This window comes from Mangifera indica, chromosome 15 (assembly GCF_011075055.1).
Source record: "Mangifera indica cultivar Alphonso chromosome 15, CATAS_Mindica_2.1, whole genome shotgun sequence".
Taxonomy (NCBI): domain Eukaryota; kingdom Viridiplantae; phylum Streptophyta; class Magnoliopsida; order Sapindales; family Anacardiaceae; genus Mangifera; species Mangifera indica.
Genome location: NC_058151.1, coordinates 4,435,771 through 4,494,522, shown reverse-complemented (window position 1 = coordinate 4,494,522; position 58,752 = coordinate 4,435,771). Strand labels below are relative to the sequence as shown.

At 32.0% G+C, this 58,752-nt stretch overlaps 1 protein-coding gene across 5 annotated transcripts; it reads right to left on the bottom strand.

The window, feature by feature from the left end:
• Positions 1 to 7,060: 7,060 nt before the first annotated feature.
• LOC123197379 (GDSL lipase-like) lies at positions 7,061 to 42,068 on the bottom strand. Of its 5 annotated transcripts, none has more exons than XM_044611647.1 (5): positions 41,714 to 42,046; positions 41,498 to 41,619; positions 8,487 to 8,711; positions 8,146 to 8,401; positions 7,061 to 7,534 (listed from the first exon to the last, which is right to left on the bottom strand). In XM_044611647.1, exons 1-5 carry the CDS (start codon positions 42,000 to 42,002, stop codon positions 7,263 to 7,265), a joined length of 1,164 nt encoding a protein of 387 aa, XP_044467582.1. In that variant the 5' UTR covers positions 42,003 to 42,046; the 3' UTR covers positions 7,061 to 7,262. The 5 variants fall into 5 exon arrangements, with proteins under 5 accessions (XP_044467582.1, XP_044467581.1, XP_044467579.1 ...); XM_044611646.1 differs by lacking the exon at positions 41,498 to 41,619 and adding an exon at positions 9,713 to 9,834 and having other exon boundaries at positions 41,714 to 42,043; XM_044611644.1 differs by lacking the exons at positions 41,498 to 41,619; positions 41,714 to 42,046 and adding exons at positions 9,713 to 9,846; positions 9,930 to 10,399.
• Between the last annotated feature and the right edge of the window lie 16,684 nt (positions 42,069 to 58,752).

Genomic DNA, 58,752 nt, shown 5'->3' with positions numbered 1-58,752 from the left:
AAATAATTTATCCCAATTTTTTACGTTAGTTTTGAAAACTAACAAATTTTCTATAACTTAATTTTAAAAAAGTTATCTTTTCAGCCCCACTATCTAGGGTTTCTATATTTTAGAGTTAATTGATCCTCTCTCCAAAGTTTAAAACATTGTACTTATATTTTTTAAAATTCATTCTCTCTTTTTAGTGATCATTCTTCTTGATAATTCACTCTGGTGTATCATCAACCCTACCACCGGTAAGCTCTCTCCCTTTTCGGTGGTTTTTCAATACGAAAACCACCAAAAATCCAATTGAAGTAGTCGGATTGTTGCACAAATCTTGGAAACTATGCAAGAAGTCGCTAAAAAGAAGAGGAAACTGAATGTGCCTGTGGTACTGAAGAAATCAAGGTAAGATATTGAATGCGATGCAGGAAGTGAATAATTGATTAGATGAAATATTGATTCTCACATCTTCTAATGTGCGTAGTTAATTAAATGTTCTCAAATCGTCATCTTCAATGGAATTAGCCATGAGACCTTTATATACACACACTCACACGTAAATAGTTTGGATACTTAAAATCGAAATTGAAATCAAAATCAATTAGGTAGATTCTAGGTAGGAATTTGTTTTTATAGGTTCCAATTCTGGTTCTCAAATCTTACTCAGTTCCTATTTTTTCAAACTGGATACATAGACTTGCTCACTCCTACTGAGAAGGATGATCACCGTAAAAAAAACAAGCAGTAATTAGGATAATTTCATAACTCATATTCTCCACAATCACTTGGAAATTCTTAATTGACAAACCATAAATGATTATAGTGAACTGTTATATTTTGTGTGCACATTTTACCCATTTTGTGATGACAATGCTTATATATAAATATCTAAGTGACGCAAAAAAAATCAGTTTGTACTTATTTAAAAGGCCAATGGACTATTTTTCACTCAAGTTTTGATGTGTTTTCAAAATCATGCCCAAGAGGTTTGAAAAACTTAAACTCTCACTTATAAGTCAATTGCTATTAGAATTTTATTTTAGAGGTAGAAGTAAAATTATTATTTTACTAATAATATTATAAAATTCATTATTTCTTTTTTAATTTTTAAAAACTAATAATTTTACGTCTGTCTAAAATTTTCTAACTTTGAAAAGTCACATTTTCCTCCTAAAACCTAGGGTTTTTTTCTTCACCCTTTTGACCACCATCTCCGGGGTTGATGACCTCCCTACTTCACTCTAAACTGTTGACTGGTGTATGGGAAAAGATCTAAAAACACTGACAGTTGGAGATCTCTTTTCCAACGAAGACATCTAGAGATCTCTTCTCTTCTTTGATGAAGAGATCTTCATATCTCTTCATTTCTAACAAGATTTCTAATCGTCGGTGTCTTTAGATCTTTTCCCATGCATCAGCCAACAATTTAGGGTAGAAAGTGAAGATCGTTAGCACTAGAGAGGTGAAGAAAAAAACCCAAGATTTTGAGGGAAAATATAATATTTTAAAGTTAGAAAACTTTAAACAGAAGTGATATGGTTAGTTTTTAAAACATAAGAGATAAAATAAATTGAATTTTATATTTTTTTAATATTATTAATAAAATAATGATTTTACCTAAATATTTAACAAAAATTTCTAATGATAGTTGACCCATAGGTGAGACTTTGGGTTTTTCAAATCCCGTGTATATGACATTGAGAATGCATAAAAACTTGGGTGGGAAATAGTACTTTGGCCTATTTAAAATATTTTATACTTTTTAAGTTCACTACACTTTTCCTTCCAATTTAAATCAACTTGAATATGGTTCTTCACCCTTGAGCTTATAGATTATCCGAATGCCAAATTTGGCAAGAATAGTCGACCAATTCAGTCAACCAAATTTTATTATAATTTTCCCTATAAATTTTTGAAAAATTAATTTTTCCCTCTGAAACTTTGAAAATGACAATTTAACCCATTTTTAGAAAACTTATTCAAACCCAACTTTGAGATATGATATTTTAGTCTAAAAAATTCATAATCTCAAATTGATTAATAGAGTTTGATAAAAATTCAATTTAACTCATTAGATTTGTGTAACACCTCTCTCTAGATACATATCCTTAAATAGAATATGAACTCAAATAGATGTATTCAACTTGAACTTCTACTAACATACAATACAATTGCGTGTAAAAAGTTGTAACACTGAATAACATCAACTCCCATAAATAATGAAATCACCCACAAACAATCCATATAAAGTGTCTACATTTTGAGCTTGTAGTTACTGTCTTACTATGTACACATAACTACAAGATCACTAATTGAATTAGCATAGGATGACACCTAACACTGACCCATGAGTGATGCATCTCAATGACTACGTGATGAATTAACTAGTGCCACTCTCTCTTACTATTCACACTTAAACTAAAATGTATGACAATGCACCTTGACGTTGAATGCATGATGCATCTCATAGGTATCCAACTCTCTCTTAGTCTTATTGCTTTCACATTTAACATTAGTTTTGCACACAACTAGTGACTATCTTAATGTACATAACTTTTCTTAACTTTCTTGTTTTTGACTTGAATGGACTTTGATAAGGGTTTTTGTCATCTTTCATATAGTTGGACATGTTTGATTAGTTAGCTACTCAAATTTTGCTTTTAAAAGGCCTTTCTAAATTTGTCCCCATTTCATCACATAGCATAAAGGTAATATGGCAATTTTATACTATTTAAATGGGCATGACTAGCCCTCACTCCCCGTGCTTCTAACATAAACCTTACACAATATTCACCCTTAACCATCATAGGCGTTCACCTATATCCTTGACTAATGGCAACCTAACTTTTGACTAACATCAATTAAGTCCTTACTCTTGAGTCATTGTTTGTTCATTCCTCCTAGCACAAATGCTCATTCGGGACACCATGCACAAACGTGCATCCCATACCACATGTGCAAGCTTTTCAACTTTAGAACGAGTGTGCGTTGACTTATAAGGAGTCATTGTCTGCATTAAGGATGCACGAGCGTTTTTGCATTCTTCTAAAACTACAAATCCACATTTCATCAAGTTTATGCATTATCAACAATATTAACTCAAAGTTATACATATGCACAACCATATTCTCATAATCCAACCTAGTCCATTTCTTACACGCTATAACTTATCATTAAGCTATTCAAAAGGTTTTTAAATCAAATCATAATTCACATAAATATTCAGTTAAATTTGTCCGAATATGGTAATATTAATATACAATGTGCATTATCAAATATCAATTCATCAATCCTAGATAACTTTTTCTAATCCCAAGGTTCATATCATACATCATCATTGTTCTCTTTTAGTACATAAAAAATCAACATTTAAAGGAAAACTACATCCTACTTACCATGTTTCCAAAGCCTAAAGATTTGATGTTGATTTTTTCACCAAACAAACCGAAAACCTTTTTGAACGATTAGAAAGCTACCTTGAACGGTTATAACTTTCTCTCTCTCTATTGGAATAAAAGCACACTTAATCGAATTAGGTTATATTAAGTTTTATGTTTCAAAAATCATTGAAGTCATTCATACATAAAATTTTGCATGTAACGGATGTCATGACTATGCATCCCCTCAGTGCATGGTAGAGTGTCCCATTATCCTCCTCGATATGGCATGATTTTCCTATCATCCATGTGGCAAATTGATGTATGGGTGTACACCCCCCATGCACAATCGTACATCAGGCCAATTTCCACAAATCAATAACACTTCAACAAATTTTCAAGCCACATACTTATATCATTAATATAAAAAGACTATACCTTCAACTCATACTTATGGGTGTTACAAGCTTGATTTTCTATAGAGAAACCTTTCCATTCCTTAGTAAATTCAATAAATAATTGAGAGAGACACTTAAGGGTCAAATTCATGCCATTATAGAAATTATTGAAGGATTTAACGCTTAAAGTATTGCTTAATGATGAAAGTGAGGTAAACAGACGTATATTTTCTAATTTAGTCTATGAATTTTGAATGAAAAAACATGTTTTAGAATGTGATTTGTTCTAGAATAATAATAAGTATAATTAAATATATAAATGTTGATTTGTACATGATATTTACGATTTTTGGCATGAGATTATGTAAAAGAATTTATGAAATTAGAAGTTGATCATTGTTGTGTGCCAAATAAGGTGATTATGTGAAATTAGCATGCAAATTGGGATGATATGATGATTGATTGATTGGTACCTTAGAGACTTAAGTTCATGCATTAAGGCCTAAAGGCTTCCCCTTTATTCTTCAAGAAATACACCCAAACCCTTCTAAAGAAATACACCCAAACCCTTCTAAAGAAATAATCAATGATGTTGATAAAGTATCTACAAACACCAAAGGATAAATGTCTAGTTGGTCCTCAAATGTTTGAATGAACATATATTGCACACTAGTCTTAAACTTAACCCTACTCATTTTTCCATTGATGTAGTGATCATAGAATCCTAGTAATTTTTCTATCTTATCATCACCTAGGTCTTTCTGCTTGCATAATTCCACTAACCCCTTTCACTAATATGACCCAATATTCTATGCCACAATACAATTTCATCATGAGCTTGCATAATTGTACCTATGATAGTAATGCCATTAAGAACGTTAAAACCATTTTTCCTTTCACCTTTGATAACTATCGTTAGTGACCTTTAGAACTCCACCTTAGGCTCTGCCATTAACATCTAAGCTTTCTAAAGAAATCAAGCTTCTTTTTATTTCTATAATAAATCTAAAATATGTAAGTAACCTAGTGCTATCATTATGCAAGTATAACCTTACCTCCTCAATGCTTAATTCCTCACAAACAAAAAATACCCCCTATGAGAACTCTTCTAGCTTTTGGCTTCTGAAAATTTATAAATAAACTCTTACTTGAAGTCATAGGATATGTCCAACCTGAATCTAAAATCCACTTAGAATATAATTCAATTTTTAAAGCCACTTGTCATAGCCATCAAATGCTAACTCTTCATTCCCAACAACACTTCTTCTCAATCTAGAGTTTAACATAGACTTTCTTTCATATTGGCCTTTGTGGTGATTAGAGATGTCAATGGGTTGGGCTAGACTAGCTTCAGTTTGGCCCATCAGACTAATGGGTTGGGTTGGGTCATGTCAGCCCATTGATGTGTGAAGGCCTAAGGTTTGATCTTATATATATAGCGTCGGGTTAGACCTTAATTGGGCTAGGTCAGGCCGACCTAACCCAATTAAACAATATTTTTTAAAAATTTAATTAAAATTTTTAAACACAAATTATTTTTTAATTATTAAAACCGAGGACAATATTCCTTAATATTTTATTTATAATACTTCACTTGTGATATAGGAATATCGTGGTTACATGATGAAACATATTATAAGTTTATAATATAGTATAAATAAATTAATATATATACTATATAAATTACAAAACATAAATAAAATATATATACTATATTATTTATCTACTCATTTTTATAAAATAAAAATAAAATTATATACATAAAGAATTATTATTTATAAATTCAGATAGCTTCCGAAAGAGAGTTGATGAGAGAAAATGAGATTGAGAATATAATGAAAAAATTGAGATCGAGAGATTTATAAATAAAATTAAAAATAAAGAAAAGTTGAATAGGGTTATATAAGGAAAAATTAAAAAAATTAAAACAAATTGAAACAAGTTGATATTCAACAACAGAAACTTCTATAGGAAAAGCATCAGTTGCTTCTGCCACAAGCAACTAAATATTTTTTAATTTTTTTATATAGTGTTGGGCTAGGCCAGGCTAGCCCATGAGCTTAACCGGGCCTTCTTGTGGCAGACCTTAGTTTTGTGTTTTGTGTTGGGCCAAATGGAGGCCTGACCCGATTGATGTCTCTAGTGGTGATTCTTCTTTTTGGATCTGTTTCTAACACTCAATCTTTCAACATCTAGCTTACCTTATTTTCTAAATTCAACAACCTTGACAGCAATGGCTACTATATCCTCTGCTAGCTTTAAGGTTTGTTTGCCATAATATGGATAAAGTTTGTGTACATCCTAGGTAAAGAATTCATAAGAATAACAACTTGATGCTTATCGTCCACCTTGAGAGTCAAGTCTTTTAAACCTTGAACCAACTTCATAAAATCATCCATATTATCTCTTAAGGTTTACTCTCATCCATTTTGAACCAAACAAGCTTCTGCTTCAAAACTAACCTATTTGGATAAGTCTTAGACAAGTACAAAGCATCTAAATTACTCTATAATTCAGTTGGAGTGCTTACATTTTTTACCTCACAAAATTTTGTCACCCAACCCAAGAATCAGTGAAGTATAGGCCTTACCTAGTAGATCCCTCTTCTCTAATTCACTTAAATTTTTTGGTAGCTTATCTTCACTATCTAAAGTAGAAGCAAGTCCCTCCTTGACTAACATGACTCTCATTTTCATTTTCCATAAACCATAATCATTATTCATTTGAACTTTTCTACCTCATACTAAGACATGGCCAAAAAATTCTAATGGAAGAGCCTAATAACTTATAGATTAAAGAAAACCACAAAATATTGATTTTGGAAAACCCTATTAGCTATTGGTTTGAAAACTCCTCAAATTCTAAGCCCTAGAGAAGTCATAGATTGAAAAGCTCAAATTTCTAAACCCTAGAATTGTAGATTTAGAAACCCCAATCTTTTAAATCCTAAATCCTAGCTTTGATTCTAATTGATGAAGTTTTGGGTTTACAAAATTATTCTAGCTTGTGTGTTAATAATAACATAAATGAAATTCAAGATTTACAAAAGAAAATTAAGTAAACAAAAAACCAGAATCAAGATCACAAGAATTTATAGTTGTTCAAAAATCAATAGATTGTCTACGTCTACTGTGAAGGGTAGAAAAAAAGTTCACTATAATTGATGAAAAACTTAAAAAGTTTTAGCATATTTCTTTGCAATCAAGCTGCAAAACTCTCCCTCTGATAATCCTTTTTTTCTTCACCTCTCCATATTCAACTCCCACCAAAACGAATAATATATAAAGCAAAAACAAGGCATGAATAACATAATACACACATTCAATTTTCTCTCACAAGTTTGTTAGAATCCAGCCTCAGTAGATTCTAAAAAGTCATTAAGTTTGAAATTAAATATAACATAAACAATTTTATATAAGATTTTAAGAACTATTAGCTCCTTTATTAACTAAAACTGTTTACACTTGCTGGTAACAAGCTTATTGAGCCAGATTTAATAAAGTTACGCATGCATAAACAGATCATCATCAGCTAAGTTGCCAATCTCAGGTTCGTCAAATTCAAATAGTTGTTTCATGCTTAGAGGCCATGTAACATTTGGGTTTCCACTCCAGAACAGCTTTTCCAGTTGAGAGTAGGCATGTTCAGTAGGATGGTAACCATCCCAAAACAGGTAGTCATTAGGATTAGTGCATAAATAATATTCCCCAATTCCACAATTGATTCCATGATATAACCCACTGCCACAACACGCTTTGTATCCTTCTTTGAAACCTTCAAAACAGTTCATTGCTTAATTCAATGGCTTAATATATGCACTACAAAAAAAAAAAAAACTGGGATAAGTGAGAGGAAAATAACAAATAAATAAATATACAGTAGTTATAAGTGTTGTTTTCACGGTTTTATCAACCAATTATTTATACTCTCGTTAAAAATAAATAAATTTATTATTTTAACAAAGAGAAAATGGTCATTAAAAATTTATTTTCTATCGGTAAAAAATTTTAACAATGGAAAAATTCCCTTCATCACCTGTCAATATAACTTTTACCATTAAAAATATTCTTGTAGTTAATATTTTTAACAATAAGCTACAACGATAGGTAATGATAAGATTTTTTCCGTTATTAAAACGATAAAAAATAAACTTTTAACTATCATTATTTCATTTATTAAAATCGCATAGTTATTTAATTTTATCGAAAATATAAATAATTGGTCATTAACATTATGAAAATAATACTTATAACAGTTAAATATTTATCTATTCGTTATTTTTCTCCCATTAATACTATTTTTTTTTTTGAGTGATGTAAGCATAATTAATTACTCTAGAGCCTATCAAAAGAAATATAAAATACAAAATTATGGTCAAAACCTACCATACTTGGAGAAATTCTTGATTCTATCGAGAAGGGAATTGTAGTAATCAAAAATCAAATACTTGAATCCTGATAACTGACTCTCTAGCTTCCTGCAAACATTAGATAAAGCATTGTTGTGCAATGTTGCTAATGCTAACGTTTCTTCTAAGCACTGAATGCCGCTGAGATTATAATCTTGTCGAACTTCTGGCAAGCAACCCAGGGGTCCAATGTTTTGAAAAGCAAATCTCCTTCCTCCTACTTTGTATATTTCCTAAGGCCAAAAGATTGATAAAGATATATAAAAAACAAAAGCCCAACAACTTTTTGTATTGGTGACTGTAAAGAGAGAGTTTTACCTTGATGACATTCGTTATGTTTCCGATAACCCAATTTACGTATTCCAACTTCATTGATTCTGTAGCATTTGGGTAATCAACTTTGAACCATGCATAATCAACACCTCCAATGCTAAAGAGGTAAACCGCATTTGTTAGCAATTTCTTCGCCTCTGCATTTCCTAATTGTTGCGTCAATGTATTGACCACATTCATGAACAAGCTTAGCTGTCTTTCAAGGTTGAGCTGCAAAAAATTTGAAGCAGAGTAAAGAAAGTAATAGAGGAAAGACTTTTTCTTATTATACTCCTGTATTAAATCCCATTTCAAACTTATTATTTCAGTTTATCCTTTGGGTTTTCATTTGAAATCATAAATGAAGATCTTGTGATAAATGTTTAATATATTAACAATATGCAGTATTTGTATTTAAAACTTGAATCACCACACGATATTAGGATATGGAGGACGGTGCATGCACATTAAATAACTCACATACTTTGGACAGAAGTGACATATAATTGGACAGAAAAAGGGTGTAAAAAACTTTTGCACCCGCGGAATGAAAATTTAATAAGTTATTTTTTATTTTTAAAAAGGCTTACTACTATGACCCATTACAGTCTGACAAGATCCACACAACCCCTGAACCTAGTATAACCCGTTACAGTGGTAGATTGTGTCCAACCCGACCCCATATCATGTCCACACCAACCTTAATAATAAACAAAAGCGAAATTTATTTATTTAATTTTCTTAAAAATTAAAATATAATCAATTTTTAAATATTTTTGGAGTGAAATAGAGGTTATTGATGTTTCTTCATAGACCTTAATAATAATAAGCAGCAAAACTAAATATCATAGAATTATTATTAGTTATATGTCACTTTTCATTTGTTAGCAATTGATCCGTGTTGATAAAATGTATCGTATCATATGATATATTTACTGTATCATATTAATTCGATAGACTTCATGATACAGATTGTTTTTTCTTTTGTATCATAAGATACGTATTGTGTATTATAAAATATTTATACTATATTTTGAAGAGTTATTATAGAAGCTTTTGACTGCGTATCACCAAAGAAATTAATAATTTTTTCAGAAATGTTAAAAGAAAAATAGATCGGAGGAATTCATAAATTCTAGTTTAGTTTTCTCTCTGATTATGTTTTTTCTTAGTTATAAATTAAGATTTTGTATTTAAAACTTGAATTACCACATGATATTAGGATCGCATACCCAGGAAGCATTACTATCAACAAGAACAGAAGCTCCACCACTTGCGAAGTTGGCTCCATGAATGAATTGCTGTTTTCCAGGTTCCAAGTATGGTTTCCACACACTCAAGTTTACATGCATGGCTGCACCAAGCACCTCCAAAATGTCACTGATTTAATGGTATTGACATGATGACGAAGAATTAAGTTTAAAAATAATTATTTATAAATTAGCTTACCAATGAAATCAGAAATAAGGCGGCCATCGCTAAATCTTCCGGTAGGATACTTGAAGAAAGTCTCACCGTATGGAGGAAAATTTGCCTTGAAATCAATGCTCATATTGAGGAAGTCATTATTTCCTGGATCATACAACGAGTCTCCAAACACAAACACTGCACGCTGTTTTGTAGACTCTTTCTTAGAGCTGCTTGATGAGATGACGACATTAACACTTGCCAAAAACAGCGATACACAAAAGACAAATCCTAGACTTTGCATAGCTGAAATGAATACAGGTATCCTCATTTCTCTATTTTTGTACTTGGCCTCTGTGTTTAAGCATCTTACTTCATATACAACAAATGGGCTCACTGGCAATCATTAAATTCATATGAACTGTTGCACGAGGGAACCGGAGATGATAAACATATGGCTGCAGTGTGAAGGAGATGGCACATTATCTTTAGTGCTTAACTTTGTCCTACCCAAAGATGCAATGTGAAGGGGATGGCACATGATATTTAGTGATTAACATTTGCCCATCCAAAGTTTGGCATAAAAACATTTTCCCACCTATTGAGTATATAAATTATTTTTTTCCACCCAAAACTTGGTTTTATTAACCTAAAATTAATTGTAAAAGGGCATAATGGTCATTTTGATTTCATATAATTTGAAAAAGAAATTAAAATGAAATAAAAATTAGCCATAGGAGACAAGAAGGGAAGACGGCGGTTGTGGAGGAAAAGAGATGGAGAGGGATAATGAACTCTACGACCACAAATTAAAATTATATCTATAATACTATTTACAAAATTAGTAATTGTGGCGTCGGGCTATAACTATGGAGGAAGGGAGAAGGAGAAGGGGAATGAGATGTAGAGGAGAAAGAGGGGAGACAAACTCTTTAACTTCATCAACTTTTTGTGATTATACTTTGTCATTAGTTTTATCGAGATTAAGGTGTACTCTTCAAATTTAAGAATGTCGTTTTCTTTGTGTTTGTTGGGTGTATAGGAGGCTAGAGAGTTTAGAGAGGTTATGAGTGGTATTATTAAAAGAGTTTAGATCTTGGATAGTCTATTTTTTGGATTTGTATATGATTTTAGATGTCGGTGTTAAGGATAAATGGCAATTTCCCATGAGTGAAATAGTTATGGTTACAATAATAATTAAACTTTCTGGTTTTATATTAGAACTCTATTTTGTTAATAGACTTGAACCTTGGGTGGAAAGTGTGATTTACGGATTCAAGGGATGGGAAAATGCTGTTAGACTAAACTTGGTCGTGTTGGCCAACAAAGTGGAAAGGTTCAAGATAAGGACCAGCCGGCTTAATTGAAAATTAAGCTAATAATTTTTGTGTCTTTTATTAGTCGTGATGAGGTCGGTTGATGTGCAGGTGCCATCTTCTAAAGCAGGAAAATATCTAACATCCATAATTTAATACAATCTATTAACTTCTTGAATTTCAAAATGCATTAGTCAACCAAAATATAATAATAATAAATATTTCTTTCCTAAGAAGGAAAACTAAAGTCATCAAAACAAATCATTCCATTTTAATGGTATCTATAAAATAATCGGGTAATATTATATGTCAAAATTTATATATAAATAATAATATATTATTTATATAATTAAATAATTAAAAATAATATAATATAAATTATATTATAATATATTATTATTTATGAATAAAAATTATATATATAGTTTTATTAAAAGTGATTATAATAATCTAACAATTTTTTCAAAAAAAATTTGCTTGAATTAAACTATCCTTTGGTGATTGAATTAATCACACTAAAAAAATAAAATTTTAAATTTAATGATTAATTCGATAATTGTTACATTAAATAAATTAAAGATATAATCTTAATATATTATCTATAAAACTTAAACTCTTATTCCCGTGTTTGGTATCCCGTCTTGGTCACTTAGCTTTCCTTTTGAGCATATGATAGCTTTCCATGACCCATCATATTTCTTGAATCAATGAATGGATGACATGTGGAATACGTTGCGTGACTTGAGAATATGGGTTTATCGGCCAACATGACCAAGTTGACAATCATCCAAAATGTTGGTGTAGTAGCAAGTATTACTTACTATTCAATGCAACTGATAACCAAACAAACATAGGATTGTTAGGTTTGACGTTAATTATTCTCTGAGAGTTTTTTTTTTTAAAAATTCAATTAAATCTCTTTATAAATAAATTATTCAAATTCAATTAATAAATATATTATCAATTTTATGAAATTCTTTAGTAAATGTAAACCATATCGGTCCAGCCAGCTTGGGGCCATGGTTCGTAAAATTATGGATTGTACCAAGCTCACTAGCCATATAGGCCCTGTCAAGAGCTTGGGACAAGATTGTGAGTTGGCCTGACACAATTTATGAATAAATAATAAATAATTGAAAACTGAAAATTGGAAAAATATATAATATGACGGACTATTTAAATCCTTACTCCGAAATGTTTTCGGAAAATTAATTTGAAAAGTGATTATACAATTAGTTGATGGTTGTGCGGGAATATGAACCAACAAAAAAAAAAAAATACCAGATCAAGGAGACTTAAGAGCAAATATTCATAAAGGCATAATATATAAATAAATAATAATATTATATATATCAATTTTGAATATATAAATAAATATATATTTAATATATATTATTATATGATTAGATGATTTCAAATTAAAAATAAAATAGCATCTAATTATAAAATATCATATATAAATATGTATAAATTTATATATTCAAAATATATATGTATAGTATTATTCTTAAATAAAATACGGAGAATTTTTTAAATGGTTGGGGTGGCCAAAAAAATTAATAGCCAACGTACATTGTTTCGCCATTGAATTTATGGAAGGAGAATACAATTTCAGTGATAAAAACTGAACAATCAAAATGTGTATAGCTATTGCACGTCATTTTTTTATATTCCCTGGGCATATTGGTATATTTAATGGTAGGGTTACTTTTGAGATTAAATTAAGAATGTGGCGATTGCCATAATAGCACTTCGACTATTATTACTAATAGTCAGAATATTAATTTCTTAATAATAGAAAATATTTATTATTTGACTTACTAATGAAATATTAAAATTATTTGTATAAATAACAATGAAATATTATTATATGTTTGAGTGTTGTTCTATCTTTAATTTTTAACAATTTCAGTGATAACATTACTCTTGAAAAAATTATGATCAAAGAAGTCTTTGTATCATATTTTGAGAATTATAAAAGATTGATTGTTATGTTGTATGTTATATTATTGCTTAATCACTATTTACTAGTTACAATATGAAATCATATTCACGAGTTAATTTTGGAGAGAACTTTTAACCGTATAACAATTATCCTGTATTTGGGAATATGAATAGCATTTTAAAAAAATAAAAAAAAATTTCTTCCACATAGGTAGATGTCCAGTGGATGGTCATAATTCTACAATTGACTAGACAATTGCAGGCATGAAGTATTTTAGAAGGTTTCAAGCAAGTCATTTCAAAAGTCATTATGTTTTGTGCTTTGACGCATATTTGAGTGCTACTTTGAATATTCTAGAAATTTTCTCACTATATCCCAAAATGCTTATAAAAGATTTATCATGTCTTTACACAAGTCATAAAATTATCTTTAATTGTTCTTGAAACCTTAATCCTTTCAATATGTGATTTCTTCGTTTACCTATGTTAAGGTAACATCTTTTGTCATTGTTGTACTATTCATAAGTTGTTTCCCCCTTTCGGCGACTCTGTCTCCATAGACTTTTTAATGATCTCTCAAACTCTCTTTTGCTCTAAAAAGGTATGAAAAGCAAATAACCCATTTAGTCTCCACTTTACCTCTTTTTATTTTGGCCATATAACAACACCCACAGTCGTGCAGTCTCTTTGCATGGTCGTACATACGATCCCATGACAAAATCACATTTCATGAATTGTTATCATTGGAAATGTGCTTATCCAAAATTTAAATGTCATGTACAACCGTTCATCTCCTTATGTGTGGGTGTTCACAATAACTGGCTGACATTGTTCATCTATATTAAGTGTATACGTGTGCACCACCTCCATGCACGATCATACATCCTTCAATACTTAAACAACTTTATGTACCATGCTCAAAATGACCATTTTACTTTTTACTGCTCATACACGAGAGTGCACTCTTGATGTACTCACTGTAAAAGGTATGGTATACATAACCATTATACATAATGTATTACCAAATTACCCTCAAAGTGTATTTATAGGTGTGAAGTGGATTGTCAAAAAGGCACCCAAAGGTGGTCCTTATCCCAGTGTGTGCATAAAACATTTCGTTGACCACATAAGAAACCATTAGTATAATTTTCCTTTCCTTACATACAATTCATAAGTAAACTACTTGATTGACACCCTCAACTGTGAATGCCCTTATAAAGGCATATGCATGAAACATCTCATAAACATCACACGACAACCCTCATGCTTTCACATTGGGTTTGTGAGCCAGAGATCACACAATAGTACTCCAAACCCATACCATAGAGTACATAATATTGACCCCATTGTGCTAAAGGTTACACAATAGTAGCACAGAATGCAAAGACCATACAATCGTGACACGGAATCCTTTGTTGACAAGATCACACACATGGCATTTACTCACTTGCCTTATATCACACATTAAGGGCTCTAAATTTCTCGTAATAAGGATCACACAACATTGGTATGTTTTCTAATCCTTTTGAGTCAAAGATCACATGACATCGACTCACTCCTCATAATTTTACACCACATTGCACACAATTGGTAACTCATCTTAGCTTATTTCAATCCACCTAGTTACAATTTTTCACTTCTTTAAACTTGAATATGAACTTTTTAAGATATATGCCTTCATCCAAACACTCAAGCATCCTTTATCATTATTTCATATTAAATTTATTCATATAAGGCTATACTCGTTCAATCCCCACTAATTGCATACAACTTAGGTTATTTTTGTAAATTTAGTCATATGAATAGGCGTGAATGATCAATGCATGATCATTCACTACTTTAATGACGTGCACGACTGTCATTATCCTAGCTATGACCATGTGTCCTTACACGTTATCACAACCATGCACCTCATGCATGATCATTGTTCATTATTGTCTACCATGCATGTGAACAACTATAACTTCTTCATGAATGATTGTTCACCATTGTCTAAAATTCTAATTTTCACATTTATGGCTCTCATCTCTACACCTTTTTGAACCAAATTTAATTCTTTATGCCTTAGGTAACATTCAATATGCAACATTACTCATTTGCATGTTCTAACATGCATCAATAAATTCACAAATTAGTATAACTCATTTTATACACAATTTCAACTGCCATTGACACATTATAGCATAACAATGTTATTTTCATACCCATATCATCATATTTATCAAATCAGAATTCAAGTTAGGATCATGTAGATTTATAACATTCTCAAATCAGTTCATAACATGTCTTAGTCCATTATGACACAATTTGAGAACTTATCGAACTTTTGACAATAGTGTAATAGTTTTTGTGTGGCTAAGAAACTTTGACAAACAAGTCTTATTTAATGACCTCATTCCTTTTTTGAGGACACTCTAGTTTTTGGATTTCAAGTCTTTTAACTCTCGACAGACTCTTCCTTTCTCTTGAATGTTTAGTGTTTTGGAAGTATAAGGAATTTTTATAAAATATGCATGAAACCTTTTCAACGAAATATGTTTGCTTTAAATAATTTTCAAACAAAGCTACCAAGAACAAGCATGCATTCTTTATGCATTATCAAAGCAATTCCAACCATCTAGGGTTATGCTCCTCAACCTTTAGAGACATGATTTATCTAAAACCATTCGTAACATTCCACCCTAAAAGTCCTATTTCTGAGGGTAAAGTGTTATTAAATTTATGTCATGCATGTTGAACAGTATCAAAGTATATAAGATAAGCCAAAGCCAACAGGCACCAATCTTTAAAAATTTGAATAATCTTAATTAGTATTATTAACTAAAATAATAAAGTATTCAAGTAAAGTCAAATTAATATCCCAAACATTATACTAAAATCCAAATCATAAGATCATCAATGTGTCTTAATAAATCCATAACATCCATCAAATTGTATCATAATTATGAAACAACCTAAGCTGGGGAAGGAAGAGGAATCAGATTCTAACATAGCAAAAGATTTAGTATCTTTTCAAGAAGATTCATTGATAGTTGATGATAAGAAAGTAGAAAAAGCGTCTAAAGTACCTAAGAGTGTTGTCAATAAAAGTTTATCTGAAAGCAATTATGTAGGATCAAAAGTGAGATCTAATCCATATGCATATAAATAAAAAAACCAAAGCATCATAAAATACTGCAAAGAAATCCATTAAATCGATAAAGGTGCTTCTAAGGTTACTACCAAAGATTCTTCTGATAAAAATTCTAATAAAATCAGTTTTGGTAAAAACAAGGGCTGGGTTTAGAATTATAAGCCCAAACAATAATTTTGTTAAATAAAAGTTGGGTTCCTAACACACAATTGCTAAAAATACTATGTCTCGGCTTGTTTTGGTTGCCAAGTCTTGTGGTATTGATGTGTCAAGGTACATGAATTGTCTTGTTTAGTGTTTGAGTTTTAATATGTTGTCATTTTGGTGCACAAACAATAATAATCTTCTTTTTGTATGTCAAGGTTAAACTTTTGGTTGTTAAACACCATTGTGCTTAGGGAGATCATTTCTTAGGTATTTGGCATTTCATGTCACTCAGTCTTAGTTACAATGTTAGTTGAGTCAAATGGGTTAGGCCAAGCCAGCCCATTCAAACAAAACTTTTAAAAAAAATTTAATTAAAAATTTAAACACATTATTTTTCAATTATTAAAACTGAGGATAATATCCTAAATATTTTATTTATAATCTTTTCACTTATGGTAAAGGAATACTGTGGTTATATAATGAAAAATATTATAAGTTTATAACATAGTACAAATAAATTAATTTACATAGGTCAAAGGACTATTTCCTACCAAAACTATGTTGAATTCTCAAAGTTCCCCGATTTAACTTTGAAAATACCATTTACCCACCCATGACCGGTTAAATTTAATGGAACCTTAACCCCTGAAAATTTAATCTCATTTCCCCCCCTAAAAGTTTAAAACCTAACATTTTATCCCTTAAGCCAAGTTTGAAAAGATCACATTTCCCCCCTTAGGGTTTAGTTTCAAAACTTGGGAGAAGGACTATTTCCCACCCAACTTTTGATGCGTTTTCAAGATGCCACCCACGCCAGATGAAAATCCAGTTTTTCCACCCATGACTAAACTGTCGTCCATTTTTTCAGTTAGGAACAGGGGCAAAATCATTATTTACTATTTAAAACATTAAAACTTTAAAATTTTACCGTTTCCCCCTTTAGGTTTCAAAAAGTAAATAACCCATCCTCAAAGTTTGAAAACTTTAATTTCACCCCCTAAGGTTTTGCTTCCTTCTCCGGCCACCACCGACGGCCGCTGCAATCGATCGATGGGAGATCTCTGACTACAAAGGACGACGAAGGACGACCCTTCGTCGTCCAAATCTGGACGACGAAGCGTCGTCCAGATCTGGAAGAACAGACGAAGGACGACGAAGAGTCGTCCTTCGTCGTCTGGGTGGTGCGACGAAGAGATCTCTGTCTCTTCGTCGCATTGTGCGACGAAGAGATCTCCGTCTCTTCGTCGCACCGTGCACCAGGAGAAGGAGATCTACGTCTCTTCCTTCTTCGGCCACCACCGTCGTCGCACCAAGAGAATGAGGAGGCAGGTGACTACGTCGGAGATGACGTCGGGAGATGAAGTTGAAGAATGGGGGTGAAACTGCTAGTTTTGAAAGTTATGGGACGCGACTGTTTTTTTGAAAAATTTGGAAACCCTAGGTTTGGGGGTGAAAATGTTAGTTTTCAAAGTTTAAAAACTTTAGGTAAGGTGAAATGTTAGTTTCTAAAACCTAAGGGGGGTGAAGGAAAACCTCACATCAATTTTGGGATGAATTTTGCAAAGGGGTATTTTTGTCATTTCATCTAATAAGGGTAAAATGGATATTTTACCCTTATGCAAACAGAAACCATCCAAATTAACAGCTCATGGGTGGGAAAACTGGATTTTCATCTTGCGTGTGTGGCATTTTGAGAACGCATCAAAAGTTGGGTGGGAAATAGTCCTTCTCCCTTCAAAACTTGTTTACTTTATTCAATGCCATCGTTGGTTGTCTCTCCCTCTTGAAGGTTTCCCTTCCTCTGACGGCCTGCCTTAACTCCACTCTAACCTATCTGGTATAGAGAGACGTCATTTGGGAAGAGAAATCATCTTCCCAGACGATGAAGACAAGATCAATCGATCTCGTCTTTATCGTCTGGGAAGACAATTTCTCTTCTCATATGACATCTCTCAATGTCGAATAGGTTAGCATGGAGTTGAGGTGGGCCATCGAAGGAAGGAAAATTGTCAAGAGGGAGAGAAGACCAACAATGGCACTGGAGAAACTGAATGAGTTTTGAAACTAAACCTTAGAGGGGGAAATGTGATCTTTTCAAACTTGGCTTAGGGGATAAAATGTTAGGTTTTAAACTTGGTTTAGGGGAGAAAAGTTAGTTTTTTAAATTTTTGGAGGGAAATGAAATCATATTTAAGTTTATTTTTAATATTAAATATAAAATAACGATTTTACCCTTAAAATTAACAGATTTAAACAGTCATGGGTGGGTAAATGAGATTTTCAATTTTAACAGAGAAAACTTTGAGAATTCAACATAGTTTAGGTGGGAAATAGTCATTTGGCCATTTATATATTGTATAATTACAAACATAAATAAAATATATATACCATACTATTTATCTACTCGTCCTCAACATCCAAATTTCTAAATTCTTCAAAAATATCTTCTATCACTCGATTCTATAATTTCTGAATCAATTTTGACCTAATCATTTATACATATTATCGTCTCGATCATATTTGGGTATAAATTAGATCACCTATCATCCAATATGCATCTACCTGCACTTAAAGTTGATTCTGATGCTACAATTGACACCGGAGGTGTTAGTAAATCTTGGGTTGTGGCAGCAAGCACAGGAAAAGTTTCTGCCTTGTTTTTCTACCATGTCAAAACATCTAGTTTTTCAACATTATATCTTTGAACAATTTCTGGATAATAGTTAATATTAATATAATTATAAAATTAACCATAACTTATACTTTGACTAATAGACTGCTTACCTTTGCAAAAAGAAATCATATGCATGACTTTTTTTTGCTTGAACTACCGGAACTTACTTCTGATACAGAACTTTGTCCAGTCCTTCCATATTTTTGTTCATAAATACTATACATTATTTTGACATTATCAAAAGTAGTTGAAAAAATAGAATTATTAATTTTATATTTTTCAAAAATATTTGCTAATACACAATAAATTTTAAGACCATCATACGAATATTCTAAATTTCTAATTGCAATAATTTTTTTGTATAACTGTCAATCATAATTAATATAATGGACAGTTGCATACAGGTACCCTATATCTTAATTTGTAACAATCCATAAATCAGAAGTTATTGAAATAACACCACTAAAATTATTTAATTAATACTTCAATTGCTTTTAATTTCATTAATTCATAATTTCTCATGATGTCTGACCAAAGAGTTGATTTAAGAATTCTTTTAAATATAAGTTGAACATTATTTTGCATCATCCATTCTAAAATTTCATCTTGTGCATAACTAAAAGGTTGATCAGAAGCAACTACATACCTAGTCATATAGTCTCGCATCTTTATTTGATCATACATGAAAGTTGACATTTCTCCCATATGTTAGGAATCGCTCGGACCTCTTATTGAACTGGCGTTTGGGCCACCAAATTGTGATTAGGTGAATGCAACTTGTTCTTGTCCTCTGAGCTCTATGCCATGGTTATCGCTCGGACCTCAATCTTCTAAACTGTAAATCCTAGCTTTGATACTAAATCATGCATTTTAGAGTTTGCAAAATTATTCTAGTTTGTGTGTTAATGAAAACATCAATGAAATTAAAGAGTTATAGAAAAAAATTAACTAGATAAGAAACCAGAATAAAAAACACATAATGATTTTTAATGGTTTAAAAATCAATAGATTGTCTACGTCCACTATGAAGGGTAGGAAAATAGTTCACTATAATTGGAGAAAAACTTACAAAGTCTCAGCATATTTAATTGCAACGAAGCTCTTTCTCAATCTCGGAAAACTCTTCCTCTGATAATCTTTTTTCTCTTCACCTCTCCAAATACAACTCACACTAGAGCCAACAATATATACAACAAGAACATGGCATGAATAACATAATACACACATTTAATTTTCTCTCACATATTTATTAGAATACAACCTCAGTAGATTGTCTGTGCCCTTTATCTCCATCATCCAACCAATTGCTCTTTCATTAGTGCTAAACAAATAAAGAGGAAGGAGACAAATGCCACTTAAAACATATGTTAGGTTTTTTATTTAGTAGTCAATGGTTGAGTGGAAAAGTTTGTCTCCATGTGCGATAGTGTTAAAATGTCATCGCAAAATGGTGTGTAGAGGAGTTAATGAAATGGTGCATGAAAGAGTTATTTTATTATAAAAATTAAAAGGAAATAGATGAATAAGAGAAGGGGAAGATTATTTGACGAGAGATCATTTCATTGTTTTAAAAGGTGTTGGGTAATGAAACAACAATTGAATGACAATAAAGGCTTATATGTTCGTCTCTTGCTAATTTTTCTTCGTTTGTCATGATATCGAAGCCATCTTATTAGTGTCAATGGTTAGCTATTCATCAAATTTTCAAAATACTCCTAAGAAAGTAAGAGATCCTGGTGTAGCTTTTTGTCATTGTCTGTCAGTGCTGAGTGATTTTTCAATGTCAACTTTTCAAGTGATTAATCCAAAGCTTATAGAAGATACATTGCAGGTATTGGCGTGCACAAGTATTTTGTACTATTAGAGCTTTAGAACTTGATGAGCAACTTATTGGTGTTATTGAATATCCTTCTCCGTTTGTCATTATTGAAAATGATGCTTATGGTAATATAGTTAAGAAACAAAATACTAATTACTATAGATGGAAGAAACTTGACAAATTATTGATGAGTTGGTTAGTTGTGTCTGTTTATGAAAGTATGTTCAATCATGTTTCTAGATGTAGTTCTACACATGAAATTTGAGTAACATTGGAGAATTTTTTTATTGTTGAATCAAAGTTGAAAGTGTTGAGTCTAAAAAATATGCTTCAAATTTTGAAAAAAAGAGGCATGACGATACATGAATGCTTCAGAAAATTGAAAGATGTGACGGATGCATTAATAGCTAATAGTCAAAATCTAATAAAAGGAGAACTGATTAATTTGCATACTATTTGGTATTGAACCTGAGTTTGATCCAGCTGTGGTGTATATAACTTCTAAGCTTGATGTATGTGCTAATGGTGTAAGTTGAGAGATACAAAGGTATGAACAGAGTTTATCCAAACATTTTGCATATAGTTTTAATATACATAGTGGATCAATTAATATAACTAATAGGATTGGAGGAAAAGAGTTTGATAATAGAGATTAGAAGAATAAAAAAATGAGCAGTGAGTCTGAAGTTGAGAATGAAAAATTTGTAATACAGCCAGATGAGAGGTTGAGGCAAAGATTGTTTTAATAGGCTTAAAATGATATGTCAAGTGTGTGGAAAGAGTGGTCGTATAACCTTGCATTGCTACCATAGGTTTGACTTAACCTATGTAGGGAATGTTAGTAATTCAGGAGGGTACAAAGGAAGTAATTTTTAGTCCTAATTTAATGGAAATGAGAATAATATAGAAGCCAATGTTGGGAGAGTAGGTCACTTTGGAGGACAAAGTGTGGCAAGACAGTCTGGTTTTCTTTTTGGCATTAGACCAAATAATGGACAATTGATGAATCCAGTGGTGAATAAATCTTAATCACAATGGCTTAAAGTTGTCAAGAAATCAGATGCAAGTGTACTACATGAAGGAAGTGGAAGTAAAGTAACTAAAGGCTTTCTTGCCACTCCAACAACAGTGGTTGATCCTACATGGTATATAGATTCCAAGGCCACAAACCATGTCATTTCAAACTCAACACAACTGGATATTAAGGTGGGGTACGAAGGTAGATAACAACTTCTGGTTGGAAATTAAGAATGCCTTAGTATTTTCCATATAGGTTCTTCCTTCCTCTTAACCAATTTAGCTGACAAATGTCTACATTTAAAGAATATCTTATGTGTGCCCAATATAAAAATAATTTGTTGAGTATTTCTAAACTAACGATAGATAATACTATTGTAGTTGAGTGTAACTCTGACTTTTGTCTTGTCAAGGATAAAGAAATTAGGGTTGTGCTCCTCAAAGGAAATGTGAAAGATGAGTTATATCAATTTCAACCAAGTACTGATGTTGTTCTCAAAGGTTGCTCAAATCTGGTCAATTTAATGAATAAGTCTTGTTATGGTTTAGACAATAGGATAACTCACAATTTTGTTTTACATATCAATAAAGTTGATCAATTATGTAGCATAGGAGGTTAGGCCATCCTTGTACACAACTATTAAATTTGGTGTTCAAATTAAACTTTGAAGCTTAATGCATCTGGTGTTAATAAAATGCCATTATGTTCATATTGTCAACTAGGAAAAAAAATCTTCTTTGAAAATTTTCCATTTCTATTTCTAAAGCACAACTTCTCTTGAATTGATTCATATAGACTTGTGAGGGCTAGCTCTTATAATGTCTTTGGAAGGATTCAAGTACTATATAGTGTTTGTAAATGATTTTTCTAGGTTTATGTGGATTTTTCCACTAAGTGTAAAGAGTGAAACTAGAGAAGTTTTTCTCAAATTTCAACTAGCTATTGGGAAGCAATTTTATAGGAATATTAAAACAATTTAAAGTGATTAGGTTGGGGAATTTAGAAGTCTCAATTTAACTTGGTTGAAACAGGTTTTACACTTCTTTTACAAGTTCACCTACCTTTATCCTTCTAGTGGCTTGCCATTCAGGCTACTGCTTTCTAGATAAACTGACTACCAACTCCTATTTTGTCTCCAAACTCACCTTACCAAATACTGTTCAAGGAATCCATTGATTATTCTTTTTTAAAAACCTTTGGGTGTGTTTGCTTTCCATACCTAATACCATATAAAAAAAATAAACTGAGTATTCATACATAAAAATGTGTTTCCATATGGTACAATTTACAACATAAAGGTTACCAATGCATGTCTTCAGTTGGTCGAGTTTTTATTTCGGCTAGTGTAAATTTTCATAAGAATGAATTCTCATTTCAAGATAACCCTCATTTTCTTTAGCACAATACTGCTGCAATCAGTCAATGAGCTTTAAAGAGTTTTTTCATTCCTTAAATCATAGATAAAAATATACCTATAAGTACTTCTTCTAAAAAGGCTTTGGAAAGCCTTTCTAGTCTTAATCCTAGCAAGGTTCAGGTCAAGAGTGATACTTAGGCTACAACAAACCTTGATATCTTGTTGAATCCTTCACAAACTTTAAAACATATGATCATGTCAAAAGCTCCAACTTGAATCCTTTACAAAATGTTGAAAAACTTATCCATACTACAAATTTAAATTCAGAATATTGTCTAAAAATTTTCAATCTATTGCCTACTATTAAACTTGATATGTTATCATTTCCATCTATCTCTTCATCCAGTAGTTTTCCTCCAATTCATCTTGAGGTTGCTCTATCAATAGAAGACATCTTATTATCCAAAAACAAAGTTAAGCACATATAGAATCAGAGTGTTTGAAACATCCAATGGTTACTAGGTTGAAGATTGGATCACTGCCTCCATTAAGAGTGTTTATTAATAACTTGAAAAATCAAGAGCTGATGGAACCAAAGAATGTTGTAGAAGCTTTGAGTAAACCTAATTGGTTTCAAGCAATGAAGGATGAGTTTTTAGCCTTGCTAAAGAATCGAACCTGGGAATTGGTTCCATAGGAAGCTAATATGAATGTTGTAGATCACAAGTGGGTGTTTAAAACAAAGCTAAAGGCAGATGACTCCTTACGAAAATTCAAAGTCAGGTTGGTGGCCAAAGGGTTCTTGGCATATATTATCTGGACATGTTGATGTTGCCTCTGCTTGAGATATTTCTATCAATTTTTGGATTTATCATATGTGTGAAATGTTATGCATGCTAATTAACCTCGTCAAGTCATGAGTTATGGCTTACATGCCATCATAGGTCAACATCATCATTTTGTAAGTGCAAGTATGCACAAGATAAGATAGGTTTTTTGTGTGAATTATATTTACCATATCAAACATGGGACAAACCCTTTGCCACATAGGTTGTTTATCATTCTCCCTAGGGGAGATAGGAGATTTAGTTTGAGAAGCATGAAACAACTCTTGAGTTACTTATAAGAGAAGTATTACCCCTACAGGTGCCACTGGGATAACATTGCCAAGTCAATATATGAACACTTTGATTTCATTGGCTAAACTAGTTATATGGGTCACCATTTATGAGGGTATAACATGTTGCCCCCCAATCATAGGTGTAGTTTGATTTTTTAGGGATGGTAGAGATGGTAAGCCATGACTATGGCCATACTCATTGGCACAATTAACGATATTCATTGATTGAGTGATTATTCTACTTGGTGATGCCATCAAGATTGAAATAATTAGTAAAAGAAAGATGAAAACTGAGGAAATAAAGAAAGCTTATTGTACATGCATTCTTTAACGTCAAATTGTTGATGCTGAAAATTATACTAATGAAAAGTACATCAAATAAGTGAGATTTGGGTGCAAGTATATAAATAACTAAAATTTGAGTAAGAGACAAGTGATTTTTACGTGGTCGAACTAAAATGAACTTTGTATAGGCCTAAGGCCATGTTGTTGTTATTAATATGGAGAAAGAAAAATTAAAGGGGAACCCTCCACCTCTCTAAACTCATTACAAAATTGTCTTCCTTTTATAAAGATAGAAAAAACTTTTAAGTTAGTACAATAATTTATAATAATGGTAAGATTGTAGTTTTCGAAGTGTAAGGAATAGTAAATATACTTTTGTTAGTTTATTGTTGAATTTTAAGAAAGTTTGTCCATAATTATAAAAAACTGATGTGTTTTTAGTGGTTGTTCTCTTTTGATGTGACTTTTAAGACTTTCAATTTTTACACTCAAAGTCGCTTCTCCTAAATAGCTAATTGTTAGACTTTTATCTACTAAAATAACTTCAAGTTAAAATAGAAGCTTTTGATTGCATAACACGAATGAAATCAATAATTTATTCAAAAATGTTAAAAGAAAAAGCAGATCAGAAGAATTCATAAATTTTAGTTCTCTCTTTTCTTTTATTATATTTTTTCTTAACTATAAATTATAATTTTGTATTTAAAACTAGAATCACCACATGTTATTAGGATCGCATACCGTGGAAGGAATTGTATGAACAAGAACAAGGAGTAGCACTTGCGAAGTTGGCTCCATGAATGAATTGTTGTTTTCCAGGTTGTAAATATGGTTACATGCAAGGCTGCACCAAGCAATCACAAAATGTCACTGATTTAATGATATTTCCATGAAGACAAAGAATTAATTTTAAACATAATTATTTATAAATTAGCTCACCAATGAAATTTGATAATGTTGTTAATTGTCATTATTTTGATTTCTAATTTCCTTATATTGTGTAAAAATTTAATTCAAGCTAATGAAATTATTTATTTTTTTACACTTAGGAAGCTTTGAGCATTTTCGGAGTAAGTTAGGCCAAGAAGTCTAAAACTAAAGCAGATTTACGAATCGACAAAATCCATGATGCTGACTAGGCGGGACACGTGAAATGACGAGAGCAGATTTCAAAATTTAAATTTGGACGTCCATATTAGCTAAGATATTTCAAAAAAGTCAAGATTTACTTCCTAGAAAAGGGATGATTATTAGCTGGAAAGGGGAAATATTTTAGATAAGGGATATATATAGATAAATATATTTTCTTAGAGATATATAGAGATTATTATCATCCTTATCTGATTTGGAGAATATATATCTTTATATATATATATTTTTTCTTTTTGGAGAAGAAGAGAGATTCTTTTGATCATTATCGCCATTTTCTTGAATCTGACCTAGAGGATTAGAGAGTTGAATATGACTTTCAGTGGCTGAATATTTTCTCTTGGTTAAAGGGATCTGAAACCATGAACTACAAATTGTGAGATTTTTGTTCTTTAATGCATCTTTTTTATTATTCAAGTATTGATTATCTTTCTGAATTATTTTTCATGATTGTGTTGATTGATTACTAAGACACGTGATTAGTTTATCAATTAATTTAATTTATTGCTAATTTAGGTGATGAATTCATAATTGTTCAATCCATCTTATCGAAGTGGCAACTGAGATTTATTGTTTGCTACATCAGGAACTGTAATTCCTAGAAAAATAATCAACTAGATTAAATGCAATGTCGTACGCTTGTGTTGTCTTGTTTCGTTAATCTTTTAATTTTTAATGCTATTGTTTAATTAAATTTAAGATCGTATCCAAGTTGTTAATCAATAAAAGTTAACTGGAATAAAAGTTAACTAATCATAAAAAAAGACAAATAATTAATACCACTATGAATATTTGAATAATTAATTTGAAACTTTTGAGTGTTGATAATCAATTGTAGTTTCAATTATGGGTATGACCTAGACTAAAGTTTGTTTAATTGATTATTTATTTTAGAATATTTTGTCGATTTTTATTTACTACTTTTAATTATGATTCATATTCAATTCAGAAACACCCCCCAGTTTCATTGCTTTGCGAGATAAGTAACGACTTACTAATTGAAACTCTTCGAGGAAACAATCTTTACTTTCCTTTACTATATTTTTGTTACAAGAATTTAGAATTTTAATTTAGGTGTCGATGACAGCATTTACCAAAATCAAAGATAAGACACCCATCACTAAATCGTCTTGTAGGAAACTTGAAGAAAGTCTCACCGTATGGAGGAAAATTTGCCTTGAAATGTATAGGATATGTTGACTTAAACTTATTGGGTCTTTTAGTAATATAGCAGAGTCTTGGGGAGTTTTTAGACATTATACATATGAAAGGCAGTCTTTTATCTGGAGATTAGTTTTAATAAAAAACTGGTTATTAAACCTATATTAGAGCAATAGACAAATCTGGAAGCTTGCTCTTCATTTTCCTTGTGTTCTCTCTACTAGGGGTTTTAGGAAATGCATAAATCCACTGATTTTTCTCTTAATCTAGTGGTTTAAGTCCTTGAGTCAGTGTATATGGTCATTGTAGCGCTTAGATTTGGAGAGGAATAGCGTGAGTAATACGAGATTGAGTTCCGTTCGCGTCTGTAATGCTAGATTGGCTTCAGAATCTATAAGTTATACTATATTCTTATTGATTCGTGGATTTGCTAGAGGATTCTAATCTGCCTTTGATGTAGGGTTCTAATCAATTGAACCCGAACCAAATAAATTGGTGTGTTGATTTGTGTATCATTTATCATACTATTCTTGTGCAATTCTTGATTGATAAATGATTTGGATCTCTGAGTAATATTCGAACTCGGTAATAATAAAACGTTATCAAAATGAATGTTGATATTGAGGAAGTCATTATTTCCTGGATCATACAAGGAGTCTCCAAACACAAACACTGCACGCTGTTTTGTAGACTATTTTTTAGAGTTGCTTGATGAGATGACGACATTAACACTTGCCAAAAATAGCGATACACAAAGACGAATCCTAGACTTTGCATAGCTAAAATGAATACAAGTATCCTCATTTCTCTGTTTTTCTACTTGGCCTTGGTGTTTAAGCATCTTACTTCATATACAACAAATGGTTTCACTGGCAATCATTGAATTCTTATGAACTGTTGCATGCATGGACCAAAGATGATAGACATAGCTGCAATGTGAAGGAGATGACACATAATATTCAGTGATTAACGTTTTCCCACCCAAAGATGTAGTGTGAAGGAGATGGCACATGATATTTAGTGATTAACATTATCCTATCCAAAGTCTGGCCGACAAACATTTTCTCACCAATTGAGTATATAAATTATTTTTTCCACCCAAAACTTGATTATATTAACCTAAAATTAATTGTAAAAGGGCATAATGATCATTTTGATTTTATATAATTTGAACAAAAAATTAAAATGAAAAAAAAAGGGTCATAAGAGGGAGGGAGAAGGGGAGACGACGGTTGTGGAGGAAGAGGGACAATGGCCTTTATACCACTAATTAAAATTAGAAGGCCAAAAGACTTATTGCCACCCAAGGTTTGGTCTCAACTCAAGTATCACCGTTTAAGTTTCAAAAACCTAAATATGTACCTTTTTGTTAAAATTTAAAAAAAGTAATTGATAAAAAATATATAAAGAATTTAAAATTTTATCTCATTTCTCCTCTCCCCTTCCCTCTAGTTTAAAAACTTAACATTTTTCTCTAGTCTCAGCTTTTTCATTTTTGAAAAGTTATATTTTCCCTTCTAGGGTTTATTTTTGTTCCTTACTTTTCTAACCACCATCTTTAGTCCAACCTCCCTTACTCTCGTCGACACTCTCTCTCTCACTTTTGATTCGTTCATCATTTGAAATATGTTCGTCTCTTATCATTAGCATTTGGTCATTTGGTTTATTTGTCAAGAATAAACCAAATTGTTTGATTCTGTCTTCCTTCGTCCTTGTGAAATCGTTTGTGTTGATTCTCTTCTTACTTTTTATCTCTCATCTCTGTTATATTTCCCTCATCTCCTTCATTTTCCTTTTTTCTCTCATTTCTATTATATTATAATTAATTAAGTTATAATTATCCAATACTAATCTAGTTATAATATGATATATTATTATGTAATTGAATTGGTAGTTAATTAAAAATTAATATTTAATTAAAAATCATCTAATCATTTATGTTTAAATTAGTGTTTATCATAAATGCACATAGCATGACTATGAAAACTTTGTACTTTCCTTTTTTATATTTCCAAATGAGTGTCATTATGATAAGAGACTAGCAACTCAAACTCGAAAAGTATTTGGTAAAAGTATTTGAAAAGTGATTATACAATTAGTTACAGGTTGTATGGAAATGTGGGTCGATAAAGGAATACGCCAAATCAGGAGACTTAGGTGCAAGTATATGGAAAGACACAATAAATAAATGAGATATAAACAATTTTTTACGGGGTAATTAATTAAAATAAGCAAATATTTTTCCGTTTATACATTTTTAGGCCAGCGAACAAATGTTTTACCAAAATAAGCAAACCAATATTTTTTTTCCACTAATACCCCTTTCTCATTTCACATAACTAATCCACTTGCGCAACTTTCATCTTATTTCACCGTCATCTCCTCTCTCAACGTTATTCTTCTATCAACACTTCAACGACAACATATTTTATGTGTGTTCTCTCTCTCATTCATCATCATCATATATCAAGTAAGTTTCTTTGCATTTCTTTTACATAAATAATAATATGTATTCAGAAAACTATAAAACTCATATATAAAAAGTTTAAAATTGTAATCAGCACCTCTTGACTGCTTAAATCTTTTTATAAATATTTACATTTTTGCATTCAATAGTTTTGTTAGCCAGATCTAAGTAAAAACGGAAATCGCAGTACATTCCTGGTTAATTGCGTGGTTTGCATTTTGCGTGGTATGTGTTTTGCGTGGTTTGCGATTTGCGCGGTTTGCGATTTGCGTGTTTGCGTTTTGTGTTTTGCTTTTTGCGTTTTGCATGTCTGCTTATCTCTTTTATAATTTCTTTGGTGCAGAAATATGGGTAATCTAATATATTTGTTTGGATATGGTGGACATTGGGTTAACCGAGGTGATAATAGTTTGAAATACGTTGGTGGAGTTCAAACATTTGTATCAGTTAGTAAAAAATTAAATTTTGATGGATTTGTAGAAGCAGTGTGTTCTCGTTTAGGCATTAATCAAAGTTGCAATATTGTAAAAATTTACATGCAAAATCCAACTACTTATAGTGATTTACCGTATTTGTTGAAGGATGATTTTGATATATGAATTATGATGAGGTTATCAAAGACACATAAAAGGGATCCGTTATTTCTTACAGTGTTTACAAGGCCTACAGAAGTCATAACCAATATGTAACAACAACGAACTGAACCTATGGATGATGCGATTAACTCTGTGGATAATATATATTGTGAGACACAACCAGAAGGTATGCCTGAAGGTGATGGGGTTGAGGTTATGATACATGATGAAATAAGAAGGCAACAAGACCTTTTACGGGGTACAACAGATAGATGTGATGAGATGGGTACTATTATGACAGAAAATTTTCAATCGGATGAGGAAGAATATAATGGTTATAATGATTGGGATAATGGGGGTGATGATTTTGAGGATAACGGAAGTGGTAATGATAATGGTGGTGATGAGGAATGTGATGATGCCGATGATGATAATAATGAAAACAGAGGTCACAACGGGGGTGGTCATGAAGCAGGAGTTGGTCCAAGTGGATTAGCTAAGGGAAGTTTGTTTCATAACACTTCAACAATGCATGACCAACCCATTCCTTTTAACATAGAAGTTACAAATCCTTTTTCCGGTGGTTCAGATCCTTACAGGGATGTCAAAAATGAAGGTATTACATTACATTCAGTTCCACCATGAGATGGGAGAATCAAAGTGAATGATCAGTTTACATCTAAACAGGTGTTGATAGATACGATATATAGGGATGTTTTAGAAAAAGGCTCTCAGATCAAGGTGGCTAGTTCGAACAAAAAAAGATGGGATATCAAATGTGCACACGCTCAATATAAATGAAAGGCAAGGGGAGTTAAATTACAAAACACAGATATTTTTGTATTACAGAAGTTAGAAACTCACACATGTCCTCGGGATGTGATAATGCCTCACCACAGGCAAGCAGGTAAACGAACACTTGGAAAAATATTACAATTTGTGTTTACCGCTTCTAACCGAATCTATAGGCCAAAAGACATTATAACGAATGTTGTAGATAGGTACAAAATAGATATCTCCTATACTCAAGTTTGGCGTGCTAAAAATTGGGCATTAAATGAGATTAGAGGTTCTCCTGAAGAGTCGTTCAAACAATTACTTGTATATTGTTATAATTTGGAACAAAAAAACCCTGACACCGTTACACACATTGACACTGATATAGATAATCGGTTTCGTTTTGTCTTTATGGCCTTAGGTTGCTTAATTAGAGCATTTTGAGAATATTGTTGTCCTGTCATTTGTATTGATGGATCTTTTTTAAAATGACGTTATTGGGGTACACTGTTTGTTGTTGTGGGTAAAGATAGAAACAACCAAATTTATCCTTTGGCATTTGGTGTGGGAGGAAAGGAAGAAACGTTGACTTGGACCCCCTTTATGAGAGCATTACATGGGTGTATAGGCGATATTCCAGATTTGGCCATCATTTTGGATAGACATCATGCTATCATTCACTCCGTGCGAGAAGTGTTCCCAAATGCACACCACAGTTGGTGTAACCATCATATAAAAGGTAATATGTGAAGCAAGTATAAACAAATAAAACATATAGATGGGTTGTTTTGGCGAGCAGCGAAAGCTTATCGAACACCAGATTTTGAGGATGCAATGCGAATGATTAATGATGAAAATCCTTCAGTAGGTGCATATTTACAGGGTATAGACCATAGACGTTGGGCCTGTGCTTATTTCCCAGGTATTCGGTATAATATAATGACAACAAATATTGCTGAGTCTTTTAATGCCTTAACACGACACACACGAAAATTACCAGTTATGATGCTACTTGAGTTTTTGCGTTCCACCATTCAGAAATGGTTTTACTCCCAACGCACTATGGCAGGTTTGTATAATTTTTTACTACTTTTGTGCATGATGTTTAAATGTACACTTATAATATATATTTGTAATCATGCAGAGACTTCTACTAATAAACTCACTTCGTAGGCTGAGGAGAAAATAACAGGTCATATCCTAAAATCAGCTAACATGGTTGTCAAACCAATAACTATGCACCGATATGAAGCCCACGATATGGCCCAATCGATCGCTATAGTGGATCTATCTGTGCAGGAGTGTAGCTGTAAGAAATTTCAATTGTCACATATTCTGTGTACACACGTTGTAACCGTGGCCAGGTTTCAGAATCTTTCTTATTGTTATCAATGGGTAAGTAAATACTATTCAACCGAATATTGGCAAGCAGTATATAAAGAGAGTGTTGAACCACTAGGAGATCCTTCTGAATGGTTATGTCTGGAGAATCTTCCCACGATCCAGCCACCTCTAATGCATAATTGACGTTCAGGTTGACCATCAGAACAAAGAAGGAGACCATCGCAGGGGGAGAAAGTACGTCAACCTGTTTGTAGTCGGTGTCGCGAGCGTGGGCATACCAGAATTACTTGTACGAACCCTATATAAAAGGCAAGGCGAGGTATCAAATTGCTTGTATTGTACGTCCAAGTATCAAATTGCTATATATTACATTTGCATTTCAGGTTTTTTTTTTAAACTATAATGTTTTGTATTATTCTGTTGCAGATGTTTAGGATGTGTAATTTGAGGTGAATGGGCAGTACAGCATAAATCTCCAGATGTTTGGAACTGTGGGAAATTACTTTTTTTGTTTGGAACATTCACTTTGTCCATTAAACTATAATGTTATTTTTTGTTTTGTATTAATGGATGGTTTTTGTACATTAAACTATAATGTTTTTTCTCTGTTTTGTATTAATAGATGGTAATTTCTGTGAAGTGCATTATTGCTTAGATGTGTTTTAAAATAAGGGATGATAAAAGAATGTGAAAAGTATTTTGATATCATGCCTATAATGGGTAAACTATATAAAAGGTAATATTTTTAAAAAAATTTGGCATAGTCTCCCCTATATTATTACCATTATCCAAATCTTCTTCCTCCTGTTTACATTTTATCCAAAAATGCACTTCAATATCAATCCAATCAATCCAACCAAACTCCGTACCAAAGCATGAATAATATGAAACATCAATAAAATACTATCATGCTAAGCAACATAACATAATAATAAATATATATTGACTATTTACACATACAACCCAAAAAATTTATAAATATACATAACTATGAAACAAAATCAACAAGTGCGTCTGTGAGCAAAAATCTTAGACGCGATCATCCTGCGCAAAGGAATAGTGTCAGAGGATGTATAGTCAAATGTCCGACCGATGGCTAAATACTCTATCATCAAAAGTATGAATACTCCATAATCACTAGAGTTTTTGCCTTGTTGTGGAACATCAGTACATCGCATCAACGTGAATGGCTCTAAGTTAGGGTTATCACCCCTAACCTCCCAGTATCTAGTGGCATTAATGATAGCCGGAAGGTGTTGATATCGTGCCATCATGTTAATGAACTTATCCGTGGAAGATATGAAGTTAGTTGAAGAGTCATATACGGTAAAAGTCCACGCTTTGAGATCAATTTCCCCACACGCCCAATGTTGACAATCATAATTGATAGGAATGTACACTTGTAAAAGCAATAACAAAAATTTAATAAATAACATAACATAATCTTAATTAAAATACTCTAATATATAACATTTTAAATACTTTGTCAACTTTCGCCCATGCAACGTATCTCATATCCCTTTCCCGTTGTACATGTTGTGGACTGATCCCTTCGATAGGATCTAGTAATAGTCGAGGCCATTGAAAGTTGTCAACATCAACCATTTCTCGATCTTGTAAAATACGTGGTAGCCAACCATCCCAAAACGTATCAACACATGTCCAATTAGCAATGGGATACGAATGACGCAACATCACTAAGTAATTATCCATATGCTAAAAAAACAACATAAACATAAATTATAATTACTTTGTTTATAGTAATGAAATCTTATAAATATAAAAATATATTGATAATTTAGTCACCTTATCCGTTAACCACTTGTTTTTAGTGCAAATGTTGTCCCACCAGTCAAGCTTCTTACAAGACCCATGCAAATAAGTCAAAGTTGTATCGTTATTGTCAGCATTATCATACCATTGGTCAAAATCAATATTTATTTGTTAGTTCCCTTCTCGTGGTCGACGTTGTCTCATAGGATCAGTAAAAGGGCTGAGTAGTGTCTGCCCTTTCTTGATAATTCTTCCCCATAATGTCCTTCGGGTATTCGACCGAGGTTGAAGTGGTGTTTCTGTAGGTCTACACTTAGTAACTATCTCGGAATAATCAGGTGGACAAACATCATCATCTTGGGCCACCTCAAAAATGACCTCTGCTGACTCATCCTGTGTTATCATGAAAGATTATAATTAACATCGTCTCATTTTAAATATAAAACATATGATTTTGGCATTTATACTAACCTCATCTCCAGGGGTGGCATAAAGCATACGTTGCATATCAGAAACTTTTGTTTCAATTGATGTTTGTCGCTCTTCAAAGTGTCTAAAACGTTCTTCCACTGTTTCCATGAATCTACGTAGCATTTCCTCAATACGAACATATTCAGTAGTAGATGTGGATGCAGTATGTGTAACACTAGGGAATCTTCTTGTAGTCTGGCGAGGAGACATTGATGTTCGATGTGTGGATTGATGCTCCGACTTAGTAACCGGTGGTGGAGTCCATCCAGACTTTACTAGACTATATACATATGTGTTTTGACGTATAGGGTGAGGAGATTGGATTGCACCACTAGATTGAATAGGGATACGATCATCATCAGATTCTTTTGTGTACCCCATGTAATCCATAACTTCTTTAAACCGAACAGATTGCTTCTCCTCAACAGATAGAATCAAGACAGGAGAGACAACATTCTAATAAATATTTTAATAAATGTATCAATTTTCTATATAACAAATTAACTTATTTTTTAATATCAAAAATATATTAATAGACCTGAGAAGTTTCAAATAGGCTGTTAACAAGATCCCACCCTGGTCGCTCAAGTGACTTCCATCCTAACATACGAGGAATTCTATCTGTAGACTTGCAAGCTACGAAACCCCCCAAGTTACTCATAGTTTCATATATCCATAGTTGCATCCCATATAAAGATAAAATTTATGAAATAAATAACTTAAGCATCAAAAGAGTAAAAATAATATAAATCATATTTATTTATAAGGATACCTGAAATGCAACTGTAAATCCCATTAATGCATAACATTGCACTGGAATATCTGGATCGTATGCTCGATGATCATTCATAACTTCTTCATATTGTTTCTCTACTGCTCGGCTCATTGATTCTGCAGTCAACTTCCAAACCATAGTCCCCCACGGAAATCTATTGAAACTATCTCAATCATCTACTAATTGTAATATATGTTTTGATACTACTCTTCGATTATCTGCTCCTAATAATTCATAATGTATCAGATATAATACAGCTATCTTCACAGCATCTTCATCATTGTTTCCCTACGCCTTAGACATGAAACTTTTACCTAGATCCTCATGAGTCACTGATTTACCACTTCGAAAGTATTTGTTTTTAAAATTCAATGAATCTGTAGTTATGTATTCAATCATATCTGATTCTGTACTAAACCTTAACCCAGTAATCATAGCAAACTCAATCGGACTAAATCTACAATCAACCCCATTTAATCAAAGACAAAACACTTCTCCCAACTCATCCTTATTCACTTGTCGAAATAATACACTATGTAATAAAGTTGAACTCTATCCATGCACTTTAAAATCCAAAAAATGCCCAAAACATGTTTGTCTAAATAATATTTTCTGCTGTGAATTTAATTTTGCTCTTATATGTTGTATCGTATCCTTGTGACTTCGAATATTAATAGTAACTCTAAAATCATGCGCATTATGAAATCGTCTCTCGCCCACTTGATTATTAATTAGAAATTTCTGAAAAAACACGTTTAAAAATGAAATGATATGAGTTTGATTCAATAAATTTTAAATTTAAACAATTGCAAAGGTGATATCGCAGTCCAAAACGTATTTTGCGCGATTTTGCGCGGTTTGCGTTGCATGGTTTACGCAGTTAGCGCGGTTTGCGTAGTTAGCGTTACGCGGTTTGCGCAGTAAGCGCGATTTGGGTTACGCGGTTTGCGCAGTAAGAGCGGTTTGCGTTACACAGTGAGTGCGGTGTGCGTTTTGCGCGGCTACCGTCTTTTGCGACACTGCAAATTTGCGTCGCTTTCGTCTTTCGACGGCTACACTTCCAGCCATCTATTACCATTTCAAACATTCTCAAAACGCAGATATATATAATTCGACAGATTTAGGGTTTTACTGTACAAACCCTAGCCACCGTCGTAACCATTATAACTACCATTATATCCACCGTAAACCTCCGTAAATCGACGCACATTCTCATAATCCATTCAATCAATAACATCCCAACATTAACATCCCAATATTAAGCCATACCAACAATAAATTATTTACAACTGATCGATGGAGATTACATAAACCAAATAAATAAAATAAATACAAATGGTAACTAACCTGTGAAACCATTGTTGATATATATTACCACTTCTCCAGATTTTGGCTGTTTTTACTGTTTTTACAATATTCGCCGGTGATTCTTGCTCTATATTTTCATATTTCTGATTTCGGCCTTCTCTTTTCCGTTTTCGGCAAAGTAACTTTCAAAATATTTCATTTTTGGATTTTACTAGGGTTTTTAACGTAAGGGTAAAACAGGTAAAAAAATATTGGTTTGCTTATTTTGGTAAAATATTTGTTCGCTGGCCTAAAAACGTATAAACGGAAAGATATTTACTTATTTTAATTAATTACCCATTTTTTACGTGGTTGGTTTGGTCAGAAAAATTAATAACCTTCATCTATGGTATTTTTATTGAATTGATAGAAGAAGAATATACTATCAATAATAAAAAATGAACAATTAAAATGTGTATAGCTAATTTTTCATACCCATATCTATACATACTGTTTATATTTATAGTCTATGGTGTTGTTGTGTCTGAGACCTGATCCCATAATTTGCAAGTTAGGGTACTTCTTTGTCATTATTTATTAGTTGCTACACACAAAAAATAAAAAAATCACTTAATAAATAAATGACACATGAACAATCACAATCTATAACTAACTAGATGGTAGTAAATATGCATGTGAAGTCATTTCAAAACATATGATGTTCTGTGAGTCACATCTCTTGTTCACAATTAGGTATTTGATACATAATTAAGTATTACTTTCAACCTTCCATAAATTTTCCCCGCTATATCCCAAAATGCTTATAATGCTTATAAGAGATCTATCACGTCTTTACGTTAGTCCTAAAGTTATCTTGTAGCCTTTGAAAACCCTAATCATTTCAATTTATGCCTTGTTCGTCTACCTTTATTAAGGTAAGATCTTTTGCCGTTGTTGTACTATTCATGGGCTGCTTCCCCTTTTCGACGACTGTTGGCTTCACAAACTTTTTAATGCTCTCCCGAAAACTTTTTGCTTCGAAAATGTATGAAGAGCAAATAATCTCTTTATTAGTTGTCACTTAATAAATAAATGACACATGAACAATCACAATCTATAACTAACTAGATTAGTAAATAACTCTTATTTGATACATAATTTTTTTTCAACCTTCCATAAATTTTGCTATATCCCAAAATGCTTATAATGCTTATAAGAGATCTATCTTGTCTTTACATTAGTCCTAAAGTTATCTTGTAGCCTTTGAAAACCCTAATCATTTCAATTCATGCCTTGTTCGTCTACCTTTATTAAGGTAAGATCTTTTGCCGTTGTTGTACTATTCATGGGCTGCTTCCCCTTTTCGACGACTGTTGGCTTCACAAACTTTTTAATGCTCTCCCGAAAACTTTTTGCTTCGAAAATTTATGAAGAGCAAATAATCTCTTTAGTCTAAAATTAAAATTTTTAAAACTCTTTTAAAATTTCTTTTTTTTTTTTTTTTACTTGCTAAAAACCTCTTTGAAAAATTTTATCAAGACACGTAATTTTTTAAAAATTATAGTTTGCGTCCTAAACTTAAAAAGAGAAAATAAAATAGAGAAAAAAAAATAAAGAAAAAAATAAGTGAAAAAAATTGATATATTTATGTGAAAAAACATTTTTATTTTTTTATTTAATAAAATTTATTAAGAAAAATAATACCTGAAAATTTTATTTTTTTAACCTTGATGAACAAGAATTTATCATCTCAACAAATTTGAGTGAGAAATAACCTTTTGGCAGTTAGATAATGAGAAGAAAGAACAATATCATCTCAATGCTGACCCTCAATTAAACAAGTATCGATACGCAGTGGTTATAAAGATGGTGTTTGACAAGTCAAATAGATTGAGCCAGCATAAAAAATGATTTAATCTGGAATGACACGCCTGCTATTGTAGTGGACCATGCCAAACTTATGTGGGTCTAGACATCAGGCCACTCATACTGTGAAAGGTAGAAAAAAAAGTTCACTATAATTGATGAAAAACTTGCAAAGTACAGCATATTTCTTTGCAATCAAGCTCTCTCTCAATCTCACAAAACTCTCCCTCTGATAATCCTTTTTTTCTTCACCTCTCCACATACAACACACACCAAAACCAACAATAGATAAAGCAAAAACAAGGCATGAATAACATAATACACATATTTAATTTTCTCTCACAAGTTTGTCAGAATCCAGCCTCAGTAGATTCTAAAAAGTCATTAAGTTTGAAACTAAATATCACACAAACAATTTTTACTAAAACTGTTTACGCTTGCTGGTAACAAGCTTATTGAGCCAGATTTAATAAAGTTACGCATGCATAAACAGATCATCATCAGCTAAGTTGCTAATCTCAGGTTCGTCAAATTCAAATAGTTGTTTCATGCTCAGGGGCCATGTAACATTTGGGTTTCCACTCCATAACAGCTGTTCCAGTTGAGAGTTGGCATGTTCAGTAGGATGGTGACCATCAAAAAACAAGTGGTCATTAGGATTAGTGCATAAATCATATTCCGCAATTCCACAATTGCTTCCATGATATACCCCACTGCCACAACACGCTTTGTATCCTTCTTTGAAACCTTCAAAACAGTTCATTGCTTAATTCATTGGCTTAATGTATGCACAACAAAAAAAATTGTCATAAGTGAGAGGAAAATAATTAACAGATAAATATTTAGTGGTTATAAGTGTTATTTTCACGATTTTACTAATAAATTATTTATATTCTCATAAAAATAAATAGATTTATTACTTTAATAAAGAGAAATAATTGTTAAAAATTTATTTTTCATCGTTAAAAAGTTTTAACAATGGCAAATTCTTTTCATCACTTATAGATATAGCTTTTACCGTTAAAAAATATTTTCATAGTTAATATTTTTAACAAAAAGCTACAATGACAAATAACAAGATTTTTTCCATCCTTAAAATAAAAAGAAATAGACTTTTAACCGTCTTTTTTTCCCTTTGTTAAAATTATATTTATTTAATTTTAACAAGAGTATAAATAATTAGTCTTCAAAATCATGAAAATAGTATTTATAATGATCAAATATTTATCTATTAGTTATTTTTCTCTCATTAATACCAGTTTTTTTTTTTAAAGTTATGTATGCATAATTAATTACTCTAGAGCCTATCAAAAGAAATATAAAATAAAAAATTATGGTCAAAACCTACCATACTTGGAGAAATTCTTGATTCTATCGAGAAGGGAATTGTAGAAATCAAAAATCAAATACTTGAATCCTGATAACTGACTCTCTAGCTTCCTGCAAACATTAGATAAAGCATTGTTGTGCAATGTTGCTAATGCTAACATTTCTTCTTCGCATTGAGGGCCGCTGAGATTATAATCTTGTCGAACTGCTGGAAAGCAGCCCACGGGTGCAACGTTTTGAAAAGCAAATCTCCTTCCCCCTACTTTGTATATTTCCTAAGGCCAAAAGATTAATAAAGATAAATAAGAAACAAAAGCCCAACAACTTTTTGTATTGGTGACTGTAAAGAGAGAATCTTACCTTGATGGCATTCGTTATGTTTCCGATAACCCAATTTACGTATTCCAACTTCATTGATTCTGTAGCATTTGGGTAATCAGATTTGAAGTGTTCATAATCAACACCTCCAATGCTAGAGAGGTACACTGCATTTGTTAGCAATTTCTTTGCCTCTGCATTTCCTAATTGTTGCGTCAATGTATTGACCACATTCATGAACAAGCTTAGCTGTCTTTCAAGGTTGAGCTGCGAAAAATTCGAAGCAGAGTCAACAAGTAATAGAGGAAAGATTTTTGCTTATCATATTCTTGCATTAAGTCCTATTTCAAACTTATTATTTCAGTTTTCCCTTTCGGTTTTCATTTGGAATCATAAATAAAGATCGTATGATAAATGTTTAATAAACTAACAATATGCGGTATTTGTATTTAAAACTTGAATCACCACATGATATTAGGATTTGGAGGAGGTCGCATGGACATTAAGTAGCTCACATACTGCGGCTGCAATTGTCATAACGAGAAGTGAGATTTAGGTGCAAGTGTGTGACATAAGACAAGTGAATTTTATGTGGTTCAGCTAAAATAAGCATTGTATAGGGTTATGTCATGCTGTTGTAATTAATATGTTGAAAGAATCCCCCCCATAACTCATGAAAATTGTCTTCCATGCTTATGAATTAATACAATAGCTTACAATAATGATGTGATAGTTGTTTCTGCAGTGTAAAAAACAGTAAATATACTCTCACCGGTTTCGGTTTAATTATAAGAAAATGGAATCATAATGTTAGAAAATTGATATGTTTGTAAAGGTCGTGCTCTTTCGATGTGACATTTAAGACATTTCAAACCTCTATGCCCGAAGTTGCTTCTCGTAAGTTTTTAATTGTTAGACTTCTATTTATCCACTCAAATGACTTTGAAGCATGTTAATCAAATCGTATATTGAAGATCTAATTTTTTGTATCAAGTATCTAGTCGTATCGTATGATAAATTTAAAAAAATAGTAAAATATTAATAAAATAATTAAAATATTATAATTGATATATTATTATTTTGAAAATTATCACAAATACCTTTAAAAATTTTAAATTTTCTATATACATCTATATTACATCATAATTTTTCTAAAAAAATGTATCGATCTGTATCAGTAAAATATATCGTATCATATAATACGTCCACTATATAGTATTAATTCAATATATTTTATAATACAGATCATTTTTCTTTTGTATCGTAAGATACGTATTGTGTATCGTATAATACTTATAACTATGTTTTGAAGAGTTATTATAGAAGCTTTTGACTGAGAATTACCAAAGAAATTAATAATTTTTTCAAAAATGTTAAAAGAAAAACAGATCAGAGGAATTCATAAATTCTAGTTTAATTTTCCCTTTGAATATGTTTTCTCTTAGTTATAAATTATGATTTTGTATTTAAAACTTGAATCACCACATGATATTAGGATCGCATACCGTGGAAGGATTAGTACGAGCAAGAGCACCAGCTCCAGCACTTGCGAAGTTGGCTCCATTAATGAATTGCTGTTTTCCAGGTTCCAAATATGGTTTCCACACACTCAAGTTTACATGCAAGGCTGCACCAAGCATTTACAAAATGTCATGATTTAATGATATTGACATGGAAACGAAGAATTAAGTTTAAAGATAATTATTTATAAATTAGCTTACCAATGAAATCAGAGATAAGGCGCCCATCGCTGCATCTTCCGGTAGGATACTTGAAGAAAGTCTCACCGTATGGAGGATAATCTGCCTTCAAATCAATGCTGATATTGAGGAAGTCATTATTTCCTGGATCATACAATGAGTCTCCAAACACAAACACTGCACGCTGTTTTGTAGACTCTTTCTTAGGGCTGCTTGATGAGATGACGACATTAATACTTGCCAAAAACAGCGATACACAAAAGGCAAATCCTAGACTTTGCATAGCTGAAACGATTACAAGTATCCTCATTTCTCTATTTTTCTACTTGGCCTAGCTGTTCAAGCATCTTACTCATACCATAAATGGGTTCACTGGCAATCATTAAATTCGAATGGACCAGAGATTATAGACAGTGTAGGACATGGCACATAATATTTAGGGCCCATTTCTATATTGACTTACCAACTACAAGGTGTTTTATTAATATTTTAATTATTAAAATAAAAAAAAAGAATTGGCTATAAGAGAGACAGAAAACGATAGTTGCGGAAGAAGAGAGAGAGAAGAGGGAAGAAGACCTCTACGACTATCAATTAAAATTAGATCAATGATATTATGCACAAAATCAATTATTATGGAGGAAGGGAGAGGGAGGAGGGGAGATGAACTCCTCAATTTCATGAACTCCAAATGGTTAATTCCATCATTAATTGTCTCGAGATTGAGGTGTATTTTATGAGTTTAATAATGTCATTTTCTTAGAGTTTGACAGATTTATGAGAAAGAGTTTAGAAGAAGAATTGAAAGTGATATTATTGAATAAGTTCATATCTTAGATAGTCCATTTTTTAAATTTGAATCTGATTATGGAAACTAATGTTAAAGGTAAATGGTAATTTTTTATGAGTGAAATAGTTAGAGTTAGAATAATAATTTAACTTTTTATTAGAACTTTTTCTGTTGAGATAGGTAGATTTTGAATAAAAAGTGTGTTTTATGAATTTAGTAGGGTGAGAAATTTATTAGGCTGAACCATGGATGGAAAAATTATGATTGAATAAAAAGTTTATTTGGCAGATTTGGAATCACGTGAAATTGGGCCACGTGTCTTCAAAAGTACGATACCAAAGGACAAATTCTGATGGGAAATGTCAGTGTCGCAGCAAGTATTATTTAATGTTTTCGTGCTTTGATTCCCACCAAGGGTAGTAGTAATTTCAAATTTGTATTTTTTAATTTTCAAAAAAATAAACTTTTATTTATAAATAAAATTTTTGTTAAAATTTTTTGAAGTTAAAGATAAAACTATTATTTTATAAAATAATTTTAAAAATTAAAATTTTATTATATTTTTTTAGTTTAAAAATTAAATAATTGTTTTCTATCTAAAATTTGAAAAATAATAATTTTACTTTCTTGTTTACTTGTTTTCACACAATTAACTCTTACAGGGACAATCATCTTTGTCGAAGGAAATCTCTATTGTTGATGGGTGAGAACAAGTTGATAGCAGAAGATAAGACAGAAAGAAGAGTCAATGTGATCAAAGATGGTGAACTTTGTTGTCTCGGACAATGATTTCAAAACTCAGGGTTGACATTGTTATTTTTCAAACTTTAGAAGGAGAAAATTGTTTATATTTTTAAATTAAAGGAGGAAATACAATAAAACTTTAGTTTTTAAAATTTTTTTTAATAACAATTTTACTCATAATATTAGTTGAGTTTTTTTACCAGAATTTTGTTCATAAATAAAAGTTGAGTTTTTTAAAATTAGAGGGTATGAATTTAGGGAACCTTGGGTGGGAACAAGTCTTTTGACCCTTTTTTTTCAACTAAATCCTCTTTATAAATAAATTATTTAAATTCAATTAATAGTTATATTTGTTATAAATATAACAGAATTAATTTAATGATGGAAACTGTAACTAAAATTTTATTATAAGGAATAGAAGGAAGGAAGGCTTCTGAAATGATGACAATAAGCAAAAGGAAGAAGCAAGAAAGCTTAAGTGAAGGAAGTGTGGATCTTACATAAGGAGAGGAGGGGGATATTTATAGGAAATTTTACCGCCCTTTAGTCAACAAAAATGGTTATCTTCAAAGCCAATTTTCCAAGGTAGTTAATGCCTTCACATAATCTTTTAGCAAAAGTCTAAATCATGTGGTGGAAAAATCTACCATGTATAACACTTCCTCTTGGATTTTCATCACTTACAGATAATTATATTAACCTTGCTAAGGAAAAACCTAGTGGGATAAAAACTAAAGTAAAAAAACATAATTATTAAATATCTTGTAAGTTGATGTTGAACGTGTTTAAACTGTTTCATTAAAAATGTTACTAGAAAAACCCAGTGAGACAAAACCTAATAAAGGAAAAAAGAGTACAGTGCACCTTTTGTCTAGTATGTGATAAATTTTAAATATTTGTCTGACAAATGTTCACTCTGATGAATGTTCTCCCTTTTTGTAGTAGGACTAATTTGGTTGCTTGTTAAGCCGTCACATACCAATGTTATACACTAACTTCTCAAATGTTGATGTTGGTAGTATCTTAGTGAACAAATCTACAAGATTCTCACTGGATCTTATTTGCTTGACATCAATTTTTTTGCTCTATTAGAGCTCATGAGTGTAAAAGAACTTCGGTGAAATATGTTTGGTTATGTCTCCTTTGATGTATCTACCTCTAATTTAGGCAATTCATGTTGCATTGTCTTCATATAATGTGGAAGGAATGTTTATTGTAAAAGGAAGACTGCATGCATTTTGGATATGATGGATAACAAATCGTAACCATATACATTCTCATCTGGCTTTATAGAGAACTAAAATTTCTGAATGATTTGAAGAAGTTGCAACCAAGGTCTGTTTGGTGGAACACCACGATATAGTTGTGTTATTGTAAGTGAAAACATATCCCGTTTGTGAATAGGCCTTATGAGGGTCAAAAAGATAACTAGCGTCTGCATATCCAACCAAATTAGGATTTTTAGAGGATTTGACAGAATAGAATAATTTCAAATCTCTAGTTCTACATAGGTAACGAAGTATATGTTTGATTCTGTTCCAGTGGTGACAGGTTGATGCAGAGCTAAATCGGGCTAATAAATTAACTGCGAAGGATATATCCGATCTCGTGCATTAGGCCAAATATAATAAGGGTCCAATGACATTAAGATATGGTACTTTAGGAGCAAGTATCTTTTCATCTTCTTCTTTAGGACGAAATATATCTTTTTTTTTAATTAAGAGATCTTACAACCATAGGAGTGCTCAAAGGAGAAACCTTATCCATATTAAAGCATTTTAATAATTTTTTGATATACGCTGATTGATGGATAAATATTTTATTTGAATTGTGCTTGATCTGTAAGCCGAGACAATATTTTGTTTTCCCTAAATCTTTCATTTCAAATTCATTTTTCAGATATTCAACGGTTTTTTAGAGCTCTTTAGGAGTTCGAATTAAATTCATATCATCAACATAAACTGCTACAATAACAAATCTCGATTCTGACCTTTTGATAAAGACACATGGGCATATAGGTCATTCACATATCCCTCTTTTTTCAAATATTCACTGAGGTGATTGTACCACATATGTCCAGATTGTTTTAATCCGTACAATAATCATTGTAATTTAATTGAGTATATGCCTCTTGAATTGACCCTTTTTTTCTTCAGGCAATTTATATCCTTCAGGGAGTTTCATATAAATTTCAGTGTCTAAATTTTCATACAAATAAGCAGTAACTACATCCATTAGACGCATATCTAGTGCTTCAAAGACTATTAAACTTATTAAATATCTGAATGTGATTATATCTATCACAGGTGCATATATTTCATCAAAGTCTATACCGAGCCTTTGGGAAAAGTCTTGGGCTACAAGTCTGGCTTTATATCTAGTAATTTCATTTTTCTCATTTTTTTTTCTCACAAATATCTATTTATATCCAATGGGTTGTACGTCTTAAGGTGTTAGAACTATAGGCCCAAACACTTGGTGTTTTGCTAAAGAAGCTAATTCTGCTTAAATTGCTTCTTTCCATTTAGGCCAATCATGTCTTTGTTTACACTCAGCCACAGTACGTGGTTCAAAATCATCATCATTCAGAATTTCAATAGCTACTGTAAATGAGAATATATCATCAATTATAATTGTTTCACAATTCCACATCTCTCGTGTATAAGCATAATTTAAAGATATTTCAATATTTTCATTTTCCTGTTCTTTAGGATTTTGTACCACTTCAGGGGTTTGCGTCACTTTAGGAACCATAACCTCTTCTGGAGGAGTATTAGAGAGTGTGGATTTTTCATTTATCTTAGGATCATCATGATTGATATTTGTTTGATTATTTGCCTTTCTTTTTCAATGAACAATGTCCTTCGATCCAACAGGTCTACCACGCTTCTAGCGTGAGGTAGATTGATCAGTCACGGTTCGAATGGACTGTTTAGCAGTTACATTGATTTTTGCTGGTGCATTAGTAGCTGGAACATGTGATCTTGTCACTTTTACCGTATCTACAAATACATCAGGCATTTGGTTGGCAATAATTTGTAAATGCACTATCCTTTACACTTCAGTTTCACTTTGGGATGTGAGAGGATCTAAATGAGACATGGTAAGGACATACCAAGTAAGTTCATGCGTAACGTCATGAGGTATTTTCTTTTCCCCTAAAGATGGGAAAGTTGTCTCATCAAAGTGACAATCTGTAAATCGTGCAGTAAAAAGATCACTTGTGAATGGTTCAAGATACTTGATAATGGATGGTGAATTATATCTATTAGGAGATAACTAATAGTTAGAGTTTGTTATTGTTTCAACTATTATTAGTTAGAGTTTGTTATTGTTTCAACTACTATTAGTTAAAGTTTGTTATTGTTTCAACTATTTTAGGTTTCTATTGTGTATATATATACAATTGTACACTTATACAATACAGAAATAAAATCATAATTGTTTCCTCATATTCTCTGACTTGGTATCAGAGCCAAATCAAAATGAGTAATTCATCTTCCTCATCAACCTTCACAATCATTTCTTCTTCTTCTTCTTTTACCTCCACTGCTTCTATTCCAAACACTAATCTACCATCTTTTTCTCCAATATCTCAAATCAATCAAACCTTTTCCATTAAACTTACCTCAAAAAATTATGTTTCATGGAAGTTGCAATTTACTCCCTTGTTAAATTTTTGTGGTCTTTATGGTATCCTTAATGGTTCTGAACCTTCTCCACCAATAGAAATTCTTAATCCCACTACCAATAAATTAGAACTAAATCCAACCTATACAACATGGTTCACCAAGGACCAGATTTTGTTTTCTTGGCTTCTTTCATCTATCACAGAAGAAATTTACCCACAGCTTACTAGTCTTACATAGGGATGGCAATTTTGGCCCCATTTTAGGGGCCCCGACCCTAACGGGGAGGGGATTCCCTAATAAAACAAGAAAATGGGCTAGGATGGGGATGAAAAAAATTCTCGTAATCGGGGACGGGGATACATGTATCCCCGCCCCTCTCCCTCCCCTCACCGCCCTACCCGACCCTCTAAATTTAATATATTAATATAATAATTTATAGTATATTTTAATTAATTTAATATTTTTAATTACAAATTCGTTAGTATTTCCTATGTAAGTTGTTTTTAAATTAATTTTGCTTTTAAAATTGATTATTGTAGGTTAGTTTTTAAAATGTTGCTTTGTATCAACATAAAAAATTAATGATGATATTAACATGAGAAGCTACTAATGAAGAGATTGATTATTGCTTACTGTTAAATTTTGTAAAAACTTTGTATTTGAACTAAAATAACAATGAATATTTTATAGCTCTTGTAGCAAGTGATATTTTGAAAAAGTATGATTTATTTTATTTATTGAAATATAGAAAGGAATTAAAATTTATATTTATGGGTATGGGGAGGGGATTTTTCCTTCGCGGGGAGGGGACGAGGATTCTTTGTTATCCTCGTAACGGGGACGGGGATTGATATCCCCTCCCCGCCCCTCTCCATTGTCATCCCTAGTCTTACATCCTCCTCACAAGTTTGGAAAGCTCTTGTTATTGTATATGGTGTGGTTAGTTATGCTCAACGCATGCAATTACACATTGAATTACACAACTTGTCTAAAGATGACAAATCTGTTTCAGAATACCTATATCAATCAAAAGCTCTAGCCGACTCTCTCTCTCATGTTGGTCAACCAATTTCAGATTCAAAATTCAATGCAATTGTGTTTCACAAATTAGGATCTGACTATAATGGCATCATTGGTGGTCTCCAACAGTGCACAACACTAGTTATGTTTAATGAATTACATGGACAACTGGTCACCCGTGAATTGCTTCTCAAGGCTCAACAATCCACACTACCAACTGTTAATCTCGCTCAGCTTTCGAACTTCATGGTTGTGACCATGGCCAGTGTGACAGACGTGGTTTTTTGACTAGATTCCAACTTGGCCTAGGTCGATCCTCAATTGATGCCTATCAAATTTGTGGTTTGTCTAATCATAAAGCCTTTGATTGTAGGAGACATTTTGATGGGAACTTTGTCCCACGATTTGGTCGTCAATATTTCCAAAGACATAAACTGCAGGCTCATCTTTCTCTTTTACCGTCGACCTCACAGGCAGATTCTTCCTTATTTACGGCTTCTCCTGTTTCCTGGTTTCCTGACACTGGTTCTAATTTTCATGTGACACCAGACTTGTCTTCACTGACAATTTCAGATTACTATAAGGGTAAGGATGGTGTCATCATTGGTAATGGTATGAAACTGTCTATCTCTCATGTTGGTTCAAGTTGCATAGCTTCATTCTCTTCTCAACCTTTATACTTGCACAATGTCCTCCATGTTCCTAATATTACCAAGCCATTACTTTTTGTCCAAAAGTTTTGTCGTGATAATAATTATTTTTTTGAATTTCATCCCGATTTTTGTCTTGTGAAGGATCAGACTACCAAGAAGATTCTCTTGCATGGCAAAAGTGAGTTGGGCCTTTACAAGTTGTGTAGCCAACTTTGAGGACAACAATATTTGGAGGGTTGTGGCATATTTGGTTACCCTGGAAAACTAGCATGCTCGACTTGGTTATCCTAATTTTCACACTGTTTGTCAATTTGTTCAACGGTTTCAGTTACCCTATTCATCTTCAAAAGTGTCAGTGTCTAAGTGTTCATCTTGTTGTTTAGGAAAGTTGCATATGATTTCTTTGTCTATTACTCATCATCATAGTTCCCAACCTTAAGAATTGGTTCACTCTGATGTCTAAGGCCCTGCTCCAATTTGTTTTAGTTTTGGTTACAAGTACTTTGTTATCTTTATTGATGATTACTCTTTGTTTACCTGGTTATTTCCCATTGCTAATAAAAGTGATGTTTTATCCATTTTCAAGCACTTTAAAGTCTATGCTGAAAAGCAATTTAATTCATCTATTAAAATGTTTCAATCTGACTGGGGGGGAGAGTACAAATCCTTGCATAAATTTTTAAAGGAACAAGGAATTCATCATAGAATCTCTTGCCCTCATACTCATAAGCAAAATGGCACTACGGAAAGAAAAATCAGAAATATTGTTGACATTGGATTAGCCTTGCTTGGTCAATGTGGAGCTCCCTTTAAATTCTGGCAATTTGCCTTTGAAACAACATTTTTTCTAATTAATTGAATGTTGTCTAAGTCTCTTTCCAATAAAATTCCATTCCAACTTTTTTTTTGAGAAACCGTCTGATTATCTTTTTCTACAAATATTTGGTTGTGTTGTTTATCCATTTCTACGTCCTTACAATACTCATAAATTTTCTTTTCGATCTAAATAGTGTGTTTTCATGGGTTACTCTCCTCACCATCTTGGCTATAGGTGTTTAGATAAAGATACTGGAAAATTTTATTTTGCTCGGCATGTTGAATTTGATAAGTCTGTTTTTCCTTTTAATTCAGTGTCTAGGTCGATCGGTTTACAGGACAAACATGCCAACTCCACCTCTTCTTGGCTACACATCTCTTATCAAATTCCAACTCACAATATTCGGTTGCCAAGAGATAATTCTAGTAAATTTTTTCTTTCAAATTCTTATTTATCTACATCTATAGATCCTAATCCACATGTACCCCATCTTTAAATTCCTTTTCAATCCGATCTTATCACAACCACTTCCAATTTGCCTTCTTCTTTATTTGATCCTCCATAACCTGACCCTATCCCTTCTTCCCTTACTCCAAATTCTCCTTCCAAGCAATCTTTATCTCAACCACCCCATCCTAATCCTAACCATCCTTTGGTTTTCAATCCCAATGGAATACAACTTGTTGTTGATTTGGATTTCGCTGGTCGTTCCTCTGTCCAACCTACCCAACCTTCCACCTAATCATCACCCTCACCACCACTACCAAACCGTACCCATCCAATGACCCTCAGACCTAAAACCATAGCCAAACATGTCAATCTTACTACCTCAACACTCCAGACCGAACCTACCTCCTTTTCTAAAGCCAATAAATTCCCCGAATAGAGGGAAACCATGCAACAAGAATTTGATGCACTTCAACGGAATGCAACATGGCAGTTATTACCACGACCACCAAACACCAACATTGTTGGCTGCAGATGGATTTACAAAATTAAAAGAAAGCCTGATAGTACAGTGGACCGATACAAAGCAAGATTGGTTGCGCGTGGGTATACTCAAGAGTATGGGCTTGACTTTACATAGACATTCAGTCTGGTTGTGAAACCAGTTACAATTTGGTTAGTTCTCTCTATGGCCGTTTCAAGGGGTTGGAACATCAGACAATTGGATGTTAGTAATGCTTTTTGAATGGACATCTGGCCGATGACATTTTCATGGTTCAACCACAGGGATTTGTTGATCCACTACATCCTGACTATGTCTGTAAATTGAAGAAGTCTTTGTATGGGCTTAAACAGGCACCCCAAGCCTGGTATCAACGATTTAGCTCGTTCATCTGTAATCTGGGATTTAAGTCCTCAACTATTGATCCATCCCTATTTATTTATCGTCAGCTTGACTTGCACTATTTTCTTCTAGTCTATGTTGATGATATCATTATTACTAGCAGTTGTACTACGTTTATTAATTCTGTTATTTCTAAATTATCTGATGAATTTTTCATATGAGACTTGGGGAATTTACATCATTTTCTTGGTGTTGAAGTATACTTACATACACAAGGCTTACTTCTTTTTCAACAAGGATATGTTTCAAATATCTTGTCCAAGATAGGGATGGAATACTGTCGACCATGTTCCACACCAATGGCAGCTAGCACACGGTTAACATAGTCTCAAGGGTGTCATCTTTTATTGGCTAACGCTTCAAAGTACAGTCAAGTGTGTGGTCATCTTCAATATCTACTACTCACCAGACCTGACATCTCATTTTCTGTCAACAAACTTTGTCAGCTTCTCCATGCGCTTACTACTGACCATCTCCAAGCACTAAAATGATTACTTCGGTATTTAAAAGGTACCATGTCTGTTTGTTCTTTAATTTCCAGAGATGCATTAACTCAGCTGACTGCCTTTAGTGATACAGATTAGGCTGGATGTCCGGATGACCGTCAGTCTACTGGTGGTTTCCTTATCTACTTAGGTAAGAATATACTGTCTTGGAAGTCTGTAAAGCAACAGACTGTTGCTCATTCATCAACGAAATCAGAATTCAAGGCAGTTGCTAATGTTTGTGTGGAGATCAAATGGTTAGTTCGCCTCCTCGAAGAGCTAGGCGTCTATCTGAGGCGTCCTCCGCACATATGGTGTGATAATGTAGGGGTAGTATTTCTCTCTACAAATCCAGTGTTTTGTGCCCGAACAAGACATATGGAGATTGATTTTCATTTTGTTCGAGATTTAATTGCCTCCAAGTCAATTTCAATTGGGATTATGTCCTCTACAGATCAGCTAACAGACATATTAAGAAAACCGCTACCAAGGTCGACATTCTCTGTGTTTGCTTCCAAGCTTTGGTTGTGTCCGATGCAACCATTAGCTTGTAGGGGGCGTATTAGGAGATAACTATTAGTTAGAGTTTGTTATTGTTTCAACTATTTTAGGTTTCTATTATGTATATATATACAATTGTACACTTATACAATCGTACACTTATACAATATAGGAATAAAATCATAATTGTTTCCTCATATTCTCTGACTATATCTAACATATATTCCCAAACGATGTTAGGGTCCCATTTTTATGCGTTGAAGAGACGCAATAGAGACATATATAGCACAACTAAATATTCTCAAATGAGACATATCAGGTTGGTGACCAAAGACTAATTGTAGGGGAGAATATTGATGATAAGAAGAAGGTCGCAAGCGAATTAATGTTACAACATGTAATATAGCATGTCCTCACATAGAAGTAGGTAATTGATTTTTTAGTATAAAGTACGTGCAATTACCTAGAGTCGTTTGATAAGAGACTCAGCTAATTTATTTTGTGTGTAGACATGTAGGACTGGATGTTCAACCTCAATCCCTATAGACATGCAATAATCACCAAATATTTTGGATGTAAATTCACCAGCATTATCTAGCCGTATTGACTTGATCGAATAATTTGCAAAATGTGTTTTCAATTTGATAATTTGTGCTAACAGTTTAGCAAATGCAACATTTCCAGTAGGCAATAAACAAATATGAGACCATCGTACAGATGCATCAATTAAGACCATAAAATAACGAAATGGCCCACTTGGTGGATGAATGGGTCCACATATATCCCTTTGAATCCTTTGCAGGAATGATAGGGATTCACCTCCAATTTTGGAGAGGGATGGTCTTATTACTAATTTGCCTTGAGAACAAGCAGTGCAGAATTGTTCACTAGATGATAAAATTTTATGATTCTGTTATGTATGTCTATGTGAATTTTCAATAATCCTACGCATCATTGTAGATCTTAGGTAAACTAAACGGTCATGCCAAAGCATAAATGTTTTTGGATCAACGAACTTCTTTTTCGATACTGCATAGGTTTCAATTGCCTTTATGATTGTATAATACAATCCAGATGATAAAGCAGACAATTTTTCTAGTATAAGCCTTCTTTCGGAGGCATTACTAGTTATACAGATGAATTCTATATCATTTTCACTCATGGTTTTAAGATGATAACTATTTTTCTTATATCTTTAAAACTCAGTAAATTTCTTTTGGATCTACTTAAATATAATGCATCATTAATGCTTAATTTGGTCCCATTGTTCAACATAATTGTGGCTCTTCCAGAGCCTTCTATAAGATTAATTGATCTTGATATGGTATTTACTTTAGCTTCAATTAATGCTAAAGTTAAGAAAATTTTCTTTTCCTTAGGAATTGTGTGCGTTGTTGCACTATCCACCAAACACATGTCTTCTTTATCAGCTTTTGAAGTCAACACTTCAATTTTGGAGTCCATTTCCTTTTTTAAACATTATGTTAGTTATAACATACACAAAATATTGAAAGGAAGAGAACATGATACTAAAAGACAAAATAATATTTATGACTCCAAAATAAATATATATGATGGACTTATAAAAATTTTGGCATCCTTGTCATTATTCAAGTGACCCATATTGTTATTCTTTGAAAGAAGATTTAAAACATCAAGAATCATTAAATCGACAGAATCTAACTTATCAAAAATTTAATTCTTATGGGTGCTTAATATGGATCCACCCAATGTTTGTGTGTATTAGAAGTACACCACCAATGACATTTATAACCACACTTATTGTTTTATGGTTTACTCTGCATTATAATTTACTTCATCTCAGTCTTAGTCCACTTCTGGTGGCGTGACTGAGATTTTTTATTATTTCTTACATTCATGATAACTACTTCTGGTAGTTGCATTCACTTTAGAGAACAATGTAATATTTATGGGGCGAGTTACTCATACTCATGATAACTATTTCTGGTAATTACGTTCACTTTAGGGAACGATGTATAACGAGAAAATATTAATTTAGAATTTTATTTTCCGATATTGCTACTACAGGAGCATAAAATAAAATATAGGGAATATTTTATCTTCTACATTCAGGAAAAGATTCTGAACATTGCAGAGTTATACTAAATTATAAAGCGATTGGGAGTATTATTAAATCTGATATTCAAATCTATCTTTCAAATTTCTCTACAAATTTAATGAATTTTTCATTATATCTATATTTCGGTTTGCAATCCTTCAAGGATATGATGCCAAAAGATAATAGCCTTGTATTTGTCTTTCTAGGACATTTTATTTAGTTAGTTTTTCAAGGCTCATAAATTCTAAGTGGAGACTCATGCAAAATGCTTATTTAATATTATCCATCCAATTTTAGAAACTTCAGGTTCAATTATTGTCATATTTACAAAACTTTTGGTTTTGTAGACAATATATATGAGTTAATCTTTGAAACTTCAGGTTCAAATATTATCTCATATTTACAAAATAGCTGATTTTATAGGAGAAATATTAGGATTAATTTTGGAAGCTTCAGGTCTATATATTATCCCATATCTACAAAACTTATGGTTTTGTAATTAATATTCAAAATATTATAATACGTATTCTGATTATATTTTGGACTTCAAGTCTATATTTTTCACACTTTATGCAAACTTTAGGTTGTAAAGATGATATAATTATTCTAAAATAAAGACTTTGATGAAACTTGGGACTTCAGACCCATATATATGTATTCTCATGATTTTACAAACTTTAAGTTACAAATCGTAAAACTTGGGACTTCGGGCCCATATATATATATTCTCGTGATTTTACAAGTTTCAAGTTATAAATCAGATATAATTATCATAATACAAATAAAGATTCAAATAAATAAATATTCAAATAAATTGAATACAATTACCATAATAAAAAATAAATATTCAAATAATATTAGGACTTCTGGTCCAAATCAATAGTTTTGGTAAACTTCATGTTACAAATAATATTTATGACTTCAAGTCTAAATTTATGATTTTGTAAACTTGGGGTTACGAATGATATTCAGGATTTCAGAACCAGATTCATGATATTTAGGACTACAGGTCCAGATTCATAATTTTGTAAACTTCAAGTTACAAATGATATTCAAAACTTCGGGTCCAAATTTATAATACTCCAGACTTCAGGGCTAGATTCAAGGGTTTCAGGACTTCAGGTCCAGATTTACAATTTTGCAAACTTCAGGTTGCAAATAGGATACAATTATAATAAAAAAATTAAACAGAAACAAACAGAAATTAAAAGTTAACTGGGATATCACAATAGGGATATCTGTATTTACAATATATAAGCAGCATAACGACGTAATAAAAAGATATAATATATCTAGCTAATGATGCTGATAATATGTTATAAATATAATAGAATTAATTGAATGATAGAATATGTAACTAAAATTTTATTAAAGGAACAAAAGGAAGGCTTCCGAAATGATGACAAGAAGCGAAAGGAAGAAGCAAGAAAGCTCAAGTGAAGGAAGTGTGTATCTTACATGAGGAGATGAAGGGGGTATTTATAGGAAATTTTGCCACCGCTCTAGTAAACAAAAATGACTATTTTCAAAGCCAATTTTTTAAGGCATTTAATGCTTTCACATAATCTTTTAGCAAAAGTCTAAATCATGTGGTGGAAAAATCCATTGTGTATAACAATATTATCAATTTTATGGAACCCTTGAGTATACGTAAATTATAGAGATGTCAAAGAGGGTTGATCAGCTTGCAGACCGTGCTTAGGATCTCAAGTCAAGGCCTGTTGGCCAATTTGGTAACACCTCTTAAAAAAATAGAAGTTCAAATATAAATACAAATACAAATATATATATATATATATATATATATATATATATATATATATATATAACATGACGAGTCCTATGGGGACATGTGCATGCGGGTCATCTTCTGATCGATGAGTCATGACACACGGGTTATCTTTTCATATGATTAGGTGATGAAAGTTTCAGTGAAGAACAGTAGCAGTTTGAAGAGGACCTGTTAATGAAGATGGCTTGTCTTTGAACTGGACAAAATGAAGAAATTTTCAAAGATATTCTTGGATACGAAAGTGACAGGATCATGAAAACTCTCTAAACTTTAAACGATTGAAATCAAAGAAACATGATAATCCACACATAATCTAAAACAGTTGAGATTGATTTCACGTGATAAAGCAAAAACAAATGTTTCTGATTCTTTAATGTTGCTGTTCATGACGAAGCTCGCACCAAGCCGAAGAATCATACAAAGAAGCAGTAAGTCTTTCATCTAATGGGACAAAAGCAAACAGTATTGCGGATGAGTAAAAGTCAACATTGCCCCTTTAAAAGTCCAAAAGGCATCATAATGAAGAAGAGATAATTGTCACATCAAGAATAATGAAGGATTATAAAAATTGAGAAGAGACAGAACGGAGACAAATTTTAGCAGTGCAGATTGCAATACGATAGAATTTCATGGAATTTGGCAATACACACCTACACAGAGAACAAGAATTCTATATGTGCTTAGACACTCTAGAAAGGCCTAAAATTGTTGTTAATATATATATACATATATTAAAATATATTAAATTAATATAATATAAAAAATCTATTCTGTTATAGGGGATATATTATTGATTTGATATAAATTAATATTTTTAAAAAAAATACAAATATAATAAGGATATATATAAAAAAATAAATTTTTATAGATATTTATCAAAATAATTACATATTAATTAAAATTTTATTATTTTATTATATTATTTTTTAAAAATATATTTTATAATACAATATAATACACATTATAAAAATTTTAGTTTTTATACGTAGTGATTCAAGTATCATGTATACAAATTCTACAGGAGAGTTGGTTTATACTTTATAGTCAACGCCGTTTTTGAGTATCGAATAACAAATTTGATTTATATGAGCTGTTGGAAGAAAGAGTGAGGCATTTCAATGCACAAATATGATTAATTCCACGCCCTCTGACTTGTGTTGGGGTTCAAAATTTTAACATGGCTTAATAATATCTGGGCCTAAGCGGTTTGGGTACCATGAATGTTCTCACTCAAGCAAGTTTAATCTACAATGTCCAGTAATTCATTTACGACAAAAAGGCTTTATAACATGTGTTTTTCTGATAGCATTGAGTGGCTGCCTTCTAAGGTTATGAATTTCTCTTTTCCCAGGATTATGAGGATGATATATGAAAACCACTCTCCTTTATCTCGACTGAATACGGTTGGAGAGGTAAAAAAGAGAGACCGAAGAGAGAGATAAGATAAGAGAAAGGATAGCCAACGACCAAAGACCACCAATTTATGTTGGAAAGGAGAGGAACAACTCTAAGAGGGTATTTGTCACTTTCTAAACTTTGACTAATTCAAGAGGGGTATGTTGACTAGGTAAGGAATAAATGGGCTCAAGCAGCCTTTGAGCTCTAACTTCTCTTCTCATCTCATTCCTCATTTCATTTCTTATTTCTTCTCTGATGTCTTCTCGAATCTAACTTCTAATCTCATTTTGAAAAGCAGCTCTGGCTACACTCTCAAGTATTGATCTCTCTTAACTCTCGGTTAACATCTGGTAGACCATATTTCTAATTTCTGCTAGCCCAAATCCTGATCCACTTGACAGGGTAAGATTAGATGACTCTCCTATCTCTCTTTGAATACTCTTTCTATGACCCCGTCTTTGTCTTGGGGTCCGCCTCATCTGCTAATTACATACGTGTAACTACATAAGAATTTTATCATTCTACTATTTGAATGCAAACAAAGAAAACAACTTATTACAATCGGTTCTCGAGAGCTTATCTATGAGATATGAGGAGTACCTATGCAACACTAGAATCATATATATATATATATATATATATATATATCGCACTCTAATACCAAAAAATATAACATCTTCTAACCAATAAGTATGTTATAGAAAAACGAAAAGAGTTTCTCAATTCTATTGAGCCATGAATTTTTATTATGCCCATCAGCCTGTGGAAGCTTTTCTATCAACCTATGGAGAAATGCTTTCCAAGAAGCTCATCAGCGACTTTGTCCTGTTAAAGCAGGAGGGCATGAATGTGGTTGCATACCTATTTTGGCAAGAACTGTATGTAGTTTATAGTATTTCTAATTTCCTTAATCTCTCAATATCTATTTTCCGGCCTTGGGGACTTTGTTATATGATCCTTTGACTAGGTTATGGAACAATGTGTTGCAAGACTAGATGTTGCCAAAGTAGCACAAAAACTCACAATAGGGTACGTTTTCATGTTTCGCAAATGTTTTCGTTTCTAAAACTCTCTGAAACTTGTATGAAATATTTTGGGTCATTTTGAAATTTTTAAAAAATTTCAAAATGCATTTTTTTAAAAGAAAAATCGTGAAATCGATTAAACACATATCTTTTGTATTTTCAAATCTAAAATATCTTTAAATCTTATATTAAATTTATCTCATCTCTACTCTTCGATGTATTACTCATTTTCTCCCCAGTATATTATATAGATTGATATGTATTATTATTTTTTTCTTAAATATTTATATGTGTTTGCTTAAGAATAATTTACAACAGATTTTATAATTCTATTTTATAATATTCTTTTTTTATTTTTTTATTTATTTTTATATTATATAAATTTATATATTTTTGGTTATAAAATATTTGATATTTATAAAAAAAATCCTTATGCTTTTTATATTTGTAAGTTTTCTTATATTTTTATTTTTTACATTTTATAATATATATGTTTTAACATTTTTTTTTCTGTATTTTCATGTTTCTCTCTTTCTGTTTCCGTACTACCTAGGATGTTGCAATGTTCAATGTTATTCTAGGAGAGTCGGCCCGTGGGAAAATTAATTAAAATAGGCAGCCGGTTTGCCGCGTAAACTTTTTTCGGTGGTAAGTCTTACTTTTTACTTTTTTAAACAAATTATATTTTTTATTCCAAAAATACCCCTCATTTAATTTTTCAACGTTTACCGTAGCTTTTCACCGATTAATTGCTTACATTTCAGATGATACG

Excerpts from the sequence above, each read along its gene's own strand:
- LOC123197379 (XM_044611644.1), bottom strand. The coding sequence starts at position 10,218 with ATGAGGATACCTGTATTCATTTCAGCTATGCAAAGTCTAGGATTTGTC. Across the intron at positions 8,712-9,712 it reads TTGATAGTAATGCTTCCTGG|CTCAACCTTGAAAGACAGCT; the intron begins GTATGCGATCCT and ends AATTTTTTGCAG. Across the intron at positions 7,535-8,145 it reads CAAGAATTTCTCCAAGTATG|GTTTCAAAGAAGGATACAAA; the intron begins GTAGGTTTTGAC and ends ACTGTTTTGAAG.